Source organism: Hibiscus syriacus, unplaced genomic scaffold (genome assembly GCF_006381635.1).
Source record: "Hibiscus syriacus cultivar Baekdansim isolate YM2019G1 unplaced genomic scaffold, ASM638163v2 tig00110788_pilon, whole genome shotgun sequence".
Lineage (NCBI taxonomy): Eukaryota > Viridiplantae > Streptophyta > Magnoliopsida > Malvales > Malvaceae > Hibiscus > Hibiscus syriacus.
Window position 1 is genome coordinate 922,639 of NW_024062863.1, and position 70,194 is coordinate 992,832.

The 70,194-nt window shown below is 34.2% G+C and overlaps 8 protein-coding genes across 14 annotated transcripts; 4 read left to right on the forward strand and 4 right to left on the reverse strand.

The window, feature by feature from the left end:
* Window positions 1-502: 502 nt before the first annotated feature.
* Window positions 503-3,479, reverse strand: LOC120140612. Its single transcript, XM_039155577.1, has 3 exons — window positions 3,459-3,479; window positions 2,640-2,784; window positions 503-2,215 (listed from the first exon to the last, which is right to left on the reverse strand). Exons 2-3 carry the CDS (start codon window positions 2,776-2,778, stop codon window positions 837-839), a joined length of 1,518 nt encoding a protein of 505 aa, XP_039011508.1. The 5' UTR covers window positions 2,779-2,784; window positions 3,459-3,479; the 3' UTR covers window positions 503-836.
* Window positions 3,480-7,140: 3,661 nt separating this feature from the next.
* On the reverse strand, window positions 7,141-9,708 carry LOC120140703. 2 transcript variants are annotated; one of them, XM_039155689.1, is made up of 5 exons: window positions 9,389-9,708; window positions 9,169-9,217; window positions 8,831-9,078; window positions 8,619-8,717; window positions 7,141-7,543 (listed from the first exon to the last, which is right to left on the reverse strand). In XM_039155689.1, the coding sequence occupies exons 1-5, from the start codon at window positions 9,616-9,618 to the stop codon at window positions 7,342-7,344; spliced, it is 828 nt and encodes a 275-aa protein (XP_039011620.1). In that variant the 5' UTR covers window positions 9,619-9,708; the 3' UTR covers window positions 7,141-7,341. The 2 variants fall into 2 exon arrangements, with proteins under 2 accessions (XP_039011620.1, XP_039011621.1); XM_039155690.1 differs by having other exon boundaries at window positions 7,144-7,540; window positions 9,389-9,705.
* Window positions 9,709-15,676: 5,968 nt separating this feature from the next.
* Window positions 15,677-17,906, reverse strand: LOC120140698 (glycine-rich RNA-binding protein 3, mitochondrial-like). Of its 2 annotated transcripts, none has more exons than XM_039155675.1 (5): window positions 17,868-17,906; window positions 17,065-17,215; window positions 16,910-16,978; window positions 16,495-16,601; window positions 15,677-16,235 (listed from the first exon to the last, which is right to left on the reverse strand). In XM_039155675.1, exons 2-5 carry the CDS (start codon window positions 17,207-17,209, stop codon window positions 15,786-15,788), a joined length of 771 nt encoding a protein of 256 aa, XP_039011606.1. In that variant the 5' UTR covers window positions 17,210-17,215; window positions 17,868-17,906; the 3' UTR covers window positions 15,677-15,785. The 2 variants fall into 2 exon arrangements, with proteins under 2 accessions (XP_039011606.1, XP_039011607.1); XM_039155676.1 differs by having other exon boundaries at window positions 17,065-17,218; window positions 17,868-17,883.
* A 5,863-nt stretch (window positions 17,907-23,769) lies between these two features.
* LOC120140692 (nuclear transport factor 2-like) lies at window positions 23,770-29,545 on the reverse strand. Of its 2 annotated transcripts, XM_039155667.1 has the most exons (9): window positions 29,355-29,545; window positions 27,310-27,501; window positions 26,649-26,946; window positions 26,339-26,565; window positions 26,074-26,251; window positions 25,535-25,656; window positions 25,373-25,435; window positions 24,366-24,429; window positions 23,770-24,162 (listed from the first exon to the last, which is right to left on the reverse strand). In XM_039155667.1, the coding sequence occupies exons 2-9, from the start codon at window positions 27,499-27,501 to the stop codon at window positions 23,918-23,920; spliced, it is 1,389 nt and encodes a 462-aa protein (XP_039011598.1). In that variant the 5' UTR covers window positions 29,355-29,545; the 3' UTR covers window positions 23,770-23,917. The 2 variants fall into 2 exon arrangements, with proteins under 2 accessions (XP_039011598.1, XP_039011599.1); XM_039155668.1 differs by lacking the exon at window positions 29,355-29,545 and having other exon boundaries at window positions 25,373-25,432.
* Window positions 29,546-32,493: 2,948 nt separating this feature from the next.
* LOC120140688 lies at window positions 32,494-36,249 on the forward strand. 3 transcript variants are annotated; one of them, XM_039155661.1, is made up of 5 exons: window positions 32,494-32,732; window positions 32,878-34,761; window positions 34,891-35,375; window positions 35,485-35,585; window positions 35,860-36,249. In XM_039155661.1, the coding sequence occupies exons 1-5, from the start codon at window positions 32,558-32,560 to the stop codon at window positions 36,110-36,112; spliced, it is 2,898 nt and encodes a 965-aa protein (XP_039011592.1). In that variant the 5' UTR covers window positions 32,494-32,557; the 3' UTR covers window positions 36,113-36,249. The 3 variants fall into 3 exon arrangements, with proteins under 3 accessions (XP_039011592.1, XP_039011591.1, XP_039011593.1); XM_039155662.1 differs by having other exon boundaries at window positions 32,657-32,732; window positions 32,878-32,943; window positions 33,030-35,375; XM_039155660.1 differs by having other exon boundaries at window positions 32,495-32,732; window positions 32,878-35,375.
* Window positions 36,250-36,267: 18 nt separating this feature from the next.
* On the forward strand, window positions 36,268-39,252 carry LOC120140689. 2 transcript variants are annotated; one of them, XM_039155665.1, is made up of 6 exons: window positions 36,268-36,618; window positions 36,679-37,696; window positions 37,871-37,919; window positions 38,008-38,258; window positions 38,387-38,482; window positions 38,987-39,252. In XM_039155665.1, the coding sequence occupies exons 1-6, from the start codon at window positions 36,576-36,578 to the stop codon at window positions 39,219-39,221; spliced, it is 1,692 nt and encodes a 563-aa protein (XP_039011596.1). In that variant the 5' UTR covers window positions 36,268-36,575; the 3' UTR covers window positions 39,222-39,252. The 2 variants fall into 2 exon arrangements, with proteins under 2 accessions (XP_039011596.1, XP_039011594.1); XM_039155663.1 differs by lacking the exon at window positions 36,268-36,618 and having other exon boundaries at window positions 36,626-37,696.
* A 2,482-nt stretch (window positions 39,253-41,734) lies between these two features.
* LOC120140693 (probable UDP-arabinopyranose mutase 2) lies at window positions 41,735-43,364 on the forward strand. The gene is made up of 4 exons (XM_039155669.1): window positions 41,735-42,120; window positions 42,326-42,576; window positions 42,753-42,921; window positions 43,005-43,364. Exons 1-4 carry the CDS (start codon window positions 41,794-41,796, stop codon window positions 43,347-43,349), a joined length of 1,092 nt encoding a protein of 363 aa, XP_039011600.1. The 5' UTR covers window positions 41,735-41,793; the 3' UTR covers window positions 43,350-43,364.
* Window positions 43,365-45,290: 1,926 nt separating this feature from the next.
* LOC120140691 (hexosyltransferase GAUT11-like) lies at window positions 45,291-49,223 on the forward strand. Its single transcript, XM_039155666.1, has 2 exons — window positions 45,291-45,770; window positions 47,534-49,223. Exons 1-2 carry the CDS (start codon window positions 45,618-45,620, stop codon window positions 48,980-48,982), a joined length of 1,602 nt encoding a protein of 533 aa, XP_039011597.1. The 5' UTR covers window positions 45,291-45,617; the 3' UTR covers window positions 48,983-49,223.
* Window positions 49,224-70,194: the final 20,971 nt, after the last annotated feature.

Sequence of the window (70,194 nt, forward strand, 5' to 3'; positions counted from 1 at the left end):
TAAAAAATGTCCAAAAAGATTATACGAACTTAATTAAAAAAAATGTGTAATATGTCTCGTATATAGTTATATGAGCACTAATTAAAGGATTAATAACGTGTGTAGATATTATCAATAAATTAATGTTTGAAAATATAATATAGAAACACTTAGAAACATGTTACTCAATAGAGAAAAAAATGGTATTCAAACTATATATATTTCTTTTATTTTAAGTGTCTAGAGATTATATTTTTTGTTAAAATAAGTTATCTTATATGATCGATTTATATTCTATATTCGACCATATTCCATATTTGGAGTTTTATTTTCTATCCCAACAATGTTGTCTTCAAGCCTAGATTCTCACCTTAAAGTACAATGTGACTTACCACTGCACCCTATACTTATTCACAGTTAATAGAAAATTGAAGCACCTTAATTACTTGCTCCATTGGATGTTGAAAATTAAGAAAACTATGCAAGTAATTACATAATAATCACATTTTCTAAAATTAAGATGAAAAAAATGATATAATTGATTTATTTAGAGCTGTCATTACAGTAAATACTCTCCAAACGATTATGACAAAGATTAGCATTATTCTAAAATTCACTATATGTACATGTAAAAATTGAATTCTATTTATTGATAAGAATTATACTCTAAAAATGAAAATTCCTATGATTTACCTATACCGTAGATCTCTGATGGCAGGCCCTTTTAATACCCAACCATCACTGCAAATCAATTCAGACAAAACTGCTCAAAGTTATACACACACATATGAGTGTGCGTGTGTATATAGTGCCCTTTTATATCAAGATTCAAGATCCTTCTCCAAAAACCTCTACAATCATACTACATGTGGGTAAAAGAAGTCAATCTTGTTCTTTTGGCAAGTTGCTGTATATCCCGAATCCCAAGCTTTGGAATCACCCTGTTCCGAAACATATCCATGGCTGCCACCATTGATTAACCCATTGATGTTACCTTGCCACCGATCACTAGCAGTCACCGGTGTTTCTTGTGAATGCAATGCAGCCCCTGTATCAGAAGATGTGCACGAATCATCTTGGACCTCTTGTTTCTCGTGCTCTCCTCGCTCATCCCCGAGAGTGTTTTCATGAACCTGAGCCTTGGGATTAGAATCACAGTTGCTAAACAACTTTCCGGAATATGTTTCTGAAACTTTGACATCATCTGCAGCACTATCAAGATCTATATTGTAATTATCACAAGTTTCCGCGGCAGCATTCTCATCAAAAACACACAATCCGTTTTCCCGACACTCATGATGCGGGAAATCTTCTTGACATTCAAAAGACTCAACAACAGAGTCCTCATCTTTGTCTGACAGCACATCATTGTTGTCAGAATCATCAGTCTCTTGCCACTCATCGTTATCACTATCAATACTCATTGATTCACATCTGTTCTGCATAGACCTCTTCCGCAGCATAAACACATTGAAGTAATAACTAACAATATCCATTTTGGTTCGATAAGGGAAAACAGAAGCAAGGGTCTTCCAGAAATTCATCCCCATGGATGCAGGATTAGAGAATACAACTTTGTGGAATAGCTGTTCCTCTTCTTCACTCCATTTATCTGCCACTTGCTCACCCATGTCACAGAAACCAAGCTCCATATATCTCTCGAGCCCAAGAGATTCTCTAAGTTCCTCTCTCCTTTCCAAAATGTGCTGTCTGACACACCTGACAGAATCCTTATCCTCACAATTGCAATCAGTTCTGCCACGTCCAACTTTGTCATCATATGCGGAAGATTCCAAAGAGAGCATAGGAATAATACAAGCTCCCATCAGTTCATTCCCACAGCTACCTGCAGCAGTTTCCAATCCATCAGACTCTTTACGAGTATTTCTCGCATCTGGTAAGTCCTCCCATTCTGGAATATCCGCTTGGTAATTTGGTCCAACAGGAACAGGTTTCCTTGGAGGACATTGCAAAAGTATAGAATATATATCTTCTAAACGATATATTGTTCTTATAGGGCGTTCAGGATTAAAAAATTCTCCATATGAAGCAATGTGAAGTGGTTCCTCTGGCCACGAGTCTTCTTCACCAACACTACAGGTACCCTGGGAAGAAATGGCAATGCAGCCGGGAACATTGGCTTCAAAGTACTCATCTTGTCCCAGGTGTTTAGTATCAATAGCATTTACAAACTTCTCATCGCAATTAATATTAGCGTTTGTGAATCTGCCCTCACCTTTATCAATTACACATTATAATGCAGTAAGAAATAATTGAAAAGAACTAGGGAAAGGGAGAACAAATTTGATATATTTACAACTGAATCATCTAATACACGATGTTACTTAAACAATCACTCTTCTCAGAAGGTAAAATTGTAAAAGACACATGAAAATCAGCTTACAATGAGTTTGATCTATGCATAAGAAATAAACACGTGGGAATAATTAAAAAGCATAGAGGACAGTGACACTAGGTTGAATGGTCCAACTGAATTTAGGATCTAAAAAGGATTCATTTAACTTTTATGAATATGGACTGTTTAGCATCGGGTTTACATCATCCATTACAACACCAGGAATAGGAATGCCAAGTTAAAATGCCCAAATTACAGCCTCAGTGTCCCACATGTAGTTTATTACAGGCTAGAAACTATGTACCTGAACAATCAGAAATCAGGGCTTCAGGGAAAAAAGGTTCTGAAGATAAATCCCCCTGACTACAATCTTCTGCTTGTCTTGATTGCTTGTTTGAAACCTCAGAAGCATCCTCCTCAACAAAAGGTCGCTTATGTACCATGTTGAACTGCACCAAAATGTTAAACTGATGAGAGGACATTAAAAGCAAAAGAATCATTGACAAAATAATCAAACTATAAGCCGAAGCAGGGAAGACAAATGAAGAATGGGGCAATATCAGATTATGCACTATAATAATCTTTGCACAAATAATCCATGATTATTCCACTTGCAACATCAAAACAATGACTCAAAACTCATTAAAATTGGATATGGTAAATGAATATCACAATAATAAACTAAGCACATTCAAGTGCCAAACTAGACAATGAACAACAAAATTTTAGAAATGCACAAACAAACTAATAATCCAAAACACTAAAGAAGCATAAATTCCTTAAACTAACAGCAATCTTACTTTTATAATTTAGATAACAATGTAAAGATTATATATTCATGAAAAAAGGTAGCTTGCTTTAACTACATGTAAAAATGCTTAAAGGCTAATGTCCTATACACACATACACACACGTACATGCATATATATTATATATACATCTATACAAATATGAATACAGTTCATGTATGCATACAAATGCCTGTATATACATTTATGCAGCTATTGTTATTATTATGAGGAAGGGTGAGTAATTTGGGGCATTCTTTTAACAATTTGGTTTATTTAAATTTTACACATGCGAATCTTATATTCAAAATTAACCAGAAAAAACATTTTAATAACTTAGGAAAAGGGGGGCTATCTTGAAATGGTCGATCGGGTTATAATTGAGAAATTGTGACTTAATTAACAAGAAACAAAAGGACCAAAATTGCAATATTAGACGCGAATTGAGTTTTCCCCAAGTTAATCAATCGAAAAATACAAAAGCCCCAATTTCCAGTCAAGCCTAACCCTAGATCCTGAAATTGCCAAAGAAATCTACAAAATTGACGCCGACTCACGAACAAAAAACATATTCCCGACGGATTTATCAGAAAAAAAAAACCTCACAGATCTAGAGATCAAACAATCTTTTACGAATCGAAACCCAGGAATCAAATTACCTCAATAAAAATTGATTCTTTTAAAGAGCTAATTCCAAATCAGAAGCAGAAATCCAGATCTAGAAAATTGCAACCCATAAAAAGGACATGGCGAGCCAAAAAAACAATCGAAATTCACAGATCGATAAACTATTAAAAAAAAGAAGAAAAAACCTAACCGTGGAAACGATCAAAGAATAGGGAAAAACTAAAATAAAAATAGGTTGCGTCAACAGAAAATGAATCAAATGAAAGCTTGATTTCAATAGACATAAATAAATAAGAAATTTAAACCGATCAAAATCGAATCGGGGGATTTCGTTAAAGACGAAGATAGGGGGTAAAATTTAGGGTTACCTTTGTTTTTGTTTTTTGTTTTTCGTAACAGAAATGTCCGAAAACGGAAATATCTTGAAGAAAAGACACGTATCTGGTGATAATTACGTTGAGTGCCACTCAAATAAAAAAGAGAAGGGCGTTGTGGGATCTTTGTAATATGGGGTTTCTTTATAAGCTGTTGGAGGACAGCGATATTTGATGGGGGCAATCTATGGGTGAGTGACACGTCACGTATTCAATGGGTGGGAAAACAATGGGAAAATTTTTCGCAGCTACCGCTTTCAATATTTTTCCTTTTTTGTTTTTCCCTCATGTAAATAGTGGAGGTTGATATTGGTACAATTACTGTTTAGATCCTTTTAATACTTTAATTAAATTAATTAATTTTTGTTCTATTATTTTTTAATTTAAATATTTTCTAAATCTTTTCAGTTTCAAAACTAAATTATAACCTTTATGTTTTAAAATTTTAAATTAATAATTTTGTAATTAGATTCTAACTATCATTTTTTTTATTTATGTTTATTTATAAAAATTCATCCTTATTATATCATTGTCCATATTAAATAGAGGGTCTTTAAGGAAGTCTTTCTTATAATTCTATTAGGTCAATTATCTTTATAGATGTTTGAATTAAACCGCTCCGTCGATCATATAGATATTTAAATGAGAGATTGGTTTAAAATGGCAATGTAAATCTAAAAAAAAATAGTCGAATCAATTTAAAAGATGAAAAAAGATAAAAATGAGAAAAAAATAATTGGATTAGTTTTCTAATTTTTTTTATATATGAGCTGAGTCCCACTAAATTTGAACTTGAACTCGATCTAATCAGACCTACGAAATGTTCTTTGATTTTGGGTTTGGGTTTGTCAAAGTGGGTCCAAATTGAAAGAAAAAAAAAACGAGCTTAAAAGGCTAGGCTAGGCTAAGTAACAAATGGCGGGACCATCACCGAAACTGAAACCTCCACTGCAACATGGAAACTACATAGTATAAAATCACAAAGTTCGAGCTTAAGCTTAAGCTCAAGCTCTTCTCCATTCCCACCATTATCGTATTCAGAAAGGAAATGGAGGCCGGCTGCTCATCTGAACCTAAGGAACCAATGGCCTAAAATGGATTCTTACCGCCAACAATGGCTTTCTTCTTCCTCGTCCGCCAGAACTAACGCCACTTCACTCGTCAACGCTTTGTTTATCTCAAAAGTGATGAAAATACATATTTTATTGTTTTCCCAAATCATTGATTGTATATATATATTTATATTTTTTTGTCTTTTTAATTTTCGTTTTTATCAATCGTTATGATTTCAGATACATGCCTATGATGGAGTTAAGAACTCTAAAGGACGTGCCAGATATTCGAAGAAAAGCTTCTTTGAAGTTATTTAAGCAGCAAGTATGCTATTCTCCTTATCCGAGTTCCATTTTTTCTCTCTCGTTGCATTTTTAAGTTAAATTATGTTAATATATGTTTCATCTTTAATGAAAACGAAAATTTTCTTTAACGTACTTGGGAACTAATCGTACATTTTTCTTGAAATATTCAAATCCAATATGTACCATGACATGATTATGGGTATATTACTATGACCCTACAAATATATAGAAATCTTGGAAAATGTTAAGCATATCTGTTCCCTGTATCCAACCCATACACCTGAATAAAATAGGTGAAGGTTATTTTGATAACTCAGTCTTACTAATTTTTGTACAAAATTGTCGAATTTTGAGTGTGTACTATATTAAAGGCGACCCCATAAGCCAATGGGATTAAAGTTTGGGTTCAGTAACTGCAATAGAAAACTATTGAAATCCATTGTTCTTCAATTCAACACTAAGGGTGTGTTTGTTTGCCGTAAAACTAATTACGGAATTATTTTTCCCGAAATCCTATATTTATTTCATGTAATTTATTTTTCGGAAAATATTTTCCCGTGTTTGTTTCACGTAATTTGTTTTCCGAAAAATGTTTTCCTGTGTTTGTTTCACGTAATTCGTTTTCCGGAACGTAATTCATTTTCCTAGTAACAGAATTTCCTTTGTGTTTTCTGTAAAATGACTTACAGATTCATTTTCCGTAAATCATTTTCCGAACTTTTCACTTCAAAGCAAAAATACTCAAAATAATTTTATTTTATGAATTTAATATTAATAAAATATTTTAATATCATTTTCATCAAAATATTAATTATTAAAATATTTAAAATATATTTATTAATATTTATAATAATATAATATTATATTTTTAGTTCAATAATATAATCAATTATATTATAATAATATAAGATATTATATTTTTATTTTAATAATATATAATAATTTTTTTATATATTTAATAATGAATAATATTATTTATATATTTAAATAATACTTTAGTAAAGATATTTAAAATATACTAATTAATATTTTTAAAATATAATATAACACTTTTACTTTAATAAATAATTAATATAATTTATAATATTTTATTTCACTAAAATATACCAATATTAATATTTTTATTAATAAAATTATAAAAAAATATTTAATAATAAATAAATTATTTTAATATTTTAAAATAATAATATTAAGTTTTATGAGAAATAATATTATTTATTATATTTAATATTTGTAATAAATAATTTTTAAAAAACTCTTCAACTAGTGGAAAAAAAAATTAAATAACATCTTCCAAACATCATAAAACGTTTTCCAGATGTTTTCTAGAAATGTAATTCATTTTCCAAAAATATAATTCATTTTCCAGAATTCAAATTTCAGTAATTCATTTTCGAGTAATTCAAATTCCAGTAATTCAAATTTCAGTAATTCATTTTTCAAAAAATCAATTACAGGCAAACAAACAGACCCTAAAAGAAAATGCTCAAAACCCCAGAAGTTAAGAGCTAAATTCAATTACTAACCATGAGAACGTACTTATTCAGTGAGGTAGTGAGTAATTTCTGTAATTATGTGCCAGATTAATGGTTCTAATCAATCATTTTGGAAACCAAAGTGAAACATACATACAACTATTGGAAATCAAAATGCTTAATCCGATCAGTAAGAAGACTAGTATCTCAGGAATTGAACAATATCAATACCTGCAATGTCAATGTGTTGTTAACATCTAAATGCCTTTTATCATACCTTTTCATTTGTGTGCTTCAATTCTGAACAAAAGAAATTGGAACATAGAAGAGAAGCATGAGGTTGGATAAGAATGGCAGTAAGGGGAAAAATCAATCAGCTTATGATCAAAGTGAGAGACAGTGTACCCTATCAGGGAGATTCCTAGGCATCGGTAGTGCGATAACGTATCTTTGGCCAAAGAATTTGCGAACCTCATCTGCTTGCCCCATGCTATGGAACTTGGAAAAGCGAGTGATGACTGACACCTTCTCTTGATCCTGATATTCCAGTCTTAAGTCTAAGATTGAGGCTTTCTTGACCAGACTGCTTATATAAAGTAAATATTAGAAGGCAATATAATTGGCAAAAAGGTGAAGAATTACAGGTGCAATCTAGCATAGACTTGCAATATTCGACGCAACAAGAATGTAAAAATTACCAGGTATAGTCTAACCCCTAGCAAAATCTTATTTCTAACATAAAGCAAATCATAGAACCATACCAAATTCTGAAAGGATAGATATACAAGACCAGTCATAGCCGAATCAGGGAATATACAGAAACTCAGAGATAGATGACGATGATAAAGAACCTCACTAGTTAAAAAAATAAAGAAACAAAGCAATTAAAACAAAAAAAGAATCTCCTTTAAAGTAATATTAAATTAATGCACCATAATAGAATACAGTTTTCCCAAAGTGCACATAAAATACCCCATTTGCATCTTCCAAAGGATTATTAAGCCTATGCAGGTAAACAATTAACCAAAGGGAAATTAATACAATCCATGGATCCGACAAGCAGGGATCTAAATTGTGGTTGCGGAAGCATTTTCGTTTGTATTGCATTTGTCGCGGTTGCGGATATAACGGATGTTATTGCGGTCATTTCGGGTATCGCGGTGGTGATTTTTTTTTTAAAAAAGAAAGAGCTGATTTTTTTATTAAAAAAAATAAGAATAGCAGAACAATAGCCCTCCGCTATTGCCACGATCTACCACAACCCGTTAAATTGCGACCATGATCCACCGTTATTGGTTTGATTCCGCTTCACACCGCTATTTTCCACAATAGCGGTTTGGGCCACTGCCATTACCACTACCACCGTATAGAGGCCGCTATTCCACAATCCGATCACTATTTGAATCCCCACCGACAAATATACCCTGGGTGACTCGGTTTAGTTAAAAGCTCAACCAATCTGATTATTTGTCACCAATAAATTAACTGATGATATATGATGGCTTGTCACACCCGCGAGGCAACAAAATAATCAAATTGAATGAATGATTTGTGACGGGAAATTCTTGCCACAAAACGTTAAACTTCAAAACTCATATATGTACTATGATGAGATATTATGCATGAAGGTATTGGAAAAAATTAGATACAATACAAGTTACCTCTGTAAACTATCTTCAAGCATCTTTGCTCTGCTGATAAACTCTTCTGCAGCCTTCGAGAGGGATTGATTTCTCTGGTCCCTCTGCTTTTCAGAGAGACTAAAACAGGCAAAAGAGGAAAAAAACATTAGTAAGATGGTATACTAACAAAAAATGATACCATATTTGTGCCAGTAAAAGCAGGCTCAAGGATTCCCAAAATATTTACTTACATGCTTCCATTGAAAGGGGGGACAGCTGTGTCACTTTCAGGTATATATGCCGTGCTACATACATCTCCTAAGACTGATCTGGAAAAAAAATACGACAGAGTCTCATAGTTTTTGCTGGCATATGCAGAAAGCATTACCCTTGGAGGAGCACGAAGTAGTTGCTGCAAAAGTTGTGTTGTCATAACAAGCCTTCTTTTTGACCTAGGCACTGGTGGCCAATCTTCAATGATTTGTGGTTCATCCTCAACCTGCAACTAAGATCAATGTCTGTTAGCTACAAAATATCAGATTGTAAGAAGGTATAACAAACATTCAAATACAGTTGACACTGAACACACCTTCTCAATCAATCGATTTGCTGCATGATCCCATTCTACTTCTGCCACACTGCAACAACAAATAATTCGAAATAGAGGAAACACATGATATGAGAGAAAAGAGCAATTGGTTTAGCATTTTAGTAAATTATTGATGAGAAAGGTTTTACTTTTATCCCTTTGGATCATTGATACATAATGTTAAAAGGATTGCAGAAATTGTGATAATGACTCAACTCACCTGATGTTCTGAGGCCTTTGAGAACCCTGTGTCACTTCTCTATGCCATGGTAGAAACTCAAATGTCATACTCTTGCGCTTTATTGCTCTCACAACCACCGAATTCTGACTTGTGGTATCAGGTGGCAGTGAGTGAGGGGAGATATATTCGGTTGCTATCGGCATAAAGTTTGAGCTTTGTTGGACTTTATCCAATGGACCAGCATCATGCTCACTTGAATGAACATGCATACTGTCAGAAGCCCGACCAACAATGAATGCTTTTTATGTAGCGTTCATCAAGGCAATTTTTAGAGCATTACACATGGGCAACATTTTCCTATTTTTAATTGCCCCATACCGATCAAACCAGGATGGAGCCATATGAGGGCTGATCTGAGAGTTTTCACTGTTGATATTAGCAGTTGAATTATTAGAATTGGAAAAATGTGGGGAATCACACTGAACAAATGCTAGCATATTAGCAGATAACTGTGTCTCATGGTTATCTCCAATGTTTGACAAAGAGCTTAGCACCTTAGAATCTCCAGAAGGAACTAAAGGATGGTTAACCTGAGCATTGGATCCATAGGATAGTTTCTCTGCACTTTGGGAACTTACCTGCTGAGCTTCCAAACTAGAGTCTGGAGGTGGACCTTTAAATCTTTTAATACCCCTGTTACTTGGATCAATCTCTATATTGTTCATTAACTGCTCCAGATGCACATCATTATTTGGTCTTGAATAACAACCAAAACCTTCAGTATCTCTTTGCATGCTTGTAGAATTTTGGCTTGTACTATTCTCTGATAATACCAATCTATTAGTATTAGACATACTTAAAGGTTTAGTGTTCAGCAAAGAAGCATTAGGCAAGTTATTATCACCCCAATTTGATTGTTGTTTGCTGCCATCATTGACAGTTGATGTTGGCATGTTCTAGTTTGGAGGTTCACAATTCTGCATACCCAATCCACTCCCCTGTTCCTGCACCTCTGTGTCATTACTAGATGTTTCTGCAACAGCAGACAGCATAAGAGCACTCCAAATCCCACTTTGCTGAGAAGGAAATCCCCCTAAAGATTTCATACCATCCATTGCTGAACCCACGTTGGTGCTCTTTCCCAAGATATCCCACATACTGTCATCTGAACCAAACAAAATCTTTTCTTCAACCGGATCCAGCGAAGCCATGTGGGAGGAGGATACCTGAATTGCTGAGTTCTCCAGGGATGTTTCTAGAGGACTAGAATGCTCTTGCCTCTGAGAAGACTCCTGCATCACTGTAGTTTGTGGCTGGATAAACATTCGCTGGAAGTTTTCTGAATGAAATACGCTATTTAAACCCTGACCAGCCACAACCCCAAATACATTACTATCCTGATCACGCTGTCTAAAAACCGAAGTTTCATCTTGCAAGCCAACTTGATCTGAAAACATATCATACTGATTATCCAGAAAGGAATAACTGCTGGCTGGCACCTGCTGCATCAAAGGATTGTCCATTTGAACAGAAGAATATTGATATGCATTTCCTATTGCATCGCTTGTAGAAATCCCATAAAATGATTGATCAACCTGTTCAGGAACCATACCCATCAAACAAATCTGACCTTGCCCAGGGGAAAACATACCAGAGGATCCCCGCATGGCTGGAGAGGCATCATGCTGCAGACAATTTGAATTTGGTGCCATGTCCTCAGGCTTCCAGGAATTATTTGAAGCATCATGGAAAGGAACACCATCGATGGGAGAAGGAGAAAGGCTATCTGATATTTTTTTAATAGAGGAAACCTGATTTGCAGAGTTTGACTGCCTTGCTTCTGGAAGCCAAAACTGTGACTTTGGCAGTTGGTGTCTCTGCAATTCTTGCATTATAGCATTATGCTGTAAGAACCGCATGTCAGTCATCCCAGGATGCTGCCTTGGCAAAGGTTGTATCATATCAGGATGTTTTCCACTAAATTGTTGTTCGCCTCCAATAATATCATAATTTATGGGAGATTCAGTTGATTCCAACCTCAATGAATTATTTTTATAAAAATCAGGGACATTTTCTTTTGGTGAATCAAGACTTGATGAGCCCGTAGGAGCTGTATCTTGTCCCAATAAGTTTGGTTCATTCTGCCTTGTCTGGAAAGTCTCATGCCCTTGCATATAGCCATTTACAATTAGTGATTGATTTTGCATTTGGATTCTGGCAATTTCAGGCCTCGGATCTGATTGAGTAGATTTCAGCTCATGTCGCATCATTGACGGCTGACCACTATGTCCTCCGTCAGAGTCTGCTAGTGCTAGCGGAAAATATAATGATGTTAACTAAACAATAGAAACATGTAATGACTATGGACTAAGATCTCAGTACAATAGTAGCGGTACCAGAGCGGTCAGAAACTATAACAACCAAAACGCCTTAATTATTACCTAATTGATGAAAACTTAAATTCTTCAAACTGGAAACAAGAGGCCCACCGGTTTGTCTCTGGCTTCCAACCCACAGATTGTTACTTAAACCACGCCAGCTACTATCAGTTACCTACGATTGCTGCTGGTCAGGGCACAAACTCTCTTGGTCTAGGAAATCACGGATCCTGTCTCCAACTTCGTTGGCAGGCATAGATAATCCAAGCCAAAAACATTCAGAAACTGAACTTTAAATTATTACCTACAAGAAATAAGAATTAAGTTAAAGTTTTTTTTTTGATAGGAATAATAGGCCTCATTAAAAACATCCCTCTTTAGTTAACTCTAGGAAAGAGTAACTAGCGGAAGAAGGAAAAGAGTGTCTTAGTTTATTGAATAGAGAAATTATTACAATAAAGTACACCAATACATTTAGGGCATCATAATCAAACTATAATCTTAAAACACCCTATAAAAATACCCTTACAATCAACCAATCCCATCCTTAGCTAATTTATTTGCTTCCCAATTACATCCCTTGGGAATCCATCGAATAATAACCTCCCTCTCTTGAATTAAGGACACAATATCCTCAACAAGTGAACTGAAGAAACTAGGAACAAAATTAGGCAGCAAAATCCAGTCTACAGCAGATTTACAGTCACTTTCTAAGATCAATCTTCCCTTTACAGCCCATTCTGATGATAGAAAAAAGTCTAAGCCTTTCTTAATAGCTTTTAGTTCAGCCAACGGGGGAGGGCATGGACCAATACTAACAGAGAAAGTCGATAGGATGATGCTAGTACAATCTCTTAAAATACCTCCAATTCCTCCTGCCATCCCATCAACATTAAATTTATAAAAATATGTAAGGGGAGGCTGCTAACTTTGTTACAAATTCCTATGAGTATTCTGATAACCAAGCATGTCTGCTAAAGAGGGGTCCCCTACCAACAAATCAACTTGTATTTGGATATTGGGAAACTTAGCTAAAAACCATTTAGCCAACCTAAATCTTATTAGGAAAAAGAGAGAGGTTATATCAAGGCTAGAATTATCAAACACAACTGAATTCCTTGCCTTCCAAATAGACCAAAGAACTACTCCCGGAATGAATTTCCATATGTTCGAGTTTTTGTTTAAATTAGACCATGAACTTAGCAAAACTTGTGGATCATTAGGCAAAGCTATATAGATGTCCCAAATCTTCAACAATCTGTTCCAAATATCCCCTGCAACTGAACATGAGAAAAAGAGATGTTGGACTGTTTCTTCATTCTTTTTACATAGTGGACATAGTGCGTTTTCCATAGGAACCCCTTTTTCTTCAACTCATTTCTCACTGCCAATTTCTTGTGTATGATTTGCCAAAGGAAGGTTTCTACTCTAGGAGGATCGAAACCTGACCAAACCCATCTTTTCCAAGAAAACCCACCTCCTTGACTATTTGATAGAGCCACCCTGCAGGATTTCACCGAGAACAAACCATCCCCCTTCCCAGACCAAGAAAGAAAATCTTCCATTGAATCAGATAAATTAAAACAATTTAGTGTTGCCATTAGTTCGATCCATTGGTCCAATTCCCAATCACATAAGCTTCTTCTTGTTTGAAGATTCCACACCCATCCATTTACATCAAAGCAACCAAAATCTGCCACCTTACCCCTTTTATTGTTTGATAATGCAAATATCCTGGAAATTGAGTCTTCAAGGGTAGATCATTGACCCAAACATCATTCCAAAACGAAATAGACTTGCCATTTCCCAAATGAGTCTTAGTATTCGATCTCAAACATTCTCCAATGTCATCATCTTTCAAATAATTATTCACAATTCCTTTCCAAATCCAGGAATCTTGAGTCGAAATTCCATTACAGAGCAAACAATCATATGAATCCTCGTTAGATAAAATTTAAATTAGAAACCAAATCAATAAAGATACTAACGACATAAGGCTAGTAATAAATCCAAGCAAGAATCAGTCAACAGAAAAAGAAAAGGCACCCACCTTCCCCACATATTAACAGAAACAAAAACAAACAATAAAAGCATCAAATACTACCATAGCAAGTACAATGAACTCCACATACCAAAAAAAAAGGAAATGGACATTAATGAAGCAGCTAAAGCAAATAAAAAATTTGAAATAGTAACACAAATCCATTATTAACGAGAAATGTAGGAAAACGAAGTAAATATAAACACGAATAAATTAGCACTAAAAAGATACCCTTTCTGAAAGCAGCAAGGACAGAACTATCATAACTTTAGCTCAATTTAAACTTTGAAATTGTTCAAAATAAAATTTATCAGCATCCTTAATTTTCTAGGCAACCAAAGAGTCGCTAAAACTTAAAAAATATGTAAAACTATAAAAAAAACAATAAGCAAGAGAACAAAATACCGAAGCAGCAACAATCAATTCCCGCTCCAACTAAAAGGACAATACAAATAACATAGCTGCCCAAGCCCAGCCATAGAATATCGGAGCCCTAACGGAGATTCAGCGTCTCGAGGAGAAGCATAGAGAAGTGGATTTACAGTAACGTAGTGGAAGCCTTTGAAATTGCTTGAAAATTGTGACAAAAAAAAGTAGTTCGAAAGCGAAAGGGACTACTTTTTTTTAGCTCGATGAGGGAGATAAACTGAGTTTCATTAGAGCGAGTGTTTCAACGATCAGTGAGGACTGAGTAGCAAAATTGAGGTTTTTGATCCGCACGTAAGCTTTGGTGTAAACGAAGATGAGGTTTGGAGTCGAAGCTGAAAGGAAGGGTGGAACAATAAATAAAGGGATAAAACCATTATTTAATCTTTAAACTCGATAACATTTACCAATCTGATCCCTTAAAAAATTCCAAATTAGTCCTGAACTTGAATTTTTTTCTCGATTTTATCCTGTTTGTGATGTTTCACAGTTAAATTGTATCATGTGATGCAACATCAAAATGCCACATGATTAAAATGATTAAAAATCTAAGTTTACGATTAATATGAATGAAAAATATTCAAGGATCAAATTGTAATAAGTAATTATATTCTAGGACTAAATGTTATTTTATTCCAAAAAAGTGGTTTGGAAAACGTCATTGTATAGACTAGTGAGGTTATACAAGGAAGTTAGGTGGTATTGCAAGGAGGATCAGACACGTGTAGAATTATTCAGTGATGCGGCCCAACTTTTAATATGTGAAAGTCTTGGCCGTCTGATGTGCATAAAAGTATCTTTTATTATTCACTTGTTCTCATATAATTTTTAATATGTGGTAAACTACAAATTTCATCCCTCAACTTTAATTGTTTTCTATTTTAGTTATTAAATTTATAAAACTTCGAGTTAATTGCATCACATGCTCTCAAAGTATGACTCTCATTTTAAATTGATCCATAAACTTTTAAATGTCCCAAATTCATCCCTAAACTATGACTATCATTCTAAAAGTCCCCATACTTTTGAATATTTCAATTTCATCCCTAAGATATGACCTTCATTCTGAATTGGTCCTCAAATTTTTTGAACATTTCAATTTCATCCCAAACTATAAATATATGCTAATCACATCCTTGTTAATCAAATCGTTAGACCAAGTTATATTATTCAAAAGTTTAGAAACCAATTTATATTAGTCAAAAGTTTAGAAACCAATTTAGAAAGAGGTTCATTGTTTAGGAATGAAATTATAATGTTCAAAAGTTTAAGGAATAATTTAGAATGATAGTCATAGTTTAGGGATGAAATTAAAATATTCAAAAGTTTAAAGACCAATTTAAAATGAGGGTTATAGTTTGGGGACAAAGGATACAATTAACTCTAAAATTTAATAACCAAGAGGGTGAAAAATTAAACACTGAATACGGAGTTTCTCCATGATAAACACTGAAGAAGTATCAAGGTTTATAGCGACAGATTCAACGCATAAGAATGACAAACAAAACTAGTTCAGAGAACGGAACACTAAAACCAAAACAAATACTCCATTAAAGAACTAAGTTGGATCTCAAAGTTCAAACATTTTACTTCATGCCCTCTTGGCAAAGTCAAACTCTTCATTTCTTGTGTTCTCAGTCAGTGCATCATTTCCCTCATGATCTCCCCCTGTTTCTACTGTGAACCCGTCTTCGCCACCAGCAAATCCCATTCCATCACCTCCGTGTCCGGCTGAAGCACCGGTTACAAAACCATTACCAGATTGATCAAAACTGCTTCCATATGTAACACCACCAGAGCCATAATTATTACCGCCACCGTAATTTCCTTGGCCTCCATAACCACTACCACCGCCACCAGTGTTACCATATCCAGCATTAGCTCCATAATTTCCAGAAAAGAAACCGTTGTTGCTGGCATAGTCTCCACCGCCGCCACCATATCCACTGCCGCCATAACTGCTGTTGAAACCTCCACCTCCAAAGTTGCGAGGAGGTCTCTCAGCTGCGTAGGCTACTTTTACTTGACGACCATGGAGTTCCTGTCAACCAAAAATTCCCATAAATCATCCATACGGATATGAGAACTTAAGCTACTATGTAAAGCCTGTGAACATTCAACACTTATACCCCAACACTTGTACACACCTATATACGGAGATATGATCCTCCAAATACATGGAATAAATTAGAAAACTTCAAACATACTTGTGTTGGACACATAACTACATCTGACACTCACATTATCGATCAAAGTAACATGAAAATCCTTAAAAGCCTATTTACTTTTTACATATTTACCCGTCCATCCAAGGCCTGCATTGCACTGGAAGCATCCTCAGTACTTGTGTAACCGACAAAGCCAAACCCTCTTGACCTACCCGTTTCTCGATCCACAATTACTCTTGCTACAGGAAATATAAAATCAATCAACAGTTTTACAAAGTCCAAACCAGCAAACGGAAATAACAAATCAATAGATAGAAAACCAACAGTGGAAATGGTCAGTGCACCAATAGCATAAGCAGCCGGAAAAGGCAAAACACAAAGTAAGAAACAAATAATCAATTGTAAATTAGCTCGTGGATAATATCAAAAACGTTCACGCAACACGGCTTATACTTCATAAAAAATGTAGACACTAAGTTTTAACCAGCTCGAGACTTTGCGATTCTGTTTACCATGATACTAGCAAGATGAATTTATGATGTCGTACCATCAATAACTTCACCGTATTTGCTAAAAGCTTCTCTCAGACTTTGATCATCCGTTTGGTAAGAAATACCTGCAATTAATAAAATGATCATGAGAAGCCCAGAGAAAACAGGGAATGTAGAATGACTCAAGTGCTAAGTGGAAAGTTCAACAGACCTCCAACAAAAAGTTTTGAGCTTGGCGACGTTGACATGCTTCTAAACACTTGAAAGAGGCCTGGTTTTGATATGGACAACTGAGCATTGACCAGCATACTTGTGGCCTGCCTAAGTATACTCCCAAATTTACTTAAGAGAGTCATTGTTACGGCCTAGAAACCAAATAAATAAACAGATCAGGTCCAGAAAATATACCAACACGACACCGACTAGAAGAACCACCATATGAATGCTTTTAAAATCTCTGACACATCAAATTCTGGATGAACATAAACTAACTTTAACACGATTACGACAAACCAAAATACAAAACACATCATGGATACAGCAGTAATAACAAATCAACAGAAAAAAACTAAGCACCCTATAAAAACATCTGCAATTTCAAAGGAAGTGCATGAAAAAGAAAAAGAACAAAGAGGGTTAATTCTATCAATCAGCCAATCTCGTATATTGTACTAAACAGATATAGCTTTTAAAGAAATGCAGAAGAAAGAGCGATCAACAAACATAAAAAAATCAAATTATGTGATCCAATATTATAATGTAAAATGTAAAACACTAATTTACAATGTTTAAGCTTATGGGTTTGAAACCACAAAAGGGAAAAAGGACCCATTTTTAATTTTATTTTTCCTAATAAACAGCTCTATTCTTCAATCATTCCCCTAAAGAAACCAAGATATTTCATTGATCTTAAGCAATTCCAAAAACAAGCAATCCAAAGCAAATCATTACATGTTAAAATGAAATATTAAAACAATAATATAATACTACAATAAAAACTGAAAAAGGAAACACCTTAAACGATACAACACTGAAAGAAACACTTCCAAAATGAAAAGTGGGTTAACCGAGCAGATTCAAAAAGAAACCTAAGGGTTGTATGGAACTGAAAACCCTTTCTTTCATGTTTGTACCCCCAAGTTTGGTTCAAGAATTGTGAGATTCGCATGGGATGGGAATCCTACATTTTCATGTTTGGTTGGCTAGGAATCTCATTCTTGGTAATGTTTTATTACCAATAGTAGATTTTTTTGGGTATATTACTGGGAATGTCATTACCTCCATTTCCTTAGGTATTGTAATATTACCGACGTTTTGGACTAAAATGTCTTTAATTTTTTTTTATTTTTTTTCAAAAATATCATTCTTCTGTTATTGAATAATAAAAATTCTACGAATGTTAAATTATAAATTTATCCTTAAATTATTTTAGATTTACAAAAAAAGTCTATAATTAAAATTTTATATGAAGTTCAAGGGTTAAAAAAAATTACCCTTTCATTAAACCTTCTTTATATTTTAAATTTTGTAAAAAAATTATATAAATATTATGAATTTAATTTTTTAAAGAAAATATATAAATATTTTACAATTTGTAATATTATACAAATATATAATAAGGATAATTTGATTAAATATATATTCCAATAATCTTTTATTCTTTTAACCAAACACGGTAATCTTACATTCCTGCTAAACCAACCAAACACAAAATACAACATTCACAGTAATCCTATTCCCTGGTAATATTTTATTTCCATTGGTAATCTTACATTCTGTGAACCAAACGCACCTTAAGGTGACATTTGGTTCGTTTGAATGTTTATGAGGGAATTGAAATATGTTTGGTTGGCAGGAAATATAATTGAAATACAATTACATATTCTGTTTGGTTCGCAGACATGTCAGATGAATTTGATTTTATTAATGTAAAATGACAGAATTGCCCTTCTTGTTTTTTTGCTTTATTTTAGTTTATTTTACAACTTACATGTAGTAATATATTATAAAAAATTTAAAAATATTAAATTTTCATTTTATTGATTGATTATTTATTTCAATAAATTATAAAAATCATGCTAATAAACATTATAAGTTGAAATCATCGCAATCAAAATATGTTAATAAGTTACCAAAAGATAGAGCAATATTTCGATACATTCTAATCGGAGTATGTTAATTAGTTACCAAAAAATATACCAAAAACTATTTTTATTCAATACATAAATTAGAAACTCGACCCGACAAGACTCAAAATAATAATAAAAATATTTTTATTCAATAAAAACATTGACTTAATTGGAAAAAAAAATTATATATAGAGGGATATTATTGTAATTATTCTTAAATATATAAGATAAAATTATATATTTTTTTCGGGTCGGTCCTATTTTTTCACCCTAAACCCGAACCCGACCCAACCCTACCTGACCCGAATATCACACTTAAAAAAACCCGACCCGACTCGACTCGAATGTCACACTTAAAAAAGTCAACCCAACTCGAACAAAATAAAGTTTCATCCGACCTGACCCGAATATATGAATTAGAAATCCGACCCGACCCGAAATAATAAAAAAATTATTTAATAAAAACAGTGACTTAATCCGACCCGACCCGAATTATATATATTTTCGGGTCGGTCCGGTTTTTTTCACCCTAAACCCAAACCCGATCCGACCCGACCTGAATATCACACTTAAAAAAACTCGACCCGACTCGACCCGAATATCACACTTAAAAAATCCGACCCTACCAAAATAAAATTTCATCTGACCCGACCCTAATATATGAATTAGAAATCCAACCCGACCCGAAATAATAAAAAAAAATATTTTTATTTAATAAAAACAGTGACTTAATCCAACCCGACCTAAATTATATATATTTTTGGGTCGGTCCGGTTTTTTCACCCTAAACCCGACCCGAATATCACACTTAAAAAAGCTCGATCCGACCCGACCAAAATAAAGTTTCACCCGTCCTGACCCGACCCGATCCGAATATATGAATTAGAAACCCGACACAAAATAATAAAAAAAATATTTTTATTCAATATATGAATAAGTTACCAAATGATTGATGAGGGTAGTATGATCAAATTTCAATTCTCTCCAACAAGGGAATTGAATTCCATCCATTTTTTGATGGAATTCACTTTCCCTCATTTGATGTAATTGAATTCCATCAGAGATTCCATTTTCGTTAAAAAATTTGAACCAAACATAAACATAAAAAAATGATGTAATTGAATTTTAATTTCCACCAACTTCAAAGCTAGGCGGGCGAGATTGAGGCGTCCACAATCAAAATATATTTGCTCTGAAATCTTGTACACGTGTATGTTTTTGGTTGGGCAATGTTTTCCTCGTTGGTAACATGTGGTAATTGTATTAAAAAAATCAGCCCAACGGACCGCCGAGTTTTGGGCCTTTGAAATTTATTACATTTTGATGGACTCCGATTAACTCATATTATAATTTTAAAATAAAATGTTTTCTATTTGATTTTAGGATAAACTACATGCTTAGTACCTAAACTATTAACTTTATTTTATTTTAGTACCTAAACTTTATTATTTTTAAATCTTACCTAACTTTTAGTTTGGATTTCATTTTGATATCTTTCGTTAAAAAATTAACATTATCGTTAAGTTTTTAATGGTGGGTACCAAAATGAAACCTAAACTAAACGTTAGGTATAGCTTTGAAAAAAATAAGTTTGGGTACTAAAATGGAACAAAAGTAATAGTTTAAGTACTAAATGTGTGTAGTTTACCTTTAATTTTAATTATAAAGTTATATAAGTATCAATAAAAATAAATTTTTATTTATCAACTATCAATTAATTCAGTAAGATTAGACTTTAGATGCGTGAAAAATATAAAATTAAAATATAAGTCTATAATAATATATGAAATAATTAATCTGAATTATTCGATCAATGAATCAGATTCTAATAGTTATAAAAAAAATACTATTAGTAAAACAAATTTTTGAGCCATCAAAACTTGGATATTGTCTCAAACTAAAGATTTAATTATGGGTTAAACTATTAATGGTGATATCTTCACATTTATTTATTTTTATGTTAGTTTTATAATTCATATTTGGGATTGTTTCTTATAATATTATTAGCTCCTAAACCTAAATTCCCTCTTTGTGAATTTAATGTATCTTATCACACTATATCTACATCCAAAATTATACCCTTTTTTTTCTTCTTATGTTAGTAAATTATACTACTTTATTAGATTGAATATTTTCATTTTAAGCCCCATTCGACATGGTCTCACCTTTTAAAAAATCTTACTCAATCCGATCAGGAATTATTTTTTAAAAATCTAATATGATAAATCGAAATTTGTCAAATTCAAATCAAATTGTCATCCTTAATCATATAAATAATTACATTATCATGTTCAGTCCTTTAAAAATAATTTTTAATTATTTTATTTAGAAATCATATAATTACATGTAAATTCATTTTAATTATTAAATCTATATAAATAAATACGTTAGCTTTTTGGCGGCTAAAGTTCGTTATTACTATGGATAAAACAGACACACAAATTGCCTACACCAATGGCAGACCCTTCAAATTTTCCCTCTCATCCAACATTTCCTCTCTCTATTCTCTAGTTTACTTTTTTTCTCGATCTTTGTTTTTATTATATTTTTAATTTTTGGATTTCATTGTTTCTGTGTTAGTTGATAAGAGATCGAAAGAAGATTCATTTGATTGCGATTCATCGAAAGGTTATTTGTGTTTTTAAATTTTCAAAGTAAGTTTTGAATTGGTTTTTATCATTTCATTTTGTTAGTTCTTTTTATCATTTGATTCGATTTGTTACTCTATTTGTTTATTCATGTGATTTTGAATTCATATATTCAACAATTATCTACGAGATTTTTTCTTTATTAACGATTAATAAGTGAATTTGTTGAGAAGTTATCCACACCAAACAAGGAATTATGGTTTTCAATGGTTGGATTCTACCCGGAAATTTGTGCAAATAATTCATTCATGTTCATAATTCATTTGTTGTTTTGCTGAAAACAAATAATAGCTTGGAAGTCTTATTTGTGTGTTTAAATTTCAAATTACAGCATGAATTTTTGGTCTTGAGATGGTGAAGGAGTTGAAATTTTTGGCATTGCATCGGCCATGGAATCTGGAAATATGAGTGGAGTTCATGATACCGGCAGTGATTTAAATCTGGACCAAGACGCTACTCCGAGTGAAAATCCTCGAATTTCGGCGGACAAAAAGCCGACAGCCCCCTCTCATTCATCATCACCCGGTGAACATCTGGGTGACTGTAGTGGGGTTACCTCTATTTCCGTAAACAGACAACCCAGTGACAATGATCTGGCCACACCAATTCCTCGAACACCGTCCACTAAACAACCTACCGAAGGCTCGGAGAGGACTCCATCTCACGTCTTTGGTAGAACAACTACTGCAGCTACAAGGGAATGGAGTATGCGTTCCAACGAGTCATTGTTTAGCCTTCACACGGGGAACATGAGTTTCACAACAGAACAATTGAAATTGATATCGAAATCGGGCAAGTTCTGTTGTGGTTATGATTCCACACTTTCCAGTCCTTTGCTGCCGGAAACCCCATGGAACAATATGTCAGCAACTGAATTTGCTAGGCATGGTGGTAACTTGAACCTAAACAGTGAATCATTGCTTAGTATCCGCACAGGGAACATGAGTTTCACAAGCGACCAAATGAATTGGATGTCAAAATCGGGCGAGTTGAATATCTGTTTCGATCCCACAAACTCTGGTCGGCTCCCGGACACTCCATGTAAGAATCAGACAGTGGCTGAAATTAACGAGGGCTGTGATGGAAAAAACGAAGCAGAAGCAACCGACACAGTGGAGAAAGAACCTCGGGTTCGTAAACACAGCGTTAATAAAGAACTATCTCTTTCTATGCCTCGAGATTCAGAAGCAACAGAATCCCAGCATCACGAGGGCGATGTTCATCAAGAGCCAACTGATGCAAGTGTCAAAGCTTTTGCCTTCCCTATGTAAGCTCTCACTTCTCAAACTGAATGTTTTCGGTCTTCGTTTTTAGGTTTCGGGTTTTGATAAATACTTCGTACATTTAAGAAACTGCAGGTATCCTATCGTATTACAGTAACATACTGAATTATTCTTTACTTGTGACAAAGATTGACAGGAGATGCAGATAAAAACGGATCGTCCACACAGAGTACAGAGCAAACCCAACAATCACAGTGCTCCACCACTGAAACCCCAGAGACACTTTCAGAAGCGGCTAACAAAACAGAGACAACCCCAGAAACACCAAAGCTAGGGTCCCCTAAAGAAACCCGAGAGAGCACTTCGGGTAACCCGAAGCCTCAGTCACCTGCAGCAACCAGAAAATGGCTCGCTTGCTTCTCTTGTTGCACCGCCAGTGCCACCCCTTGAAAGAACACTGTATTGGAATCAATGACTCAAATGGCTTAAACATGGTTTGTTTTTCAAGCACTATGGATTCTGTGTTAGTACAAGTTCATAAGGGCTTCTTTCACTGCCTTTCGTGTAGTTCTGCAGTTTTTTTTATTTATTTTGTTATTGCTTTATTCATCGAGTTCAAGAACATGTAGATGCTTCTATCTTAATAGAGTTTATTTAATTTTTCATTTTTCTCACATTATATTTAGTATGAAACAAACATGTATATAGTTAGAATGAAAAACCCCATCAAGTCTGGTTCAAAGAGCTCGAACTTGATTAAAATTTATCCGAACTTCGAGCCACTAATTGCAGTCAAACTCAAGCTTCTTATGGCTAAGATTAGTTACACCGCCTATAATTCACGCATAAGCTATTGTTTGATGCTTTCACGTCAATAAATGTATGTAATAAGGAAAGATTTGAGAGCCATCAAAGATATCAAGGAATATAAAAAATATTTAACTCATTCATAACCGATGAAATTTGTGAAGATAAAAAACTTTGAATCTTTAGCTCCTAATCGTTGTTTATACTGTCAAAAAAATCTGGTCACTTTCTCAGCTAATGTCTGAAAACATATAAAATCAGGGTTTTGGGACCCCACCTTGACGGCCACCCCTTCCGTTCTGATTAGCCCGTTGATAACTGTCTCCGTTCCATCCACCTGGACCTTTGGGTCGACCCGAAAACTCACCCTGGTTTCTGAATTCATTCCTGCGGCTGCCATAGCCTCCTCCTCGGCCACTGCCGAAGTTCCCTCGACCACGGAAACTGTCACTCCGAAAGGCACCTTTACCTGATGCATACCTACCTCTTCCACTGCTAACAACTGCAAAAAGAAGCAGTTTTCTCAAGTATATACACACGAACATATTGCATAATAGCGACCTAGTTGAGAACATATTTGCCTAATCTAAGTACAATCACTGGATCAACTAAAAACTTGAACACATGCAAAAATATTATTAGTAAAAATGGATTTTTTTAATAAATAGTGTCAAAGGCATTTCTTCCAAATGAAATTTGAATTACCTTGGGTACTTGTCCTCTTTTCTTCCACAACGGCTTGATTATCCCCAATTGTAATCGGCGAGGCCTGAAATGCCATTCAGCACAATATTAAATTCAAATAATATTCACATAAAACACCAAGCAGAGGTCCCTGATTAATATCATAGTTAAGTTTAGCCACAAAATCAGTGACAGCTGAGAGAGGGGAAAATAAAGGATGATTGTAATTAAACCTTCGATTTAGAATCTTAGAATTGTAGACCAGGTATACTCATTAGTGTACTTTTTATGACGTCCATTAAATAAAATTTAACATTTTGATTTTTTTAATATTTTAATCCAACTTAATTCAACAAGGCTGCATATAAGTACAAAGTGAAAGATACATAAGGTTAAGGAGAATATCAGATGTAAATGTACAAGACTCGGTAAAGGTGCCTGTTTCATGGCTATATAGTGCCCAGAAGTAGCAAAAGAAATGAAAGAGAAGCCAACTATGTTACTTGGACTCGGAAATGCTAGACACAGGTATGTCCGTATGTGCAATTTTTTTCCTTTATTCCAAGATTTCCATGTACTGAGAGAATCGGAGGAACATATTCACCGTATCAGACTTCAAGTTTGTATCTATTTTTTGGACTAGCTGATTTAATTACATACACAAAAGGTAATGTTTTCTTGACGAAAGTTCTAGATAGAATCATCTAACCAGATACTTCTCAAGTGATCGAAAGGCCCACAATTCAGGCAATCCATTCAATCATACTGTCACTAGGAAGAAATTTGATCAAGGATTTGTGTTCTGTTTCTTGTTTCAGGAAATCCTACAGTTGAAGAGAGCTTAATCTGATAAACAAGTACATTTCTGTTTCAGTCTTAAGAGGAATAAATTAGCATACTCGCCACACATACAGCATTTGTTTGGTAGACTAAAATTGTGAATAGGTGATTGAATGGAAGAGTGACACAATAGTAATCATGATGGCACCACATTTATAACAGGAGTGATAAGAGGTATGAGACGATACCTCGAGTGCACTCTGCACTGAACTCGGAGTCTCAAATTCAACAAAACCAAAAGTAAATCCCTGCTGCAGGAAGCAAGAAACGCATAAAAACAGTAAGAACTGAGAACTTGAACTAGAAATGTCAAAAAGGAAAGAGAAGCCCAAACTGATATCTTAGTTAACCTTATTACTTCTGACTTGGATGCCATTGTGCTTAATGGGCCCAAATTTTTTGAAAGCCTCCTCAAGTTGTGCAGGTGTTGCATTGTAAGGCAAATTCCGCACATATATGGAGTGTCCTTCAGCTTAGGCAACAAAGCACACGAGGTTTATATTTTAAAATAAGAAAGAATACGCATCAAGCATATCAAAGAGAAAAATCAGTATGACATAAAATTAAGCATGCCAAAATCAAGTATGGCATCTTTACTCACTTACTGGATAATTGATTAAAATAGAAAACATTTGGATCTAACTTCATCAATAAAGAAAACAACATATTCGGATAAAAATGTAAGTGTCAAATATCGTTATTTGTTCAAAACGGGTATGTTATTTATTTTTTAAATGTTTCAATGTATTTGGGGGATTAAAAGGTCATATCACCATACCCATGTCCATATGTACGTTGGACACAGATACTTCATGAGAAATGAAGAGTTGGAACAACACAGAGAACAACTGTTCTACTATCATGCGTCATAAATGAAATTAACAATTACCTTCCTCGTTCTCATTGCTACTTTCAACTGCATTATCACTATTAGGAACAGCCACCAATGGTGTTGTTGGAGCAGGTTTTGCAGAAACGGTTGACTGTTGCTCTGCAGGTGCAGCCCTCACATTTCTGGTAGTTACATGGACAGGGGTAGATGATGCACTACCTTTCATCACTTTGACCTAATATACAATTCAGTAAATTCAGTTATACATCAAAAGAACCATCAAAACATGAATAGAGAATAAAAAGAGTTAACATTAACTCACAATTGAAGCATAAGATTTCTTTGGAGCATCTTCTAGAACCGCAGGAGCTGAATCATCAGCCACAACACTCTCATTCTGACTGGCAATGTTTTGGGGTACAACAACCTCCTCTTCAATTACCGATCCTTCCTCCTCATCTGAAGGGTCACAAACTTCAGCACCATTATTAATATCTTCCTCTTCCGGATTAGCTAATGGATCCTCCACAAGATGGTCATGAGAGGGCCCTGGATGCAAAATTTAAAGCAATTCCATGATTTGAGCATAGAGAAAACATAACCAAATTACAAAAAAATGAATCAGGTCAAACCTGGTTCAGGTTTCAGGGCAGATATTGAACCCTGTTCACTGACACCATTAACCGGAACAGTGTTTTGCAACTCCGTGTCTTCAATGTACCTGAAAATGTCATTCAAGACAAAGTAGCCTTTGTCTTGTGGAGCTAGAAAGAAGGTTTGAGTGAATTTCTTTCTAATATTGTCCTTCCCCGTAAAGCATCCAGTTACCACTACAATGACCCCTTTCTCAAAAGAGTCCTGAGCATCCACAGTTTTTATCTCTGCTGCATAGTCCTCGTAATTCAGCGATAGCACCTTCTCATTAATTGCCTGCTCCAGAGAAAACATAAGTAGACTAGTCAATAAAACCATGTTAAAGATAAGTTATGGTTATATAAAAAAAAGTATTCAAATTATAAAATTTAATATTATTATATAAAATGTCTCCAGAAGCAAACACGTGATAAAATATCCATTACTAAAGTTTAACATATGCAACTAAAATGGTATAAATATCCATGTTTTTTGAAGAAATTTTCAATAAACTTTATTACAAATTTTTCAATAACCTGCAACCAGCTTAGTCTAGAAGCATCATCTCCTGCACAGACGCCATACAGTTTTGAATTCTTGATAACAGTATGCTCATGCACGCTCATATAGAAAATTATCTTTACTCCTAACTAAACTTACTTGCATTGTTGTTACTGTAGTCATGTTGCCGTACATATCAGGCCGACTTAAGTGACTTGAATCTTGATAAAATCTATGCACCAGATTTGGTGATTGGTGAAGGATATGGTAATACTGCTCCACGAAAGCATTTCCAACAACTTGAGCACTAGGAGTATGAATATTGGCAGGACTTCCTTCCTGCATGGCCATCTGCACATAATTTTCAAGGAATCAATAAATGAAACTTCAACTAAGGATCGTTTGATGACGACATAAAGGAAACATGAAAAAAGCACTTATTGCAAGTAATATTTAGAAATTACACTAAAACATACAAGTAGGGATCATCAAAATGTTTGCGTAACCCAAAAATGCCGAAGAAATTCGAATATGAATATTCAACTTCTTAGACAACTTTGACCGAAATAAACCATAACATGAAGACATAGAGATGTAAGAAACAAACCCCTTTTTCCACCATAAAACTACCTCACAGTCTAATATATATTTGTTTTAACATAAGTAATTAAAGTCCTCAGCATAAATTCTCAACCATTAAACACTATACTCCAGATTTTCAAGCCATAAACGACTAACCAATAAACACCCATCACTAAAAACAAATTATTTTTAAAAAATAAAAAGGCATGTATATAGTTCTTTCCATCTAAAAGGAACTAAGACTGATTCAAAGCAGAAGGCTCAAAAAAAACTTTACAGAAATGAAAAAGTATGAAACAGATTTAACAACCAAATTCAACAGGAAGATTGGAATTAATCAGAACTGTTTTCTCTGATAAGAATTGTTTGGCCCTCATTGATAAAATAAAAGCAAGGTTGTATCATTGGTCTTCTAAATCCCTCAGTTATGCAGGAAGATTGGAATTAATCAGAACTGTTTTATCTAGTCTTACCAACTACTGGTGTAGACAAATTTTCCTGCCTCATTCTGTTCTTAAAAAGGTTGAACAATTATGTTCACGATTTTTTTGGAAAGGAGCTGATCAAAAAGCATCTAGAGCTAGAGTTAGTTGGCACAATGTTTGTCTCCTGAAATCTGAGGGAGGGCTTGGAATCAAAGATATTAAGACTTGGAACAAAGCTTGTATGCTCCTTCTTATTAAAAAGATTCTCGCAGGTGAAGGTTCACTATGAGTGGCATGGATTAATGCTATGTCCTCAAAGATAAGGACTTCTGGAATATTGATATCCATTCATCTCTAAGCTGGAGCTTAAAGAAACTCCTTAAATTGAGACCAGAGGCTCACCCTATTCTGACAGCTGGAGCTACGAAAGTGAGTGTCATTTGGGAGGCTATTTGGGAAAAGAGACCTCTAGTTCCCTGGCAGAAAATTATTTGGTTCCCTCTGCATATACCTAAGCATAGTTTAATCTCATGGATGGCTTTCCTTGATAGACTTCCTACAAAGGATAGACTCCACCGTATGGGGCTTATCAACGACTGCAAATGTGTGTTTTGTGATGATCCTCTGTAAACAAGAGACCATTTGTTCCTCCTATGTCCTATGGCAGACTTCTTGTGGAAATCATTCTTCTCTCTTTCTGGCCTTCAGTTTATATCTCAAACATGGGATTCTTTTTGTGCGTGGGCAAGTTCTTCTTGGAAAGGAAAATCTCTGCTCACTTCGATTTTGAAGATAGCACTTAATGCTACTATCTACTTTCTGTGGGATGAAAGAAACAAAAGATTGTTTCAAGGCCGATCTAAAAATGCACAAGAACTGTTCCGTGCCATTAAGGATATTGTATGATTACAGTTATGGAATATGAACTTAAATAGAGATGATAATGTTAACATTACTCTTAGTAAGAATTGGGATATAATGTGGTCTTTGATTCTTTTTGTAAGTAGGTTGTTTCACTGTATCCAAACGCTGATTTTTTGTAGCAGGTTTGCTATTAGGGTAATAAAATTAAATTATCCAAAAAAAATCAACAGACAGGCACAATCTTTCAGTCGATTAGCATATCAATCAAATACTGTAGATCAAACGGATATCGACTGGAAAAAATATATGGGATGAAAGCATTATCGAAAGTACCTGATTCGTGGGTGATTTGAGATTAAGATAGAGAGAGCGCGAGAGATATCTGTAAGCGTGAGCTTTCAAACAAAGTAGGGAGTGAGATAGCGAAGCCCCAAAAGCGAATAACGGGATGCTTTGAGTACGAAGCAGGAAATGCAAAGGACAATAGCAAGAAATGCCAGAGAGAAGATACTGAAAATTAAAAATGTGAAAATCTACCGAAAGGTTTTGCTCTGAATTCATCATCGGTGGCAAGTTGTTCACCCATGAAGAGAAACAAAAAAGAAAAATCAAAAGGCATCAAAGACTACCATAGCAAGCTCAATGAAGTCCAAATACAACAAAAATGAGAGTAACATTCAAGAAGCAACCAAAGCAACCACTAAATGTGAAATGTAGGAAACTAGATTAAAAATAAAAACACGAAAAAAATAAGCATGAAAAAAATTATAGTATTTCACAGTGTGAAGAGAAGAACAATCATATGTTTTGATCAATTTAAACTTCGCAGTTGCTCAAAGTAAAAATTCCCTCAGTATCCTCCAATTTTCTAGGCAATCAAACAGACGCCAATACTCAAACATTACGTGAATAAAACTCAAATTTCTAAACAAGGCAACAAAAGATCGAAACAACAGCAAGCAAATCCCACCCCAACTAAAACGACAACACAGATAACGTAACTACCCAGCCCTAGGACACCGGAGCCCTAACACATATTCAGCATCTCGATATGAGCTAGACAAACATAGACATTGTATTTTCTGGATAAATGAAGATAACTGAACTTACAGTAACGTAGAGAAGCCTTCGAAATTGAGCTCGAAAAATCGATCTTGAAGTGTGTCAAAATTGTGGGGAAAAAAACCAAAAAGTTAGGGTTTGAAAGCGAAGGAGATTCTTTTAGCTGAAGAGAGATAAAGTGAATTAATTAGTGCGAAAATTTCCACGATCAGAGAGAGAGAGAGAGAGAGAGGTGAGCAGCGAAATGAGGTTTGGATCCGAAGGTGAGGTTTGAAGCCGAAGCTGAGAGGGATAGAAGAGAGATGGTCGGTTAACCAAATTAAATCAAATCGATTTAGCACACAGTCTCAGTTTTAGCATTTAAAAATTTAATTATTAGAAATAAATATTATTAATCTGAAATATTTTTAATAGAATTTTATTGATATGATGATCTATGATATTAATATGACAATCTATTGTATATGATAACATGAAAGAAGAATTTAAGAGGTTAAATAAAAAATAAAACTTTAAGAATCTATTAACACATATTCAAAATCTTGAGGGGTGTTTGGTTCAAAGATTGTGGGATTCACATACCATGGGAATCTCACATTCCCATGTTTGGTTGGCCGGGAATCTCATTCCCGGTAATGTTTTATTACCAATAATAGATTTTTTGGGATATATTACCGGGAATGTCATTACCTCCCTTCCTTTAGGTATTGTAACATTACCGGCATTTTGGACTAAAATGCCCTTAAATTTTTATTTTTTTTCAAAAATATCAATCTCTGTTATTGAATAATAAAAATTATTCGAAGGTTAAATTACAAATTTATCCTTAAATTATTTTATATTTACAAAAAAAAATCTATAATTAAAATTTTATATGAAGTTCAGGGGTTAAAAATTTTTTACCCTTTCATTAAACCCTTTTTATATTTTTAATTTTATAAAAAAATTATATAAATATTATAAATTTAATTTGTTAAAGAAAATGTATAAATATTTTACAATTTGTAATACTATACAAATATGTAATAAGGACCCTGAGAGTAATACTAAATTATAGAATAATTTTACTCATTTTTGTTGTATTTGGACTTCATTGAGCTTGCTATGGTAGTCTTTGATGCCTTTTGATTTTTCTTTTTTGTTTCTCTTCATGGGTGAACAACTTGCCACCGATGATGAATTCAGAGCAAAACCTTTCGGTAGATTGACTGCCTTAATGCATGGAAATTTATATCCATAATATCGTCTTTTAATTTATGCTTACTTGGTTGTGTTGAGGTGCCATGTAATAAGCTTTGAGAATGCACATGAGTGTGGGCTAGAAAAAGTTCGAATGGAACTAAAGTTATTTGTTATATAGTTCTGGTTTGGTTTCATGAAAATGGCTGACCTATAGTAGTTAACTTGAGGAGAATGTCAAGCTTTGAGAATTTAGATTGATTGCCAAAAAGTGGAGGTTCTATATGAAAAAATGTGTGGTCATTCACATTGTTGACTAATCCGTGGATAATGTGAGATAATTCACCTTTGTTCGGTGTGCTACCGCGCTTTTGGTACTTAGTTCTTCACCTCTTCTTGTTCCATACAGGAAATAGATTTATGTCTCCTTTTGTCTTGGTAGTTTCATACAACAGAATGGAAGGCATCTCTGTTTTCTTTACTTCTAGGTGAAGGAAAGATATTTACATCAAGCATATTTGTTTTACTGGGATAGGGTGAAAATTGAATGTTAATAAGTTATTTCTCTTTTTTCTCAAAATTAAAATAATTATAACATGACTTCTTTTTCACACCGAACTAATATTTTGATTTGGCATCAAAATGAAGAAGCCGCATAAGTCACCATGGGCTTTCAAATAAATAGTGTGGATTTAGGGTATGTTTCTGTCAACTTTGAAGCATGCTCTTTTAAAATGCCAAGCATGATTTATTTTACCGAGAACCAAATAGATATAAATTTAATAAGTGCAAATCTTTCTTGTGTTTTTCATATTGTCAACAAAATTGGTTGCATACTTTATTCAAGGTCTGTTACTGTCAGTTTTAATAATCCAAGAGTAAACACACCCTCGAAATTAAAAGATTTAAAAAAAAAATATTATATGGTTCAAGAATTTTGAGAATTGTTTTATTGAATAAGTTTTATTTGAAGCTTATTAGTTATTGATATTGTGTCCAGCTGCTATTTTATATGTTTGGTGGATTCCCCTTTTTTCGACATTTTAATACTTGTCAGTACACTGTCTTCGGAAATGAAGAAAATAGAAGTGGAATTGTTGCTTTAATTTTTGTTTCCATGAAGATGTGATATGTTGGTTTTATGAATGTAAGATAAGGTTGAGTTTTCAAACTTTTGGTCTCCGTAATGGAATTTCAGGCATGTGAAAACTTTAACATTGTTCTTATTTCTTGCAGGTAGTAATTTTCTTCTCCCAAAATTTTATCTTTGAAATATATTTTGGCTTGGATTACCTATGCCTGGTAATGGAATTGGGGACAGGATCCATAATTTCCTTGGCCAAGAGAGTTTCTCCCAGGACCAGCATCAATCACAGGTTGGCTTAATTAACAGTTTGTGGGTTGGAATCCAGAGACAAGTTGGTGGACCTCTTGTTTCCAGTTTGAAAAATTCAAGTGTTCATCAATTAGGTAATAATTAATGCATTTTGGACTGTTCTAGTTTCTACTTGCTCTGGTACAACAATTATTGTTCCAAGGTCTTAGTTCGTTGTTGTTACATACTTCTAAACCACATTTTAGTTGACACTATAATATTTTCCTTTGGCATTAGCAGAGCCTGACAGAGGACATAGTGGTCAGTCTTCAAGCCTGCTGCATGGGCTGAACTTCACAAAATCAGGTCCAAGGCCTGAAATTGCTAGAACTCAATCAAAAAACCAATCATCAATTGCAAATGGCTATAATCAAGGGCATCAGTCTTTCCAGGCAAGGCAGAAGGAAACAAACTTATTGGGAGTGGATATGGCACCTAGAAGTTTATCAGTTCTTGATTCACCAATAGGAAATGGCCCTGATTTTCATCAAAAGAATCAATTGAGGTTGGAATCCACTGAATCTCGCAAAAATTATGAATTTTTTGGAGCACAACAACAGATTAGTGGACAGCATCCTGTCCAATCATTGAGGCAGCAATCAGGAATGACTGATATGCAGCTGCTACAGAAACATGCTATATTGCGAGAATTACTGAGACAACAACTTCCAAAGTCACATTTTCACCTACCAGAAACAAGGCAGTTGAGCTCTACGGATCAGGTTTCCGCTGTTGCTAGACAGGTATCAGATGGTCTCTGTCCAGTTCCAATCAATGGTGTTCCTGTCCGTGATGCTTTAAATTATACCTGGCAGCCTGTGTACATGTCACCAAATGCAAATTGGCTACAACATGGTGCCTCTTCAGCCATGCAGCGATCCTCTGGTGGACGTATGTTTTCCCCTGAGCAAGGCCAGAAGCATTTGATGGGTTTGGTTCCTCAACAAGTTGATCAATCATTTTATGGGATTTCTACGGGTAGTGCAAGTGGAATTCCACATCAGTACTCTTCTCTCCAACTGGATAAGGGTTTAATGCAGCAGGTGCCAGCCAGCAGTAATTCCTTTCCAGGTAATCAGTATGCTATGTTTTCAGATCAAGTTGGCTTGCAAGATGGAACTTTGGTTTCTAGACAAGGTGATCAGGATAAAAATGTATTTGGTGCTGTGACTGCTCAAGGTTTAAATAGTCTATTTCTTTCAGAAAACTTACAGCAAACGATTATCCGGCCAAAAAATGCAGTGATGCAGGAGTCTCCCCAGAGGAGAGATCATTGCAGTCCTCCAGAAACATCCCTGGAGAAGTCAGCAATTCAGGTTTCCTCCTCCCAGAATGTGGCTACACTGGACCCAACTGAAGAAAAGATTTTGTTTGGTTCAGATGACAGTATGTGGGATGTCTTTGGAAAGAGCACCAACCTGGGTTCAGCGTTGGATAGTACAGAGTCTTTAGGGGGATTTCCTTCTCTGCAAAGTGGAAGTTGGAGTGCTCTTATGCAGTCTGCTGTAGCAGAAACATCCAGTAACGATATAGGGGTACAGGAAGAGTGGATTGGTTTAGATTTGCAGAATTGCGAACCTCCAAGTGGAAGCATGCCAGCATCAATTTTCAATGATGGCAGCAAACAGCAATCCCCTTGGGCTTATGACAACTTCCACAATGCCTTGACACTGAGCTCTAAACCTTTACCCATGTCTATAGGTGTCAATATCAATCTTGACTTTTGTAGTGTTTCTGAGGTTCAGCAATTAGGAGCCCAGATTGCAAATGAACAGACAAGGAGAATGAAAAATGATTCCCCTCGTAGATTTGTTCAACAATCAACAGAAGAACGAAGCAAATGGTTATATCAGAGCCCTCAACAAAAGCATGTAGCTGAAAGTGTTCAATGCTTAGGGAATGTTGCTCAGGGTCCTAATGTGCAAGTAAGTGCAAAGAGCATTTCAAATTCCCAAGGAATAGCTGCATATGATCCTCGTGGTCAGATTCACAATAAGCCAAACAACTGGAACTTCATTGAATCTGCATCACATGGTGGTGGTGCCATTGCAAAAAGTCGAGATACTGAAAGCTCATTGCAACGTTCTCAGAATAATGATAACGGAGGTTCTATGTATGCGACAGGTCATGGTTCTGCTCTTGATCGTCCTGTTCCTTATTCTAATATTGAATCACGGAATGTGAATTCTGGCTTCGGAAGCCCAGAAGTGAATAAGGAAGGTTTTGATCAGGGCAACATTGCCGCAATAACAGATTCAAGAACAAGACGGGTCACCAATGAGAGTAGCCAGCAACTTCCAAACAGCCAAAATCTTATTCTCTGGAGAAGTATTAATTCTAAAGTAAACTCTGGACAAAGCGGGGTGCAAGCAGAATATCAGCAAAATCTGTATAAGATCCCTCAAACTTTGGATTCATCTGGAAATAATTATTTGGAGAAGGGAGTGTCTGAAACAAATATGGATAACCTTAGTGTAAAAGAAAACTCAAGTGACAGTATTCGCTCTAACTTATCCCAGCATACGTCCACCAGTGGCATTAGAGACAATGTCTGGTTAGATGCGAATGATCCACTGGGAGGAAAACAGAAGTCATCTGTTCAAGCTAGTCATAAGCCTTATAGAACCTGTAAATTTCAGTATCATCCTATGGAGGATCTGGATTCAGAGGTTGAACCTTCTTATGGGCAGTCAAAATATACTTGTCATGCTGCTGGAGAGTCTACAGACACTGAGAAGGTTAGTTTCTTTGCTCGGTCATATATGTAAATAGCGTGAAATTTCCAACTTCCTTTGTTTGGTCATTCTTTTATCAACTTTTTTCTCTGCATATGGGGATTGTTTTCAGGGCATTCAAGCAGATGAGGTACCTTCCAAAAGTTCAAACCGTTGTTCTGCGCCTGAGAAATCTTTTGTTGGTTTTGTGCCAAACAAGACAGCACCAATTAGGTAGGTGAATATTTGTGGTTCTCAATCTTTAGCTTGACTTGAACATTGATTTTCTCAAATTTTATTATGGATGTAACTTAGATGTAAGAAATTGTTTGAATTGTATTACTATGATAGGAAAAACTCATTCACCATCATCATCATCATCATCATTTGGTATTTGAAATTTTGTTTTATTTGGTACTGCCAGCTCTTCTGCTTTCCTTATTATTACTTTTGTGCTGGTTTCCTCTTTTTTCCTTTTTTGTGCACCGAGTATTCCAAATTTTTGCAGTAAAAATATGTTAGAGCTTTTTCAAAAGGTCGATCAGACAAGGGAACATGGTACTGCAACACACTTAAGCTCTTCTGATCGCAATCAATCATCTGAAATGCCAGATGCAGAAACTTCTGATGGATCAGTAGGCCAGTTCGAGTATAATAAACCTTCTGCATCTCAGGGTTTTGGTTTAAAACTGGGTCCTCCATCTCGAAGGTTCACTGTTCTGGATCAAGTAATTTCATCTGAGTTCTCTGCAAGGAGTTAATTCTTTAAATTCGGTTCATGTCTCTTCTGAGTTAGGAAGGAAGGATCATACATGGGTGGGTCCAACAGCTTCTATTCAGTCCTCAACTCATGGAGCAACCCGTGAAGATACTAGGAATAAAGGCTCACAACATAATATCCAGGAAAACGTCTGTTGGATTTACCTCTGGTTATCCTTATTTGAAAGGTCATATTCAAAGCCTGCATGCTATTGGTGCCAGTAGACAAGTAACACCCGATGAATCTTTCAATGCAACTTTTGATGGGTTGGCATCTCATTTGAAGCAGATTGATGACTCTTCTGAGAGAGCTCAAACTATTCGATTGGGAATGAAATCAGCACCTCATATACCCAAAACTTCTCCCGATAATGACTTTTCTTCCGAGACTTCTTTCCCAAGTAGTTCCACTGGCAACCAAAACCATGCACGTGATCCAGCCCTCAGTTTCCAGTGTTGGAGGCTATGTCAGTTTCTCAACCATATGCTGCTGAATCTTCTCAGCAAGATGCTTTAACGAAAATGCTGAATGTACGGACCAGTGTCTCATCCCCAGAACATCTATTAGGAGCTAAATTTTCTCTGACCTTGCAAAATTTGTTGGATCCCCATAGTAACTCGGGAACAACTCTTCCCGGAACAGAGAAGCTAGATGATCAAATTGCTCAGACAGGAAATAGTAGCCAATCTGAGTTCCATGCAGACTGTGCTAAACCACAAAGCTTTGTTGGAGAAGAGAAACCAGCAAAAGCCCAGCTGGTATTGCAGAAGAATAATGAGATCCAAAATCCTGCAAGTATGCCAAAGGAAATTGAAGCTTTTGGCCGTTGTTTAAGACCAAACTATTCCTTGTTGCATCAGGTGCAGGCTATGAAAAATACAGAGGTTGATCCTAGTGATAGGAGTGTTAAAAGATTTAAAGGTCCACCTTCAGACTCTAGGTTGGATGCTCAGCAGTTAAGTTCCCAAGGCGTGGAGCAATTATCTTATGTATCAAATTCTATGATGGAAGATGCCCTGGTTGGTCGTCCTTTAATTCCTTCTGGAGATTCTCAAATTCGAAGCTCTTTACCAAATACAGGAGATAACCATGAGACACATTTGTCTGCTAATACTATGCTGCCATTTGTTCGGAATGTTTCCCAACATTTCTCCAATTCTGATAATTCAACTGCTAATATCAGTGGTCAACACTCTTGGATCAGTCCCCAGATGGCTCCATCCTGGTTTGATCAGTATGGGGCAATTAAAAATGGGAAAATGTTGCCCATATATGATGCTCGGAAAATTGCCATTATGAATGCTACAGAAAAAGCATTCATTGTTGGTCAGTCTTCTGACAGTTTGCATGTCCATACAAGTGAGCAGTTTACTACTGCCACTGATACTAGTCCTCTGGAAAAAGTCCGGCAAAGCTCAAATTTTATGCCAATAGCAAGTGAGTTTATCTCCCCTCAATCACTGCCACCTGATATTGTGAACCAGAATTTGGTTGTGAGAAGAAAGAAGCTCAAAAGTATGATATACGAGTTTCTACCATGGCATAAAGAAGTGACCCAGGGTTCTCAAGGGCCTCAGGACATCAGGTGAGTGGAGTCAATATTCCATTTCTTGCAATTGCTTTTTACATTATGCATATTAATGATCCAAAATGCTATAACATTTCTGAATGGTAATTTGCTAAAACGCAAAAACTGATTGCTATCTTTTCTCATCATCGTCGTGTTTTTCCTCTTTTTGGACTTGTCTGTTGACTACAGTGTGGCAGAAGGGGAGTGGGCTCATGCAGCAAGTCAATTGATTGAGAAGGTGTGTTCAATGTCAACTATCTTGAATATTTGTTATTCCATCTTAAAACTCTGACAGTTCTCAGCTTACACATTGGTTTTAATTGCAGGTTGAAAATGAATCTGAAAATTTTGAAGATTGGTGGCCACCAGTGCTTAGATCAAAAAGAAGGATTGTTTCAACCACACAGCTTATGCAGCAGCTCCTCCGTGCTCCTCCTAGGGTAGTTCTTTCTGCAGATGCCATCAAAAACTATGAGACTCTGGCCTATTTTGTTTCTAGATCAGTTTTAGGAGATGCATGCAGCACGGCATATATACCTGAAAGTGATACAGCTGCTCCTCCTGAGAGTGTAAGCATGTAAGTACTGGTTAATCAATTTTGAAATCCTTGAGCTCTGCTTTTATTGTCTCTCATATGGGGATCTTTTTTATTAGCATATTATCTTGTAACGTTTTTTTCCTCATTATCTGTCTTTCTGCTTTTAGTCTCTCTGAAAAGCTTAGGGAGGAGAGAAATCAATCCATCTTAAAGGCTGCAGAAGAGTTTATCATCAGGGCAAAGATGCTGGAAAATGTTTTACAGTGGTAACTTCCATAAACTTTTTACCAGTATCTTCGTGCATAATATCTTATCTAGTTTACCGTATACGTTTATGAATCTTGAAGTTCAACATTGTGGTAAGAAGTTCCGTCACAGCTCATCCATTTGATGCAAACTGCTTTAAAGTTGCAATTGAATAGTTAATGTGAGTTCTGGAAAAAGGGTGTTTGTGTACAAAATAAACACTAGGATTACAAAATCTAGTTCCATCCCCTATTTGAATTTCAGTCTATTCCAGGATTCAGCCATGAGCCCATGACTTGCATTATTACGTGTGGTTCGTTGATTTGCTTTATTTAAGAAGATTTTGATTAGGGCTAGACTGAACCTGGTAATTTATGCATTCTCGTCATTTATTATGCCGCGTCTAATATTGCCAAGTCTAGATTATTTTCTTTAGTTTGTTTCCTGATGCGGTATTTATGGTTTTGCCCTAACCTCATCATGATTATGACCTTGTGTCTAATATTTGCTCTGTATTTAAGCAGTCTGGGCAAAAGAGCCTCAATCTTGGACTTAAGACTGGAATGTCAGGATCTAGAGAAGGTTTCAGTCATCAATCGTTTCGCCAAGTTCCATAGCCGGGGGCAAGCTGATGGGGCTGAGACCTCATCATCCTCGAATGTAATTACGAGCTCTCACAAATTCTCCCAAAGATATGTTATCGCACTACCGATCCCTAAGAATCTCCCTGGTAGGGTACAATGTCTTTCGCTTTGATTATTAGTTGATCCCCACCCTTTTTTTTTTGGCTTTTCTTACTATGCTCCAAGTTCTTTTGCCCCTAATCGAAGCAAAGAAATGAAAATGTAGGATAAGAATCTCTTTGATCTTTTCACATTGTAGGCCATTGATGCTACACAATTCCTGAGAAATTCTTCTTGCTGATCAGAGTAAGCATTTGATTTCTTGTGGTTGTATGTATGCACGCATGCAATATGTATGAACAAATAATAAACTCGGTTCAGTGGTTGGATCAAATTGATGGAATGTTTTAAGTAACAAGGATCAAATGTGTTATTGTCCCGATTAGGACAAAATTGATTAAATGTAAAAGTAATAATGACTAAATGTGTTATTATATAAATTTAGTTAGTTTATCACGTAAGCAATTTTGTTAACAGTTAATAATCAGTGGTTTGCCTAAAATCAAAATGAAAGATGAGTGATTTATTTTATAAAAAAAAATTGTTCAGTGATTAAAACAGAATCGATCATGACCCTAGAATGGTTTTTGAAAAGAAAATACAGTTTCTCTTCTTGCCTTCACTTCTTCCTTCGATCCAAACAAATTATTCTGCCATAATAAATAGGCATAATGCCAAAGATAGCCCTTACCGTTTATTGAAATGGCTATTTTGACTCTTATTATCTTTCTTTAGAACATTTTGGTCTTCGATGTTTCATTTTGAGACAAAAAGTTCCTTCTATAGATGAAAATCATTAGTTAACACATAATTAATGTTTTAAAATATGAGTTTTTTTAACTTAAAATGAAATGTTAACGGCTAAAATGTTAAAGGAAAAAAGAATAAGGGATAAAGTGACCATTCTGTCAAATGTTAGCTGACTTTTTGCCTTAAAATGAAACATTGGAGACTAAAATTTTCCAAAAAATAGAATAGGGGTAAAATGACTATTTTAATAAATGTTGGGAGCTAATTTTAGTATTATGCCTAATAATTATTGTAAAATTTTCAATGAATGTTATTTTTAAATTACATTTTACAATCAAGTAATTTGATTAAAAAGTATTTTTATCTACATTATTTAGTTATGGGTAAATTACATGTTTAGTACTTATATTATTACTTTTATTCTATTTTGGTATCAAAACTTTATTTTTTTCAAAGTCATACTAACGTTTAATTTAAACTTCAATTTAGTACTCATTGTTAAAAACTTAATAGAATTATTGATGTGATATTTTTTGATTATTATGTGGTATTATTTTATAGTGATACATCAATTTTATGATTAAATTTTAACTGTAAGATACTAAAATAAATTTAAATTAAATATTATGTTTTAAAAAAATAAAATTTACATATCAAAACAAACCAAAATAATAGTTTAGACATGTAGTTCACCCTTTATTTGTTTGTTCATCGTGGAAATTGAAAGCAGAGACTTTTTTTCCCCAGTTCCCGCCCATCTACTACCAAAAAGATCCAGCACGTGTCTGAAAATCAAAGAAAGTTGACCTTCCTCTGCTATTGTGCCACGTATTCTCCGGTGGCCCAACTTTTTCGTTGTTCCTTTAACTATAAAAGTCTCCCCACCGGCGAATTTCAATTTGAATTTGAATTTGGAATTTAGTCGCCCCCACGTTGATTTAAACTTTCGGACACGTCACCGTGTCGGTCTCGCACTATTACAATTTTCTTTTACTGCTAATAAATAATAATAAAAATGTAGAGTATAAATTTTAATTACGAATTTGTAAATACAATTTTAGAATTATTAAATAATACGATAAAGTATACAAATGGTCTCTCATATTGTGTTACTTTGTTGGTTCTTCAACTATTAAAAATTATAAAATATTATTTTGATAAATCTATTGACTATTAAAAGTTATAAAATAATAATTTAATTATTTATATATTTCAAACTTGTCATTTTTTAATAAAAATTTGAATATCTTTTGAGCTATATGTTAACATATTGACTATGATATGATAAAATATGATCTTAGAATTGTCTAAGTTGTATTTTTTTATAGGCTCTTTGTTTATATTATGTCATCGAGTTAGTGCTCGAAACATTATGATGTCGAGTCAGTGCTTGAAAGCAACAAACGTACTAATAGATATCATTAAAATATAATTTTATTATATCCTAATCAACATGTTAACGTCTAGTTCAGACGATTGTCAATTTTTTTAATAGAAAAGGATAATTTTGGAAAATATAAATAGTCGGTGATTATTTTATATCTTTTAATAGTCGATGACTCAATAAAATAACGTCTTATAATTAGAAAACTATTTTGTAACTTTTGATATTTAGATGATTTAATAAATTAACGCCCTATAATCGATTGATCATTTGTGTAATTTACCCGGATAATATATAAATCGAGCCGGACCTTCGGAGACTATGGACAGGTGTACACGTGAATTAAGCTGTTTTCTTACAAACAGTCACGTTATTTCTTCGCACGTGCCATAAGTGTCGTATAATTCCCTCCTTTATAACATATGGCCGCATCCCATATTCCCCATCTATTCTCAGCTTTGCCTTGCTTCACTCTGCTTTTCTTTTGCTCTGAAACTCCAAGTTCTCATCAATGGCGGATCCAGCGACTATCTTTCCAGCTCCTCTGTTGAAAGACGAGCTTGACATCGTGATTCCCACCATTCGGAACTTGGATTTCTTGGAGATGTGGAGACCGTTTTTCCAGCCTTACCATCTCATCATAGTTCAAGACGGCGATCCTTCGAAGACCATCAAAGTCCCCGAAGGATTCGGTTTTGAGCTTTACAACAGGAACGACATCAACAGGATTTTGGGTCCTAAAGCTTCTTGTATCTCGTTCAAGGATTCTGCTTGTAGGTGCTTTGGCTACATGGTTTCCAAGAAGAAGTACATTTATACCATCGACGATGATTGTTTCGTAAGCTCAACATTTTATTAAATTCTTTTAATCTGTCGTATTTTCAGAGATCTGAGTTTCAATCAACTATTGAAATTCGAAATTGGGTTTATTTTATTTTCACTGTTTTTCATGCGGATTTTAAGCTTTAGATCTTGATGTGATATTTCAATGTTTTGTTTATAGATCTTGACTTGATTTTTGAATCTGAATGGTTTTTTTACAGGTTGCTAAAGATCCATCTGGAAATGACATTAATGCATTGGAGCATCACATAAAGAACCTCTTGAGTCCGTCCACTCCGTTTTTCTTCAACACCCTATACGATCCGTACCGGCCTGGTGCGGATTTTGTCCGCGGGTACCCGTTCAGTCTTCGGGAGGGTACTCCCACCGCTGTGTCTCACGGTCTCTGGCTCAACATCCCGGATTATGATGCACCGACTCAGCTTGTCAAGCCTCTTGAGAGGAACACCAGGTAATACATATAACTTTCAATGTTGATGATCCCTAGCAGAGAAATCTAGAATGGAAAATCGATTCGAATCGTAGTGGTTTTTGTTTGATTCATTATTTAAATGTATTTGTTCGATTCATTATTTATGTTTGGTTTGCTTTAGTCTAAGACTAAATCATGTCTAAAATTCCGATCAGGTATGTCGATGCTGTTATGACAATACCGAAAGGAACCATCTTTCCCATGTGTGGTATGAACCTCGCATTCAACCGTGAATTGATCGGCCCAGCAATGTACTTCGGACTCATGGGTGATGGCCAGCCTATTGGACGATACGACGATATGTGGGCTGGCTGGTGCACTAAGGTACCTTATCTTTGTTGCTACGGCCGTATATATGCTTCCTATTAAACCGCAGCCGTTAATCATATTTCCGTGTTATTACGCAGGTTATTTGCGATCATCTCGGATTGGGAGTGAAGACGGGATTACCATACATTTGGCACAGCAAAGCGAGCAACCCGTTCGTGAATCTTAAGAAAGAATACAAAGGGATTTATTGGCAAGAAGAGTTGATCCCGTTCTTCCAATCGATTACCCTCCCGAAGGATTGCACCAGCGTTCAAAAATGCTACGTGGAACTTGCCAAACAGGTGAAGGAGAAACTCGGCAAGGTCGACGACTACTTCAACAAGCTTGCAGATGCTATGGTGACATGGATTGAAGCATGGGATGAACTCAACCCATCAGGCGCAACCAAATCTGCCGAGTTGCCTAATGGTGCTTCTGCATAAACTCTCCTCACTTAGAACAGCTAGCGTTCCGTTTAGCTGCCAGCGGCTCGTATCTCAATGCCGATCATACATTTTTGTCCGATCTCTTGCATTAAAGCTTGGGATGATTATTTATTTACCATATTACTGAGTTTAGAAATCGATTGTCTGTCTTTTGCTTTTAGATTTGGTGGGTTATTATTGAGAGATTATTTCCCTTAAATATTCATATTGGATTTCATGTCCGTTTGTATCCAAAAATATTCATTTAATATCTACTATATTTTTGTTCTAGAAAATTGCACATCTAGCTCAGTTAGTAGAGTACAAAATTATTAACCTTGTGATCGTGGGATCGAGTCTCACTGAGAGCAATTTATAATGGAAGTCTTTTACGGAAGCTAATTTCAACTTGACGTTGGGGTAGTTTACTACCCTACCTTCCCATTATTACATTACATATGGAAATAGGGTCAGCTAAAGATATATTTTTATTCTCGAATTATAACTGTTTATTGAAGTTATGTATGTACATTAAATTTATCACCATGGTCATCATCTCCATGGCTGGCACGTCGGTCTGGGAAATGCCCCACCAACGAAACAAATGAACAAGCAAGAAAAATGACCATATTATAGTACTAAAATCTTATCGGCTGCCCTTTCTCCTTAATATTACTTGCATATCAAAATTTCCCACATTATTTTAACTCAAAATGACCATGACTTCATCACATTCTGGGTCACCAAAACTGTCTTAATCGATCCGTGGCTCGAGTTCATGTCTGCTCACTGTCTCTCCAACGTAAATCAGCTTCAAATTGTGTCAGAAATGACCGGCGAACAGTGGAGTTCTTAGGTGACGGCGGTTATTGATTAACAACAAAGGTGACAATAAGGTAATGGTTGTGGTTGATTCGAGTCTGGAAGCTAAGGTATACTGGTCAAATTTTAATAAAAATAATGGTGTTAGATTAACTAAATTAATTAAAATGATAAAAGATAAAAAAGTAAAAAATATATTTGTTAAATTTTAATATTGGACTTGTAATATTAGTTTAATTAAAGAATATGTGGATATAGATTACCCTAATCTACATGTAAGATGAGATTACCATATATTTATAATCAAATATCAATAAATTAAAAAAAATTGTAAATATACTTACCAAAAAATATTATGTAAATATATAATATTTTATATTAAATTATGAAAAATGAAATATATAAATACCATATAAATATATCAATCACCACCGACTTCATTAACTTTAAAATTTTAAATGGCAAGTAATTGAAAATTGTAAGTATTTATGCCCATTCAACATCATCTTCAGCAAAAATGTTAATAAATAAATAAATTCACATTACATAAATATATTACCAAATATACGACATACCATAAAATGCATAAAATAAACACCAATACAATATAAACAAATAGATATATTAATATTTATTTAATTTTAGATTATTAATATAGTAAAAATAGATCAAATGTATATTATTTTACATAATACAATACATATCAAATATGTTTGTAGATAAAATTGTCATTAGTTTTATATTATTTTATTTAGATCATCATCAGACAATCATTAAAAATTAATAGAATCTTCGGTATGATTTTTTTAATGTTTTTCTCATATAATAGAATTATCATGTGTTAATGTGTTTTTTTAATAAATTAATATTTTTTAAAATAGTAAAAATATATGCATCACATCATTATTAATTTTTCAACTAATGATAATTAAAATAGAAAGAATGTATTATAAATAAAGATTTTATCAAAAAGAATTAATGATCAAAATAAAATAATATAATTGTTTGATGACCGATAGGATAGTTTTACCAAAAATAAAACACAAAGTTTTATCACATGGTCTCATGTGCTTTTCCCTTTTCGCTTCTCTTTTCCTTGTCGTTTCCCTCTCTTTACATATCTATGAACCCATAAAAACAGGGGGAAACCCTTCCTCTCTGATTGAAGTCTTTACCTTTAACTGTTCGTGCTAAAACAAAGAAAATCCAGATCCCGTTATTGTCTGTTCTCATTCATATAGGCCTTTGATTCGCACTAAAAGCAATCCTTACAGTGTTTTTTTGTTGTTGTCTCTTTTCGTTGTTTGTTTTAAGCTTTCATAGAGTGTAAAAAAGGAAGAGTGGTGGAGTGATTGTATATAAATTTTTTCCTTGAAATTGTCGTTTATAATCGAATCTGAAGAGAAGGGTATTTGAGAAATTTCGATTTGGTGGTCGAATTGTGGAGGGTATTTGGTTTGTAAGATGCGGCGGCGGGCCATAGATTACCGGCGCCCGGTTCGAAGGAGGTTTTCACATTGGATCTGTGCGTTGTTTGGGCTGTTCGTTGTCGCTGTATTGGTTTTATTTGTAGTTCATCACAATCATAATGAAGATCGGGTCGAGCACCCTGTTCATGTAAGAACATGAACGACTTAAATCTCTAGTTCTGATCTTCTTTTTATATATGTTCAAATTTCATCTGTTTTTGTTTTAATTTTGACCTTTTGATTATTTATTTCTATGTATATGCTTGTTTAGATTGTTATTATATTATTCAATACTTGTTCATAGGATTTAAAAGTATAAGGATGAACATAAAGTTGATTTTAGTACTCTTTTGGCTGAAATTTCAGCCATGTGTGTGTGTAATAGAATGAAATAATCCCAATAATTATTGATATTAAAACCCAGAAATTAGTTCACATCTGGCAACAACACTAAGACCAGAACCCCGAGTGTCACTAAGAAACCAGCCTTCAGCCCTGCAGCATTCTTGTAGGAGCTATGGTAGGTTGCTCGACCTCTTCCGGAAGTAAAATGGTTATATCTTTTCAAACTTCACCTTGGTGATTCTATCCTTGTACTCGGTATGAGGTATTGCAGCTTGCATAACTCTCCGTAGTCACTCGCAGCACTGAGTCTTTGTCGCCATTATATTCCTCAAGAGAGAGTCTTCACCATTACTTGCCTAAGCCTCCCACTTTTAGTATTACTGCTGTTTTGAAAGACATTTTATCATGCTCAGTATCGTACTATATTTAATCTAGTCAGTGGCTGACTACTTAGAATAAACAGTCCCTCGGTAACTGAAGTTTATAGTTGATACGTGATTCCCTTCCTGAAATGAGTTTTAGTAGGAATATATTTCATTATAAATATCATTTTCAATGAGATTATGATATGCAGCTTAACCAGCCTTGTTTAGAGCTGTTGACGTTTAAGACCAGATTTCACCGGTGTCAACCATAAATGCGTCTTTTTAACTGGAAAAAATGTTTAGAAACTTTAATGTAATAACATTTAATGTTGAAGAAATTATAAATTTGATTTTTGCATGTATTAGCATGCTATTTTGTATTTTGCTGTCAAGTTCCGTTTTTTGTTTATTCTCAAGAATTTATCATGGAGGTAGATATACTATAAACGCTGAAACTATCTACAAAGTAACCGTCGTATGATGATAAGGCATTTTCATTGAATCTAGTATTGTTATAAGATTTATAGAATGATATCGACACATGGATTTCGTAATATCGGTTTATGGAAGTCCTATGATAACACAAAAGAAGATTCTCTTTTTTGCAATTCAAGGATGCAAATGCAAGGTAATTAATGTGGATGAAGAACCATTTTTTTAGAGTTCATAACCAGATAAACTTGCAGCTGTCAATTTGCTACATATGGGAACCATTATATGTCGTTACTCAACGACTTCCGTTACTATTTCGGCAGTAAGATAGTGACTGTTTATTACTGAAAATTTTCATGTTTCCCAGCATCTTCAATACTGTCATTGTTTTTTCACTTCTAGTTTCCTGAATAAGAATACTGTGGTAGTGTGTTCTTTTGATTGATCAACGGGAATGCTAAGTTCAGGAACAGGAACCCAGCTGAAAATGAAAAGCAACAAGTACTTGGTGTAATGGCTAATAAATTTGTGTCTGAAATTTCCTTGATCACTCTTTAAGATAAGAAGGAAGAAAGAGTTAGAATATCTGTGTTTACTTTTGTGCTATATGCTTTGATGTTGTTTTCGGCATGCCTTATTTTATCTTCCATCTATCCTTCAGTACTGACTTTAAGTGTTTGAATGTTAACTGAATCAGTGTACTTCATAGCCATTTTCTTTTAATACGATTATTGCATGGCTTTCTTATCAATGACGTTCGCCTTGCCAGGAGAAAGATTCAAGAATGGAACGGGATGTTTTTGAGAAGTTAAACTTTACTGAAGAAATATTGAGTGCTACGTCATTGTCTCGGCAGTTGGCAGAACAAATGACACTTGCCAAAGCTTATGTCATAATTGCAAAAGAGCACAATAACTTTTTCCTTGCCTGGGAGCTAAGTTCGATGATTCGGAGTTGCCAGCTTTTGCTTTCAAAAGCCGCAATGAGAGGGAGGCCCATTACATTGGAGGAAGCGGAGCCAATAATTAGCCGTCTATCATCTCTAATATACAAGGCACAAGATGCTCATTATGACATTGCAACTACAATAGTGACGATGAAATCTCATAATCAAGCCCTTGAAGAGCGAGCAAATGCCGCAACTGCTCAGAGTACGGTTTTTGGACAATTAGTTTCTGAGGCAATTCCTAAGAGTCTTCACTGCCTAGTTCTCAAGCTTTCCACGGATTGGCTTAAAAGGTTGCCCCTTCAAGACCTCGCAAATGAGCGGAGAAACTCTCCACGGCTCGTGGACAACAATCTTTATCATTTCTGCGTATTTTCAGACAATGTCCTTGCTACCTCAGTTGTTGTTAATTCTACAATTTCCAATGCTGATCATTCCAAACAGATGGTTTTCCACATTATCACTAATGGGGTTACCTATGGAGCTATGCAAGCTTGGTTCCTTAGTAATGACTTCAAGGGGGCCATGATAGAGGTGCAGAACATCTCAGAGTTTTCTTGGTTGAATATTTCTTATGCTCCCATCGTAAAGCAGCTACTTGATGTAGATTCACGGGCCTATTATTTTGGGGAAAATCCAGATGTTGAGCCGAGATTGCGGAACCCGAAATACTTTGCCTTGTTGAATCACCTTCGGTTTTACATACCAGAGATCTATCCACAACTTGAGAAGATAGTATTCCTTGATGATGATGTTGTTGTGCAGAAAGATCTAACACCACTTTTCTCACTGGATTTGCATGGAAATGTAAATGGGGCGGTGGAGACCTGTCTCGAAGCATATCATCGTTATTACAAGTATCTGAACTTCTCAAATCCAATCATCAGCTCGAAATTCGATCCGCAAGCATGTGGATGGGCATTTGGCATGAATGTTTTCGATCTAGTTGTGTGGAGGAAAGCTAATGTCACTGCAAGATACCATTACTGGCTGGAACAAAATGCTGATAAGACACTTTGGAAACTTGGAACTCTTCCCGTCGGTCTTTTAGCCTTTTATGGCCTGACAGAACCACTCGATCGAAGATGGCATGTGTTAGGATTAGGTTACGATCTTAACATCGACAACCGCTTGATTGAGAGTGCAGCAGTCATTCACTTCAACGGAAACATGAAGCCATGGCTAAAACTGGCCATCGGAAGGTATAAGTCCCTATGGGAAAGGTACATAAATCTTAGCCACCCATATACCCAAGATTGTGCCACAAGTTAGAAAAAATGTGCTTGTAGTTTATGCGACCGACGACGATATGAAACCATAGAAAGGCCAATCGAATTATTTTTGACATTGTTAGTAGATTTGATATCTTTTTTTGTTAGTTTTTATTTTTGTTGTCCATCACAGTATCTTGACAGGAAAAAATGATTTCTTATGCAGAAGAAGTTTGAAAGGGGAAAGATTTGTGGGAAAATTCATGTTTGGTTGATGGGGTTTTGTTTGATCCCCTCAAGCATGAAAAACTTGAGGATTTTTTTTATACAAATTATTGTAATAATCTATTTGATATTTTTGGACCTTACATTTATTGTAAGCTGAATCTCCCTGAAAACATGAAGCATCTATGCTTTATAAGTTCCTGTAAGAGTATACAGGCAGTTCCTTAATATGGTTGAGAATATGAACTTCAAATTTTTTTATTTAATTCTTTAATAAATTTTTAATGTAATTTTGTGTAACATCCCAAAATATAGGTTAGTGACTAAATCATAAAACTTCAGAGTTTGGTGATTTAAGTGGGATATTTGTATAGTTTGATGATTTGTTCGAAAATATTTTTTGAAAGTTTTTAGTAATTATCCAAAGAATTAAAGGGTAAAATGGTCATTTAATCATTAAATGATTAATTTGTGTTATGTTGAGGATATATACGGGGGAAAGGGATAAGAAGAATATATCTTCTTCTCCTCTTTTTCTTTCATACGAGAGAAAGCCATAGCAAAGGTAAGGGTTTTCTAATTTGTTGGTTATTTGTTAAATTAAAGGTTAGGTTTTGATCATTAGATGATACTAAGCTTAAGGAAAGCTTAAGTTGTCTTATAATCAAAAGATGAAGAAGTTATAAGAGATTTAAGAAAACGAGTTTTTATATGAAATCTTGAAATAGAGTTGATAAGTTGAATTTGAAGTTAAATTTGACTTGTCATCATGCTAATTAAGGAATATGAAGTGTTAGAATTGTATTTAGAACATATTGAAATTTGAGTATGATTCTTGAATTTCATATGAAGAATAGGATTTTGAAGTTATAGATGATTTTCATGGATATAAGTTGGTTTAAGTAATGATAGTTGAGTTTAATGACATGATAGGGGTTTAAAATAGAAGAATTAAGTGAAAATTGATGATTTTCGGGCTTAAAATACAATTTCTGGGCATAGAGAACCGATACCCTATGAAGGGGAATCGATTCCCCTTCTAGAACGAGAAAATTTTCAGTATGTCCAGGGGGTATCGATTCCCCCCTGGGGGGTATCGATTCCCCCTAACGGAAAAATGAAATTGGGTTCAATAATCTGGCTTAAGTTGTTAACATCAAGTTTAAGGTTTATGTTTCTGATAGTTGTTTTGAAATGTTATATTTATGTAGATATTGAGCCTAAACAAGTTCCGGAATAATCAAAGGATTATAATCGAATCAAAGCAATGCTAAGGTGAGTGCAATTTTAATTGTACTTATATTATTGAACATTGGCTTGCGATGAGCTAGTGATGGAGTTACTATGGTAAAAAGTGACTCTTAAAATGTTAATTGATTTGTGATTCTTATATATGCATGAATACATGAAATGGGTATAGGTTATTATATATGTTATATGATATGCATAGCCTTAAGAGCATGAAACATAAGATATATGATATGATATACATTATTATATGCATATGTGATATATGCTATGAGACATGATCAATGTGAAATGAGATAAGTCATGTGAATATATGAAATGATATATGAATATGCAATACATGATACATGTGATATGATATGAAATACATGGTTACACATACATGTGGTATGTGACAGAAAAGAAAGAACAAGTGATGAGAAAAGTATTCATCGTAAATGCCCATAGTATATGATACGAAAGCTATAGGTATAGTTGGCATGCCAAGAGTCGAGGGTATTTGTAGTCATTCGGGACGTAGTCCTTCGGGACGTAGTGGTCCTACGGGACATATATAGCAGTCCTTCGGGACGAATACTGAACAAATGTTCGGTACCCCATGAGGAAATTTATACGAGCTGTGGTGACAGCATTGGTGCACAACCTCAATATACTCACATACCTCTATTCTCAATAATATACATGGGCAACAACAACGACAATTGAAATATAAATTAAAGTGAAAGTGATGCATAAAGGTAAGTTTCATGTGTGCATGACTTGGTTATATATGTCATAGGAAATATATCCATGCATATTGAAATATCATGATCAAATGGTAAGAATGCATATTCATGAAACTATTGTTACATGTTTATTTATTGCCTCACTAAGTCTATGACTTAGCATGTAAGTGATTTACACGTAGGTACCAAGAAACGTGAAGAGCAAGAATAGAAGTGGCAAGGATAGTATTTTTACTAGAAGATCAGATCAGAAGTAATCGACAATGTATGTAGTTTGTTGTGTATAGAGTGTTGGCATGTAATAAGTCGTTAATTATGAGCACTCTGATCGAGTTTGTATTTTGTAGTCTCTTCTATGTAAATTAAAGTATTTTGTTTTAAATAAAGTTTTAAATTTCCCGGGGAATTTTCTTTAAGTGTCAAGGTTTTAAAAGTCAATGTGACACCTCAGACTCGTATTCGGGTCGGGTACGGGTTGGGGTGTTACAGTTAATGGTATCAGAGCTACGGTTTAGTCGATTCTCGGCATAAACCGAATTCTAGAGTGTCTTATAAGGTATACATGCCAACAAAATAGTGAAAACTTCTGATATGATAGAATAGTAAGTATGTTGTTTTCCTAATAGAACTATATGGTTGGATTTTTATAGATGTCCAGACAAAGTAGATCTATAAATGAAGCGGGAGATGATAGACCTGCTGAAAGCAGTAATTCACCTGCCCTGGCCAGGCAGAGTGAAGAACAGACATCCTCTGGAATGCCTGTCAATGATCAGGATATATTCTTTAGAACGTTAGACGCGGTATTGACGCGTTTCCAACCTCCTGTTACTTCAACTACAAAAATGAATGTTGCAAAATAGTTGAAGGGTTTAGGAGCTCCAGAGGTTAAAGGGGAAGCTGATGAAGGTCCTGTTACTGCGGACCTTTGGCTTAATGATGTGAAAATCATGCTTGAGGGACTTCATTATTTCGATGCTGACAAGTTGGATGGAGTCGTCTCCTTGCTTCGAGGGCAAGCGAGAATTTGGTGGACCAACGTTACATTGAGAATATCTGATGATCAAGTAACTTGGTCTTTGTTTTTAGAAAAATTCAAACATAAGTACATCGGAGATCAATTTGTTCAACAAATGAAGCAAGAGTTCATGAATATGAAACAATGGAATCGCACTGTATGAGTACGTGTGAATTCAATAAGTTGAGCCGCTTTGCTGCCGAGCTTGTTCCTACTGAGAAGGATGCTTGTGAGTGGTTCGTAGAGGGGTTACGTCCTCGGTTGAAGGAGATGTTGATTGTATTGAATCTATCCTCATTTCAAGAGGTAGTCAATCGTGCCAAAGCTTTGGAAAGAGCTCAGAATGAGAGATTTAAAAATTCAAGGACTCAAACAGTCAAGAGAATGGGTGCTTCTTCCAGTTCTACACCGTCAAAAAGAGGTAGAGATGCTGGTTCTCGACCTCAAGCTAGATCAGAGTTAGTGGTATCCTCAGCTAGAGGATTAAATCCGATGAGAGGGAGACAAACTCAGTCAACAGGATCTGGAACTGGGATATTGAACCAGATTCAAGACATACAATGCCCACATTGTGGAAAAAATCATTCTGGGATATATAGAAGGATTTCTGGAGCTTGCTTTAGATGTGGGGAGACCGGACATTTTGTTCGGGATTGTCCTAGAGTCGATGAATCTGCACAACCAGAGATGTCTATTTCTTCAGGCCAAAGGGGAAGAGTAGAGGCAGAGAAGAAATCAGTCAAAGTCCTCTGCTCAACAAGAGATACGTTCTACTGCTCGAGTGTATAATCTCAGGACCAATGAAGATCGGGATGATCCGGAAATTATAACAGGTACCTTTCTGTTGTTTGATAAACATGTTATGGTATTGATCGATCCGGGGTCTACATATTCATACATTACTAGTAAGTTAGTGAGAGAATTGAGCATTCCATTAGAAGCTACTAATAATGAAATGATAGTGATGAATCCATTAGGGCACAGTGCTCGGGTAAATATGGTGAGTCGAGGGTGTCCCATACGAATTCAGGGATTGAATTCTCTGCTAATTTGATGAAATTACCTTTTGAAGAATTTGAAGTGATACTGGGAATGGATTTTATCATTATTATGCTAATCGATTGTAGACTGAAAGTAACGTTGAGAAGTCCAAAAGAGGTAGAAATCGTGGTGTTTAGTGAAGGGTGAATCCATTGGCGAATGTGATCTCAGTGATGACGGCAAAGAAGTTACTGTTACAAGGATGTCAAGGGTTCATTGCTAGTGTGTTGGATGTAAGAGCCAAAGACAAAGAGATAGAAGAAATTCCTATCGTTAGAGAGTTCTCTGATATATTCCCTGCAGAATTGCCAGGTTTACCTCCGACAGAGAGGTAGAATTTCAGATTGAGATAATGCCGGAACAGCGCCCATTGCAATGGCGCCATACAGAATGGCTCCAAAAGAGTTGCAGAGTTAAGATCAATTACAAAATTGCTGGACAAAGGTTTTATTAGACCAAGTGTATCACCTTGGGGCTCCAGTTTTGTTTGTTAAAGAAGACGGTTCATGCTCTCTGCATTGACTACAGGCAACTCATAAAGTGACTATCAAGAATAAATATCCACTTCCCCGAATCGACGATTTATTTGATCAATTAAAAGAAGCCTCAGTGTTCTCAAAATTGATCTACGTTCGGGTTATCATCATTAAAGATCAAGAAAAACATTTCGAAAACGGCGTTTAGAACAAGATATGGTCATTATGAATTTATCGTGATGCCGTTTGGAGTTACGAATGCACCAGCTGCTTTTATGGATTAATGAACAGAATTTTCCAACCGTATTTGGATCAGTTTGCTGTGGTGTTTATTGATGATATTTTAATATATCAAAGTCAGAAGAAGAGCATAGTTCACACTTACAGATTGTTTTACAGATTTTACGAGACAAGAAGCTTTATGCTAAATTCTCTAAATGTGAATTCTGGTTGAATGAAGTGGCATTCCTTGGACATGTAATTTCTGCAGAAGGAGTTCGAGTGGATCCCCAAAAGATTAAAGCTATTCTGGAGTGGAAGGTTCCAAAGAATGTATCGGAAGTTAGAAGTTTTCTGGGGTTAGCTGGTTATTATCGAAGGTTTGTTAAAAACTTTTCGATTATAGCATTACCCATGACTAAACTGTTGAAAAAGGAAGTAAAATTTGTTTGGACTCAAGAATATCAAGAGAGTTTTGAAAAGTTAAAAGAAGATTCTTACAGAAGCTCTAGTGTTAGTTCAACCCAGTCTGGAAAATTTAGTGTATAGTGATGCGTCTCATAGTGGTTTGGGATGCGTATTAATGCAAGAAGTCAAAGTGGTAGCCTATGCTTTGAGACATCTAAAACCGCACGAGAACAATTATCCAACACACGACCTAGAGATGGCGACAGTAGTGTTTGCTTTAAAGATCTGACGTCGCTACTTGAATGATGAAAAGTGCTACTTGTATACGGATCACAAGAGCTTAAAATATTTGATGACTCAGAAAGAGTTGAATTTAAGACAAAAGATGGGTGGAATTTCTCAAGGATTATGTGTGATTGATTCCATCCTGGAAAGGCAATGTGTAGCTGATGCCTTGAGTCGAAGACTTTGCAGCTTTGCGAACTCTTGATGCTAGATATAGTTAAGAGAGATGGTGCAAATTGTGCAGAATTGACAGTCAAGCCCGTTTGGCTAAATCGAATTAAAGAATTTCAAGTTAAGATGAAAGTGTTTAAAGAGGATACAACAGATAAAGAATGGAGAGGTACGGATTATGAGATTAAGTCTGATGAGAACTTGTATTATCAAGAAATATTAGTAATTCGATGATGATGAATTAAAGAATGATTTGTTAACGGAAGCTCATTGTAGTCTATTGACATGCATCCGGGAGGGAACAAAATGTATATGGATCTTAAGAGTCGATATGGTGGCCGGAATGAAAAAGACATTTCGGAATTGTATCAAAGTGTTTGACTGTCACAAGTCAAAGCTGAACATCAAGTTCGTCAGGATTGTTATAACCAATTTCAATTCCTCAATGGAAATGGGAAAACATAACGATGGATTTTGTGACGGGTTTGCCTTTAAATCTGAACAAAAAAAGATTTAATCTGGGTAATCGTGGATAGATTGACTAAGTCAGCCCATTTTATTCCAGTACGAACTGATTTCTCCTTGGATAGGTATGCTGAATTGTATATTTGAGAGATTATACGGTTGCATGGTGTACCTATTTCCATAATTTCTGATCGAGATCCTAGATTCACATCACAATTTTGGAAGTCATTACATGAAGCACTGGGAACTCGGTTAAACTTCAGTACAACGTTTCATCCTCAGACAGATGGTCAGTCTGAGCGAACTATCCAAATTCTGGAGGATATATTAAGAGCTTGTGTTATTGAATTTAAAGGATCATGGGAAAAATATTTGCCACTTACTGAATTTGCATACAATAATAGTTATCAGTCAAGCATCAAAATAGCTCCCTATGAAGCTTTATATGGGAGAAGATGTCGTACACCCTTGAATTGGTATGAACTTAAGGATAGAGAAGTTATTGGTCCTGAGTTGATTCAAGAAATAGAAGAGAAAGTCCAAGTAATTCAGAATAATCTGAAAGCTGCAGCTGATAGACAGAAATCATATGCTGATTTAAAAAGGAAAGAAATTGAGTTTCAAATGAGAGATAAAGTGTTCTTGAAAGTGTCTCCATGGAAGAAAGTATTGAGATTTGGACGCAAAGGAAAATTGAGTCCTCGGTTTATTGGACCATATAAAATCGTTAAGAGAGTAGGACCAGTGGCATATCAATTAGCTTTGCCATCTGAAATGAAGAAAATTCACAACGTCTTTCATGTCTCCATGCTTAGGAAATATCGATCCGATCATCATATAGTGACTACCGAAGAGATCGAGGTTCAATCAGATTTGACTTATGAGAACCTGTTCAAATATTGGCTCACGAAGTCAAGCAATTAAGGAACAATACTATTCCATTAGTCAAAGTGCTGTGGAGAAATCACAAGGTGGAAGAAGCGACTTGGGAACGTGAAGAAACATGAGATTCAATATCCCTATCTCTTTGTACATGAAAATTCGAGGACGAATTTTTTTAAGGGGAGAGATTTGTAACATCCCAAAATATGGGTTTGACTAAATCATAAAACTTCAGAGTTTGGTGATTTAAGTTGGATTTGTATAGTCCGATGATTTGTTCGGAAATATTCCTGAAAGTTTTTAGTAATTATCCAAGAATTAAAGAGCAAAATGGTCATTTAACCATTAATGATTAATTTGTGTTATGTTGAGGATATATACGGGGGAAAGTGATAAGAAGAATATATCTTTTCTTCTCTTTTCTTCCATACGAGAGAAGCCATAGAAAAGGTAAGGTTTTCTGATTTGTTGGTTATTTGTTAAATTAAAGGTTAGGTTTTGATCATTAGATGATAACTAAGCTTAAGGAAAGCTTAAGTTGTTATAATCAAAGATGAAGAAGTTATAAGAGATTAAGAAAACGGTTTTTATAAATCTTGAATAGTTGATAAGTGAATTTGAAGTTAAATTTGACTTGTCATCATGCTAATTAAGGAATATGAAGTGTTAGAATTGTATTTAGACATATTGAAATTTGAGTATGATTCTTGAATTCATATGAAGAATAGGATTTGAAGTTATAGATGATTTTCATGTCCAGATAGATCGAAAATTCCAGTATGTCCAGGGGTATCGATTCCCCCCTAAAGGAAAAATGAATTGGGTTCAATAATCTGGCTTAAGTTGTTAACATCAAGTTTAAGGTTTAGGCTTCTGATAGCTGTTTTGAAATGTTATATTTATGTAGATATTGAGCCTAAACAAGTTTCAGAATAATCAAAGGATTATAATCGAATCAAACAAGGCTAAGGTGAGTGTAATTTTAATTGTACTTATATTATGAACATTGGCTTGCGATGAGCTAGTGATGGAGTTACTATGGTAAAAGTGACTCTTAAAATGTTAATTGATTTGTGATTCTTATATATGCATGAATACATGAAATGGGTATAGGTTATTATATATGTTATATGATATGCATAGACATAAGAGCATGAAACATAAGATATATGATATGATATACATGATTATATGCATATGTGATATATGCTATGAGACATGATCAATGTGAAATGAGATAAGTCATGTGAATATAGAAATGATATATGAATATGCAATACATGACATTGATATGATATGAAATACATGGTTACATACATGTGGTATGTGACAAAAGAAAGAACAAGTGATGAGAAAAGTATTCATCGTAATGCCCATAGTATATGATACGAGAGCTATAGTATAGTTGGCATGCCAAGAGTCGAGGGTATTGTAGTCCTTCGGGACGTAGTGGTCCTACGGGACATATATAGCAGTCCTTCGGGACGAATACTGAACAAATGTTCGGTGCCCCATGAGGGAATTTATACGAGCTGTGGTGACATCATTGGTGCACAACCTCAATATACTCACATACCTCTATTCTCAATAATATACATGGGCAACAACAACGACAATTGAAATATAAATTAAAGTGAAAGTGATGCATAAAAGTAAGTTTCATGTGTGCATGACTTGGTTATATATGTCATAGGAAATATATCCATGCATATTGAAATATCATGATCAAATGGTAAGAATGCATATTCATGAAACTATTGTTACATGTTTATTTATTGCCTCACTAAGTCTATGACTTAGCGTGTAAGTGATTTACACGTAGGTACCAAGAAACGTGAAGAGCAAGAATAGAAGTGGCAATGATAGTATTTTTACTAGAAGATCAGATCAGAAGTAATCGACAAAGTATGTAGTTTGTTGTGTATAGAGTGTTGACATGTAATAAGTCGTTAATTATGAGCACTCTGATCGAGTTTGTATTTTGTAGTCTCTTCTATGTAAATTAAAGTATTTTGTTTTAAATAAAGTTTTAAATTTCCCGGGAATTTTCTTTAAGTGTCAAGGTTTTAAAAGTCAATGTGACACATCGGACTCGTATTCGGGTTGGATACGAGTTGAGGTGTTACATTTTGACTACAAACTAAAAGAAATGCCAATGAACATGTTATAAATACATCATCAGTGAATGATTGGAAACAATTTTTTTCAATTGACTGATGGGTGATATGTTATTTTTCATTGCATTAAAAAGTACAATATTTAATATAACTATTTTAAGAAATTTTCATATGGATACAGAAGTTTTATAATTTGTATTATATAATGTCAAGTTATAAAAGATAAAATATCTCACGTAGCATTTAGACCTCTTTCCTTTTTGTTTCTATGTTTTTCTTTTGTTTTCTAGTTTTAGTTAATTATATTTTTATGGTAAAATTTTTATCTACTTTTGTTACGTTTTCGTTCATCTTTTTTAGGTTGAATTCAACATCGACGCGATTAATCAAGATGATATTTATTTGTTATCATGTTGATCTTTTTTATTTCGAACCCTCGAATTGAATTTAAATACACGAATTGCATTTATAAATAGTTTTTTTAGATCTCTCGACTCTGATTTGTAGTTTGTTAGAAATTTTTTAATAATTTGATTTCCTTTTGTGATTCGTTTATCGATGTGATCAGATATATTAGTATTTATCTTTTGTTTGAACTTTTCAATTAGATCATTAATTTTTTTCCTTATACGATCATTGAGTGATATTAAGTGGTCTTTTTTTGGCAATAATTATAAGAAAATAACAATTCTAAATTTAATTTATGATTATAATTTAAACTTTTACTGTAATTTTATCTATCTTTTTTAATAAAAGTAGTTGTTTCTATAAAAAAAATCTCACGTACAATTAAAATTTTCATGTAGATAGATTTCTTTTCCATGCTTAGATTGGGAATTTAATAACGACCGGGAATCAATTTTTATAGTTAAATTTGAATTTTGTGGGACTATAAATCTTTCAAATAAAAGGACGACGGTGATCCTTACCATAAGTGTCGCAGAGGATCCTGGCCCATCCTTACCCATGACTAGATCAATCAAGATGACTTCAACTGCTCATGGTCTCGCCACGCGTACAAATGCCAACTACCACACAATAATAAACCATCTCCGTCCGTCCACGTGAAGTCCACGACCCAGTTCACCTCCCTCCCAATTTCCCGAACCAGTGAACCGCCACAACCGGCTTTGCTGCCTCCAGCGCGTGAAGAAAGACGTATTCTTTCCTGTGGGCACATGACCGTATTAGTCACCTTGTCGGTGCACCCCGGACTTGATTAAAGGCATTCTGATGGAAGTGGATTAGCGTTGCGATTTTGACACTTGTCATTTACATTAAGTGATCATACAGCCAATAATATTAAGTATTTATATAATATACAAATATTAAAAAGTTTTTTTAATAACCATGATGATAATAAGGTATTATATATTTAGTATCTTCTTAATTAATTAATAATATACATACACTTCATAGATATAATTGTTTGCATAATAATATTTTTATTATTATTAAAATCATTTGATGAGTTGAAATGTTAAAAGATTTTAAATTTATTACTCAATACAATATATATTTATTAATTGATGAAATAATTTAAAATTTTATTTAAATTTAACCAATTGAACGATATAAGAGTAGAATAAAAAAAATTAGTCTCAAATTTAAATTTTTCGTAATCATATCTACATAATATATATACGTTATCAATGATTAAAAAATTAAAAAAAATTATCTTATAATCAACTCAGAAAAAATATTAATTTTTTATGAAATTTTTATTTTTTTTGAATGAATTAATATTTTAAAAATATTAAAAAAATCTAAATACTATTTTGGGATATAAGACACCACAAATCACAGATGCCTTACGTATTCCAGATCTCTTTTTCATTTCCAAAAAAGCAAAAGTATTTTGGGATCTGTGAAGTTGTTAATAATGATCGGACGTGATTATTGTTGATTTTTGAAAGTATGACATGCATTCTCGATGATCTCAACTATTACTAAACATGATACTAATAGATTACAAAATTGATGATGAAAATTCAGAAAATAAAAAATAAATATTCGAGGAAAATTTTTAAATTAGTAAAAAAATGTATGAGATTTATTATGTAGACAAAAATAAATAAATAAATATAGATAGATAAATTGAATATTTTTCACACACAAAATTAATCATCTTTGCTGCCTATCTAAACAATAAAATTTCTTTCAGTTTTTTATTTTTTTTCATTCTTGGTTAATAAGTATAACATCAGACTTTGTGCTAGTTGACCATGTCGATATTTTTTATTTTTTCTTTAATTTTTATATGATGTATTTATTTTTATTTTCTTTTTTAGTTTTAAATAATTTTGTTTATGACATAGTATTAAATTGCGGTGTCGCGGTTGCGAATATTACGGACGTTGTGTAACGTGTTATGATTGTCGCGGACGTGATCTCTTCTTCAAAAATTACAATATGTCTAAAATATTATATTTATACATTTTACAGTTATCTTTTAATATATTAATATTAATATACTCTTTTATTGTTTTATTTTTTTAAAAAAAAGTTAATTCATATATAAAAATTTATTAAAAACAAATATAAACTCTAGAAGTGCTATCATACTAGATAATGAGTAATAACAATTATAATGTTAATGAACAACATATAAACAATATCACTAAAATCATATCAAATTTTTTTATATTATAACATAAAAATGTTAATTTAAATAACTTAAAAGAAAAAAAATACATAATTACAAATATAAAAATTATATATCTTACAATTCACCATCAAAATAAATAATTTAGTTAATTCAAATTTAAGTAACTAATTTTAAATATAACTATTATGATATTATTAATAATATATATATATATATATATATATATATATTTATAATTTAGTTTTAATAATTAAATTAGAACAATTCATCTATACAATTTTATATTTTAGATAATTTAAAGTTTGTTGAAACGAAATTTTATAGTGTGTTCCGGTGTTACATAACAGTTTTTGACCGCAACAATCGTGATGCGGTTCCCTTATCGTGTTGCGCCGATATTGCGTCGAGATAACCTTAAAAAACGTTATGATGCAGGCGTTACGCTGCGATACGGCTGCAATTTAGCACTATGGTTTATGATATGTTTTTATCTGCTTTTATGACACATTTTCGGTTGTTTATAGTTATTTTAATTTATATTTTTTCTCATGTTAGATTTGATATCGCCGTGACTAATTAAGATGGCGATGATTTGTTATCATGTTGCTCTTCTTTACTTTTGACCCTCATATTGAATTTGGATATGTAATTTGCATTCGTTGATAGTTTTTTCATATAATTCGATTATGATTTACAATTTATCGATCGTCTTTCAGTAGTTTTATTATCTTTTATGGTACGTTTATCAATGCGGTTAGATATATTAGTATATATCTTTTATTTGAATTTTTTTGTTAGATTTGTATTTTTTTTATATTATTCTTGTGTAATCTTAATTGATTACTTTTGTTATAATAGTTATAATAAAATATCCTAATTATATATTTACTTTATATTTATATTATAAATTTTATATTATAAATTTCTATCATAATTTTGTATATTTTCTTTTTTTAATAAAAGAAAATAACCGCTTATATTTAAAAAAGTACTCATATTTAAATGCATTAAAAATTAGAACATTCGTGCACGTTGTAATAAATTGTTAAAAGAAATTGAATCGAAAGTTCATCATTCCATGGATAATTCTATATCACGTCGAATACCGCAATATATCACTAAAATGATATAATAAAATATATTACAAATAAATTTATTTTATTATGTAAATATTAAAAAGTATACAGATTTATTTAAAATTAATAATTAATTTAATTTGTTTAGAATTAAGATTATTAAGTTATATAAGTTAGAACGACCATCAACATTAGTTACTGTCGGCGATCACATTAACTTGTCAGAAAACCAACTGCTACAACATCTAACTCTTTCGTTTGTCATCGCCTAACAGTCGGTCGTCTCGAAGGAGAAGCTCTGCCTTTCGGGATGTTGTAGCAATTGGTTTTCCGACGAGTTAAGGTGGTCGCCGACGATGACTAATGCTGATAGTCTATTTTAAATTATATAACTTAAAATTTCTAATTCTAAATAAATTAAATTACCTGAATTAATTATTATTTTTAATAAAAAAATATAATTTAATTAAAATTCTATTAAGGCCATAATTAAATTTTAATAAATGATTATTTTTAAATAAATCCTTATTATGTAAAGGCTTAATACCCAAATAAGTGTTTAAACTATACATTTTTTCTGAATAAGTGCCTACAATATTTCTTTGACCATCTAGGTGCCTAACATTACAAACATGATCACTTTAGGTGTCCGGGCCATCAACATCGTTAATTTTTCCCGTTAAGTGACACGTGTCACATTATGGTAATTTTGAAATTTATTTTTTAAATTAGAAAATATTATTTTATTTATATAAAAAAACCATAGTTTCTTTTAAATTATAAAAAACCTCAAAATCTCTAAAATTCTCAAATCCTAACATTAACCCACTGTTTTCGCCCTTTCTAACCACGACCAGCATCGTCGACGTAGTTCTTCCATCATCCTAATTGTACACCATCGTATTTGTCATCGATTGATCGTCGGAACTGCGTGAGATCGCGATTTTCATCCTAAGGTTCGTTGGATATAAAACGTTGATTCACCATCGATCGATCATGATTTCATACGGGCTTTGGTCATTGGAGGGAGGTGAGGTCGGATGGAGTTTCGTTAACGATAAAGGGTGGTGGTCAGTGTTGGTTTAGGGGTTTAAATGAAAGTTTTTGAAGTTTTGGGGTTATTTTGAAATTTATGTGTCTTCTTTTTGGAATTTTTTTTTATATAATTTTTTAAAATTATTAGATTGTGACACGTGTCACTTAATGGAATAAAGTGATAATGTTTGTAATGTTAGGTAACTGAATAGACAAAAAAAATACTTAAGGCACCTATTCGGAAAAAAATTATATAGTTTAGGCACTTATTTGGGTATTAAGCCTTGTGTAAATGTTAAAATTTTAATTTTAATAGAATTATAATTATAAGAATTTATTTAAAATTAATCATTTATTAAAATTTAATTATAGTTTTAATATAAATATAATTAAATTATATTTTTAAAATAATTATTAATTTAAATAATTTAGTTTGTTTAGAATTAAGATTTTTAAGTTATATAAGTTAAATTATAATTAATTTTAAATTAACTAATATATTTTTTAATATTTACATAATATGGATTTATTACTTACATTACATTTCGGTATGTTGCTTTAGTAGTATGTTACGGTATGCGACGTGGTTTATAGAATTTTCCATTATTCTTTATATTATGGTAGTTGTTACTCTTTAATTTAATTTAATTGATTTTATTTTTTATTTATTATAGTAGTCATTACTCTTTAATTTAATTAATTTTAATTATTATATATTAAGCATTAATTTTTATATGATATTAGAGTTTATTCAAATTCTCTTTTTTTTCTTGGTCGTCATTAGTTTCTCTTTTTCTTTATATTTGTCACTAATTTTTGTGTTGGTTGTCAACTACTTGAACATCAAAATTCATTTTTTATATTTTATTATAATGTATTTTTATTTTTTATTTTTAAAATTTTAATAAATTTATCTTTATGACACTTTCGGGTATTTACGATGTTGTTTTCATTTATCCTTATTTTTATAGTTGGATTTAACATTGTCATGACTGATCAAGATGATACATTCGTTATCAATCTTCTTTGCTTTGGACGATCAGATTAGATTTAGATATGTGATTTGTGTTCGTAAATATTCTTTTTCACGTCGCTCGACTTTGATTTGGAGTTTGTAGGTGATCTTTTAATAGCTTGATTTTTCTTTTGTGGCTCGTTTGTCCATGAGGTCAGATATGTTTTTATCTACCTTTTGTTTGAATTTATTTGGTTAGATCTTGAACATTTTTCTTATATGGTATTTGTGTGATCAACTAGTTTTCTTATGTTAATAATTATATGAAAATATCTTATTATGTGTTTGGTTTATTATTGTGATTGTAAACTGTCCTCTCTTGTGGGTGCTATGTTGAGTTAATCGATTGACGGAATTGGCCAAGAGGGGGGTGAATTGGCAATAAAAATTTTGGTGGAAGCTTTTGCAGAAAATTGAAAGAAATTGCACAGCGATTTAGAGTGGTTCGACTTTCTCAACCAAAGTCTACGTCCACTACCTTAACTATCCACACTAAGGATTTTCAACAAATTCACTAATTTGTCTTTCTTTTGAGGACGAAGAGTAACCTTACAAACCCTCAAGAATTATACCCCAAATTCTTGACAACACTCTCTCCCAAAGAGAACAATACAAATTTGCAAACTTACAAGGAAATCCTCACAAGGTAGATTGTTTGCACAATTCTATAACAAAGAAAAGAACACTCAAAAATGAATACAATTGAGCACAATAAGTGTTCTTGAAAGCAAGATGAATATTGAATGAAAAATAGGCTTGAAATGCTCAAACTTGAGGTTTGATGCTTTCTCTTTGATTCTCTCTTGATTCTAGTTGCTTGATATTTGTTGTTTTTGATCAATGGCTTCTAAGCTTGCTTAAATACACCTTGAATCACTTCTGAATGTTGGGGATGATTAGAGAAGATAATATAGTCGTTTTACTGTGAAAATAATTAATAAAACAGCTTGGAGCGTGGGGGGAATCTGTACCCCCTATGGGGAATCGGTTCCCTAAGTGTAAAAATTCAAATATTTCGACCGTTACACAGGGGGGAATCGATTCCATCCGAGCATACTGGAATTCTCGGAGCCAAACCATTCAGGGGGGAATCGGTTCCCTCTGAGCAATCTGGAATTTTTGGCTTTGAAATGGTTCGAAATACTTTGTAAAATTATTTTGAAATTGTTTTAAGATTAAAACTTAATTTTACACTTGAGTAAGGATTAAAAATGATTTTTGAAAGATTTAGAGTAATGTTTTGATATTCGAATAATTATATCGAATATACTTAGAAAACCTTTATTGCACGATCTTAAAATTCATTTAACTTAATTTGTTATATCGAAATATCAAAATGTTTTCAACAATCTCCCCCTTTTTGATATAACAAAACATTTTAGTAATTTTAAGATTTTGAAATCAAAAACCGACGTTTTTGAAAATTACTCCCCCTTACTTTAACACTTACTCCTATTTTAAAACATTTAACACTTCTCCCCCTTTTTGTTAAATCAAAAAGACATTTGTAAAGAATTTAAACAAGGTTTTTGAAATCATTTAGCCAATTGAATATAGTTTAAGCTGCTAAGATCACAATCAAGAGAAATGTTAGCCATTAGTTTCATAATCAATATTCATAATTAATGCGACATGGCAAAATTGGTCATATTGCTAAAATGATGTAAATGATGCAATAAATTTAACTAAGCCAAATATGTAAGCTCAAACGTCCAAACAAATCCAAAGTCTAACAATCCTCAAAATCAAACATTCCAAAATATTCAAAATGTTCAAGCAATAATCTTTTAGTTTAAAGTTTTAAAACTAAGCATAGTGTAACCCCCTAGACCCGGCCTATGCGTTTCGACTAAGTCTAGTGGATCACATTATGATTCTTTAAGACATTTTTCCGAAACCGTTATTCAAACAATGTAAAATCACATTATAAATTACATGAAATTATAATAAATCATACTATCAAAACCTAACTTGTAAATATAACACCAATAAGTAATAAATTAATTTAAAACATATCTTAAAAATCAAATCACGATAAACCGAATAGTAATAGTAAAAATGTCATCATATTAAAATCCCATACTTTTAAATAAGGTCAATGTCAACAAAATAAAGTCAACTTGCAAGGTAAAAACATTACAATCAGATATACTTCAAGAGATATGTTGATCCTCCAAGTGCTCAATCCAGGGTATCTAACCAACAGTATCTGAAAGGGGAAAAATATTTTCGAAAAGTGAGCTAGGCTCAGTGTGTCCCAATATTACCATAAAATCACTATAGGTACACTAAACATATCATAGTCCAAAAAGTCTCATAAAATTATACTGCAGTAAATCTCTTTAAAAAGTGTTACCCTAAGGGAACATCTTAGGGCCTGAGAGCCTACCCAAGATAGATTTCGGGGCCGTGGGGCCTACCTAAGAACACATCTTAGGGCCGCAGGGCCTACCCGAGAATGATCTCAGGGCCGCAGAGCCTACCTAAGAGTCACATTAGGTCCGTAAAATTTTCCAGCTTGATCAGAGCTGTACTTTATAAATTCGTATTCCAAAAATTCAATTGCACCGTGTTATAAATTCCATAAATCCATAAACATGGTAATCATATACCATTTCAAAACAAATATCAGATAACAGTCATAATCTATAAATAATCACATTAAATCGGTGCATCAACAATACGGTAACCAAAGAATTCAGTGTACCACATATTAAAACAAATAAAACAATTCAGTAATAAATAGGGAACACACCTCGATAATAGTTCAAATCGTGGATCTACTGATTGCTGGTTTCACCACGCTCTGCTACAGTTTTCGAACCTAATTTATAATATCACTATATTACTAATGGGTAACATAAATAAATCTCTAAAATCATAAAATTTACGAGTCTTACGAGTGAATACTGGTATACGTGGTTTAACTGATCTAGAAGAACTGAGTCGAGCTATCGAACGATCCGGTGAGTCTCGTACACCTTCAAATAACAATAATTTATCAGCCCCAAATCTTACTTAATTGTTCAAAGCTAAAATTCTTAAGTATCTAAGCATTTTCCGAGTTTGACTATCAATTTGGGGTATTTCGAGTCTGAATTTGGCCAAACGAATTGCGGAATCGGAATCAGGACGTCGAAAAATATAAAGTATGACTTTTCGAAAATCCAAATTCTTGGTCAAAGTCAAAGTCAACCACTTTGACCGTCGATTTGGAGACCTTCGAGTTTGAATTTGGTGAAACGGATTGCGGAAATGGATTTGGCACGTCGAAAACTATCAGGATAGGTATACTCGGAAAAGATTTACGGTCGTTTAAGGGTCGGTCAAAGCCATCTTAAGTTTTAGTCAAAGAAAGTCAACGGTCAACGGTCACGGTCAACGGTCACGGTCAACGGTCGGGTCGGGTCAACAGTCGGGTCGGGTCAACCCGGTTCAGACCGGTCAAACCGGTTCAGACCGATCAAAACGGTTCGAACCGGTCAAACCGGTTCAAAACTGGTTAAACCGGTTTTCCAGCAGCTCACTCTCCCTGCGGCGGCGCATGCGGCGCGTGAACAGTGCCACGGTGTCGGAAAATTCCCGGAAAAATTTCTAAAAATTATTTTGAGCGATTTCGAGATACTTACAACGATCAGTTCAAATTTTTGAACGGCGGAGAGCTCGTATTTCAACTCGGCCGAATCTTTGACTGCTCCACCTCCTCACGCGCCGCCGTCGACGGCGAACAAGGTTGACACCGGCGGACTCGCAACGACACAAGGAACACGATGATGCAGGAGGTGTCGTAAACGGAACAACGATCGGCGGTGAATTTAAGTTTTTCCCGGCAATAGAGCTAAAAAAAACGACGATGCTTTGACTGAAAATTCCCGACGTTTGGCAGCGTTTCACTTCAATTAATTTGAAGGGTTTGTTCCTCGCTTGATGATGAACACAACGGTGGTTTCAATTTTACGATTGGGCGTCGAACGGCGTCGGAATCGGGCTTGGAAGTAAGGGTACGGGAGGAGAAAAACTTAAGCAATTTAACATTTGTGGTTTCTGATTTGAAACCAGAAACACGCTTAAATCACCAAAGCTGCCGACACTTTTAGGATAAATTTAGGGCTTGGTCCCTAAATTTCCTTTAACTCTAAAACAAGCTCCAAGTTTTAAAATATTTCAATTTAGTCCCAAAAATTTTACCAATTTTCACAATTAACCTCCAATTTCAATTTAATATTATTCTAAATTTTTCCGGGTTGTTACACATAGAATCAAATATCCGGATTGGAAGGAGGAAAATGAGCTCGCATAGCGGCCATTTCGTGAGTGAGTTCATTAATACGTGCGTTGGTTGCTTCGTTGTTTGCACGCATCTCCCGAAGAATTTCTAATTGTTGAGTTCCCATTGTGGATAAATGGGACTCTATAGAAGTAAAGCGCGAATCCATGGTAGCATATCGGAAATCGAATGTATTCATAAAGGATTAAAAATATGGAGGCATTTGATGCGTTTGTTGTGCTTGCTCCTCGGGCTGCTCAGGCTCATCTTTGGCTTCATCGATGTCTCGCATTAATTGTTGAAGCTCGGGATCATCGTCAGCTTCTGGTTGAGCTCGTGAAGAACTAGCTCCCGGAGTATGTTCAGACGATCGAATCCATTCACCGGTTTCCTTATCCTTTATCCATCCCGCTCTTGTTAAGGAAAGAAGATTAATTTGTTTCTTTAGAGGAAAGGAGACATCTAGACCAACTCTAAGCCCGGCTTTAAAAAATAGGTTACTCAAAATGCAACCGTAAACTAGAGATGAACAAAGTTTCTTGTTAGGTACAAGGTTTACGGTTTCAACAATTTCAGCAAAAATGATCTGAGGTAGGTTTATTTTAATATCGTTTTCAAAACAATGTAACCACCAAAGATCCAAGGCTCTAAGAGTAGAATAATGACCTTCGGATGGTCGAAACCACCAAGAAATCATTAGATGAAGAAAACGTTCATGAAGGTCTAAGACACTTGCACTATCCCTTCTTTTATAACGAGATCCTAAGATTTGTTTCTCATTCGAAATACCATCATTATCTAATCTGAATGCATTGGCTATGTAAGCCGAGTCAATATATAAGAATTGTCCTAGGAGGTAGTAACGAATTCCTATGGTTTCGGTTTCAGTTCGATTTTTAACACAAACGTCATTAGAATAGAAAATACGAACAAGTTGATGGTAGACAATGGGTTCAAGATCAAAAAGTTTATCAAATTTCCACTCCTGTAAAAGAGGAAGATATTTAAAATTAATATCCAACATAGCTTGATGAGAAGGAATACGTTATTCTCTAATTTTGTAAGAGTCGAAATATTGATAATACCAAAAACGATGATTTCTAGGACCAGGATGATTAAAACACGAATTTTGGATAGTCAAATTAGGATCAATGAGATTAGGATTAGGAATTGGATTTTCAGGAATAGGAGGAGGATTTGGAGGTGGATTTGGTTGACGGTGTGAGCGACTAGATGATGACCTAGCACGTTTAGGAAATCGTAGAATGGATAACCTGTAATTTAGAAAATACATGTATGCAATTCAATTAATCCCAAAACTCAATTGAGTCCTCAATATTTCAAGGTTCTCTAAATCAATCCTAATGGGCAAGGTTTATGAAAACTTTTGAAAAATACGATTTTGAGAAACAATATATGTATAGTTTCAACAACATAATTCAATCAAAACATAATAATTTGAAAAACATTTTTTTTTATTTCAAAAATTTCAAAATTATTGAAAAATTCTTGTGTTTTTGATTAAATTAGTTGTAATACCTAGTTTCTAATCGCTAAACACTCAATGCCCGATCTAAAGTTCAACCTAGAACTAATTAAAACTAGTTCTATGTTCATAAATTGATGAAATAGAAGTTTTGGAAAAATACCTTGAAGGATTTCAGATTTGAGTGGGATTAGATGAAGTTTGCACGTTTTTTTATGATTCCAACAGGTTTAGAAGATGATATTTGAAGTGAATTCTGATTAAAAACGTTGATTTGAGGCAATAATGGAGATTTGAGAGAGTAGAGGGAAGAAACGGCATGAAGAGAAAAGGGTTTGAGCAAAGAAAATGAGGTTCTGCCCGATAAAACCAGAACCCCATGGGGTATCGATTCCCCTGTGAGGGGGAATCGGTTCCCCTTCAAAGGGGGAATCGATTCCCTCATGGGGGTATCGATTCCCTCTGCACCAAAATGCTAAAATCCGATTTTAAACACACAAAATGCT

Excerpts from the sequence above, each read along its gene's own strand:
- LOC120140612 (XM_039155577.1), bottom strand. The coding sequence starts at position 2,778 with ATGGTACATAAGCGACCTTTTGTTGAGGAGGATGCTTCTGAGGTTTCA. Across the intron at positions 2,216-2,639 it reads CCTGATTTCTGATTGTTCAG|GTGAGGGCAGATTCACAAAC; the intron begins GTACATAGTTTC and ends TAATTGATAAAG.
- LOC120140703 (XM_039155689.1), bottom strand. The coding sequence starts at position 9,618 with ATGCATGTTCATTCAAGTGAGCATGATGCTGGTCCATTGGATAAAGTC. Across the intron at positions 8,718-8,830 it reads CCCCCTTTCAATGGAAGCAT|TCTCTCTGAAAAGCAGAGGG; the intron begins GTAAGTAAATAT and ends TGCCTGTTTTAG. Across the intron at positions 7,544-8,618 it reads CTTGAAGATAGTTTACAGAG|CAGTCTGGTCAAGAAAGCCT; the intron begins GTAACTTGTATT and ends ACTTTATATAAG.
- LOC120140698 (XM_039155675.1), bottom strand. The coding sequence starts at position 17,209 with ATGACTCTCTTAAGTAAATTTGGGAGTATACTTAGGCAGGCCACAAGT. Across the intron at positions 16,979-17,064 it reads CTCAAAACTTTTTGTTGGAG|GTATTTCTTACCAAACGGAT; the intron begins GTCTGTTGAACT and ends TATTAATTGCAG. Across the intron at positions 16,236-16,494 it reads TGCAGGCCTTGGATGGACGG|GAACTCCATGGTCGTCAAGT; the intron begins GTAAATATGTAA and ends TTTGGTTGACAG.
- LOC120140692 (XM_039155667.1), bottom strand. The coding sequence starts at position 27,501 with ATGGCCATGCAGGAAGGAAGTCCTGCCAATATTCATACTCCTAGTGCT. Across the intron at positions 26,566-26,648 it reads TGCCCTGAAACCTGAACCAG|GGCCCTCTCATGACCATCTT; the intron begins GTTTGACCTGAT and ends TTTTGCATCCAG. Across the intron at positions 24,163-24,365 it reads AAAGAGGACAAGTACCCAAG|TTGTTAGCAGTGGAAGAGGT; the intron begins GTAATTCAAATT and ends TTCTTTTTGCAG.
- LOC120140688 (XM_039155660.1), top strand. The coding sequence starts at position 32,558 with ATGCCTGGTAATGGAATTGGGGACAGGATCCATAATTTCCTTGGCCAA. Across the intron at positions 32,733-32,877 it reads TTCAAGTGTTCATCAATTAG|AGCCTGACAGAGGACATAGT; the intron begins GTAATAATTAAT and ends TGGCATTAGCAG. Across the intron at positions 35,376-35,484 it reads AGTCTACAGACACTGAGAAG|GGCATTCAAGCAGATGAGGT; the intron begins GTTAGTTTCTTT and ends GATTGTTTTCAG.
- LOC120140689 (XM_039155663.1), top strand. The coding sequence starts at position 36,633 with ATGCTGAATGTACGGACCAGTGTCTCATCCCCAGAACATCTATTAGGA. Across the intron at positions 37,920-38,007 it reads CAAGTCAATTGATTGAGAAG|GTTGAAAATGAATCTGAAAA; the intron begins GTGTGTTCAATG and ends TTTTAATTGCAG. Across the intron at positions 38,483-38,986 it reads ATGCTGGAAAATGTTTTACA|CAGTCTGGGCAAAAGAGCCT; the intron begins GTGGTAACTTCC and ends TCTGTATTTAAG.
- LOC120140693 (XM_039155669.1), top strand. The coding sequence starts at position 41,794 with ATGGCGGATCCAGCGACTATCTTTCCAGCTCCTCTGTTGAAAGACGAG. Across the intron at positions 42,121-42,325 it reads CCATCGACGATGATTGTTTC|GTTGCTAAAGATCCATCTGG; the intron begins GTAAGCTCAACA and ends GTTTTTTTACAG. Across the intron at positions 42,577-42,752 it reads CCTCTTGAGAGGAACACCAG|GTATGTCGATGCTGTTATGA; the intron begins GTAATACATATA and ends AATTCCGATCAG.
- LOC120140691 (XM_039155666.1), top strand. The coding sequence starts at position 45,618 with ATGCGGCGGCGGGCCATAGATTACCGGCGCCCGGTTCGAAGGAGGTTT. Across the intron at positions 45,771-47,533 it reads GGGTCGAGCACCCTGTTCAT|GAGAAAGATTCAAGAATGGA; the intron begins GTAAGAACATGA and ends TCGCCTTGCCAG.